The following is a 68,595-nucleotide window of genomic DNA, read 5'->3' as shown; positions in this document are numbered from 1 at the left end:
AAAAAAAAAAAAAAAAGAGAGAGCAAAATATAATATTTTTATCTTTAAAATTTAAAATTTTAATTTTTATATCATTTGTATGTTATGTACATATGATAATTGATAGATAATATGAAACAGGTATTGCAAATATTAAAAACTTTTTTGTCCGCTTTTTATTTCTGTAAACGAATAATTCCTGAATCTGAATCCGAACTCGAATTTTATTATCTCGAATTTTTTGACCGAATCGTTGAATTAATGAAACGTATTAATCTGAATAATTTTTCATCCAAATAATTCCAGAATCCGAATTTAATAACTATGAGCAGAACTATAAAAACTGATCAAAATGAGTACAAAAGTGATTAAACAATAGTAGGTTTAGTTTACAACCTTGATTTATTGTTTTTGGTTTAGTTTGGTCTTGTTAGTTGTTGTAGTAGTTGTATATTCTCCATAGTATCTTTTGTAATCTTTGTAAAGATCTTATTCTCTTTCTATGTAAAACCCAATTTCCTTGTTTAGTCTTGCCCTATGTTCACTCTTCCTCTCGCTCTATGTATAGGATCTAAATAATCTCCAGTGTGAAAGGTATTGGGTTTCTCATTAATTACAAGATGATTAGTTTACATATTTATATTGATTATACAGAGAATATGTAACAAACTTAACATAACACGTGAGTACACATAGATAGTCACAAGTCAGTTGTAAGAGAGATGATAGCATGTGTGATTGCCTATGGTGGCTTATCCATAATAGGCCCCCTCAAGCTCGCCGAGGGTGAGCCCATAGTGAGCTTGCCACAAAAAAGATGAAAGTGTTGCCAAGAGAGGCTCTTGGTTAAGATATCAGCCACCTGATCAATGGTTGAGATGAATTGAACAAGAAGCTGACTAGAAGCTACCATATCCCTGACGAAGTGAAAGATCAATTTCTATATACTTTGTACGTGAGTGAAAGATGAGATTTGGTGTCAAGTAGGTAGCACCCACATTGTCACACCAAATCACTAGGGCACAAGCAAGATAAACACCAAGCTCATTCAATAGAGAACGTATCCAAACAATTTTAGTTGCAACGATAGCAACAACACGATACTCAACCTCAGTGGAGGATTGAGAAACAGTATGTTGTTTACGAGGGCACAATGAAATTAAATGTGAGCCAAGGAAGACACTATAACAAGTCGTTGACTTCCTATCTTCAAGGGCATCCAGCCCAATCAGCGTCAAAATAGGTCTGAAGATATAAATTTGAAGACGAACGAAAATGAAGCCCATCAGAGACACTAAACTCTTTTTTCGAATGAATAAATTAATTCATTACCAAGAGAGAAGAAAATACAAAGGAGAGAAAAAAGGGCGGGGAAGGCTAAGCTAAAACAAAGCCGATAGAAAAATTACAAACAAATAAGATCCATAGCCACATCGGCCGATACAAAAAGGGAATACAACCAAGCAAGGGCAGGAGCTATCAAAGGTAGGAAGAGCTAACCGAAGGAACCAAGCAAGGGGGAAGGGGCTAGGGAAGGGGCATGGTGTCTGCTCCTAGGGGAGTTGGGGACAAGCTTAGGGTGGAGGGATTAGATTTTGGAGGTAACATCAAAATAGATAGCTTTCCAAATCTTGTCCAAGGAGCGAGAATTGGACGACCATCTACGAATAATACGTTCCATCATGATGTGGCTAATGGTGGCTGAACTCCCTACTAAACTTCAAATAGCATAAAATATGCTTTACTGCTATCAAATGCAAATCGGTAGGACAATGCATGCATGAACTGGGCAACCCGATTTACAGCAAAACTAATATCAGGCCTAGTGATGGTAAGATATTGTAATGCACCAACTGTAAGACCCAAGAATACGTTAAGTACTGGACCAGCTTGGGAGATCATTGAGGTGTCCCCACCAAGAATACGGCAAGTACTAGGGGGTTTAGGAGATCAGTGAGGGTGTGTAAACTTTGGTCCTATATCGCCTAGGGAGAGATTACTGGGCTAGTTAATAACCTCTAGCCGCCTTAACATGGCACAATGCATTTTAAAGCCTTGAGCCTCATGGCCCAAAGAGGACAGTATTGTGCAAGGTTAATAGGGACGGGGCGTTACAAATAGTATCAGAGCAGACCTTGACAGTGTGTGGATCACAGTGGGGACGCTATACCAAAAGGAGGGAAGTTTGTAAGACCTAAGAATATGGTAAATACTAGATCAACTTGGGAAATCGGTGAGGTGTCCCCACCAAGAATACGACAAGTACCAGGGGGTTTGGGAGATCGGTGAGGGTGTGCAAACTTTAGTCCCACATCGACTAGAGAGAGATTACTGTGCTAGTTAATAACCTCTAGCCTCCTTAACATGGCACAATACGTTTTAAAGCCTTAAGGCTCATGGGCCAAAGAGGACAATATTGTGCAAGGTTAATGGGGCCAAGGCGTTACACCGATAATAAGATGATATTCACTAATCACTACCATCAAGAAGTAGAGTACCAGTAGCAGCAGTAAGAGCTGGAGAAGTAGACATAGAAGTATGAATAGGTTTGGCCCTAGACATATTGGAGCTATGTAACAAATCAGAGATATACTTTTGTTGACAGAGAAACAAGCCATCCGATAACTGGATGACCGCAATGCCCAAAAAGTAATTAAGATCTCCAAGATCTTTTATAGCAAAGGTCTGAGATAAAAGCATCAACACGAGCCTAGATGGCCAGAGTATTATTTCCAGTAACAATCAAGTCATCAACATAGATGAGAAAATATATGTTCACACCATCCTTCTGATAAATGAACAAGGAGGTATCGATTTTAGAAGATCGAAACCGATGAGACAAAAGAAAGGAGCTTAAACCGATTGTACCACGCTCGTGGATCCTGTGTAAGGCCGTACAAAGATTTCTTTAGAAGACACACATAGTCACGCTTATAGATATCAACAAAACCAGGAGGCTGTGACATAAACAACATCTCAATAAGATCACCATGGAGAAAGGCATTCTGAACATCAAGTTGCTTAAGTGGCTAGTTGTGAGTAACAGCCAATGAAAGAACAATCCTAATTGTTGCAAGTTTAATAACTAGACTAAATGTTTCCTTGTAATCAAGACCTAGTAGTTGATTGAATCCCTTGGCGACAAGACGTCAAGGAGCCATCAGATTTGCTCTTCAATCGAAAGACCCACTTATAGTCGATTACATTTTGAGATGAAGAGGGTGGCACAAGAATTCAATTTTTATTGTGAAACAGGGCATTAAACTCATCCTGCATTGCAGAGCACCATGGAGCTAGTTTAAGAGCTTGAGAATAGCACATCAGTTCAATAGAGTCATCAAGAGGATATTTAGTAGCTCCAAGATTCAGTTTGGAGGCTAGAGGCTTTGGAGAGCCAAATCTAGACCAAGTGGTCATAGGATGATGAACAACAGGAACTAGGTCAGAGGAAATGGTATTAAGGTAGAGGGTCTGAATAGAGGCGGGTTAAGAATCTTGGTTGACGGTGCACCTAAAGAGGAACTGGGTTGCAGAGATACATTGGGCCTACATCAAAACTATAAACATGAGAGACTATAGTATTGGGATGAACAGGAGAGGAATGAGCCTTAGTAAAACTTAGGACAAGAAGAACTATTAGGAGGAGAAGAAGAATGCCCAACAGGTGAAGAAGACCCAATAAATAGTGAAGGGAAAGGAGAAGATTGAAGTGGAGGGGTAACATAAAGCCAATGTGAAATAGTAGCAGAAGATAAAATGGGAGAAGAGGAAGTAGGTGACCTCTTGCATGGAAATGATGTTTCATAAAAAACAACATGACGAGATATGTATAATCTATTGGTAGAAACATCAAGACATTTGTAGCCCTTGTGTTGGAGAGAATACCCAAGGAAGACATAAGGCTTCGAACGTGGCTCCAGCTTGTGACGTGCATAGTGCCGCAACCAATGATAGTAGAGACAACCAAATACACGCAAGGAAGAGTAATCTGGAACAACATGAAAGAGGCGTTTATAGGGGCTAAGATTACCTATGAATGGTGATGGCATCCGCTTGATTAAGAACACAGCAGCAAGAAAGCATGACTCCAAAATTGTGTAGGAAGATGAGCCTCAAATAAAAGAGCAAGAACTGTTTCGACAATGTGTTTATGCTTCCTTTCGATAGCACCATTTTGCGCTTGTGTGCGTGGACAAGATAATCAATGAGATATACCATGAAGTTGTAAAAATGGATCAGGCTTTTGAAACTCACCACACCATCTGTTTGCAAAGCCTTGATTGGGTAAGAAAAATATTTCTCAACATATGCTTTAAAAGTGATGAATATAGACAACACATTAGATTTAAAAGTTATAGGATAGAGCCAAGTATACTTGTTGTAATCATCTACAAACAGAATATAATAGCGTTGCTTATCAATTGAAACAATGGGTGAAGCACCCCACAAGTCACAATGCACAATAAGTCCAATGGAGCAGAGCTTATTGAAGAGGAAAACTGAAAATGGGAGTTGATGACTCTCAGATTGCTGGCATGCATCACAGAGAGCAAGGGATGAATTATTTGATATAGATATTTGATGATGGACTCGTCGCACAATCTTGAGAGATGGATGGCTAAGCCGTCGATGCCAATCATGAACTGAAAGGCTATTGCTTGTCATAGCAGTGGATTGTGTTGGTAAGATGGAGGAGAGCAGCATATAGTAGAGCCCATTTTCTCTCGGGCCTTGAAATAGAATCTTCTCCATCCGGATGTCCTTAATAGAGAAAGAGTTAGGAAAAAATTCAAAGGAGACATTGTCCTCTCGTGCAAACTTATTAATAGAGAAAAGGTTCCTATGAATGGATGGAACACAAAATCTTTGAAACTTGAAAATTGCAAGTTGGAGAAATAAGCATAGAAGAACCTATATGAGATATGGAAAGGTGTTGACCATTACCCACAAAAATCTGATAAGAACCATTATATGGAGCACTAAATGCCAAATTGCTCAGATCGGCAGTTAAATGACTATTAGATCCTGAATCCAATAACCAAAAAGAGAACATAGGACTAGTAGAGGCTGTCATACCAAGAAAGGCATGGTTGAACCTTTGTGGACAGTGAGAAACTATGTGACCAACAATATTGCAAATTTAGAAATTGAGCCATGGCTGATTAGTAAACGACGGAGAAGATGATTGATCACCAGTAGTAGAAGCTCTGCGGCCATAGTTTTGATTCTGATTGTGACCAAATGTTTGATTTGAGTAAGAATTAGCATACGAAGAATCAGTATTCTACTAGTTCTGATTTGAACCACTAGAGCGACCACTATAGTTTTGATTATAACTCCAGAATGACCATAGTAATTCTGATTTCGACAGCCATAATGAGCTCAACCAAAACAACCACCATGAGATCGAAAGGTACAATGCATATTCGATCCACCATAAGCCATATTTGCAGTCGAACTGGTAATGAGGCATCCGGAGAGAAAGAGTTGATGAAACTGTCATGACTAAGAAGTAAACCATTGAGTTCAGCAAAAGTGATATGATCAGCATGAAGATGCATACATGTAGCAAAATACGAAATTTGGAGCCAAGACCACGAAGAGCAACAAGAACCAGATCTTCGTCACTAATCGGATTGTCTATAGCAGCTAGAGTATCTGCGATAGAACGAAGAGAAAGATGATACTCTGTTATGGAGTTCGAACCTTTTTGAAGTCTGGATAAACGATCTTTAGATCCATTATTCTGGCTTTGGATGAAGGAGCAAAGACACGAGCTAGAGTACCTTAGGATTCATGTGAAGTGGTACAACTAACCAGATGAGAAATGGCTCTCTCTGATAACAAAGATGTAATCTAAGAAAGGATGAGCCGATATTGACGATCCCATAATGTAGTAGCAAAAATAGTTGCAAAAGATTCAGAGTCAATCAGTGAGGATCTTGGATAGGTACAATCAACAAAACCTAAGAGATTGTAACCTTTGAGCAGAGGAAGGAATTGCGCAGACCACAGAAGATAATTTGTATGAGTGAGCTTGAAAGACAGCTAGGGAGAAACATTAGGAGCAATCAACGAAGTCATTAGAGTAGCATCAGAGAGCAAACTAGCTTCAGCAAGGGAAGACGCCATTAATAAGAAAATCAAGAAAAAAGAAAAACTCGTTTGAGCAGTAATTGCTTTGATACCATGAAAGGTATTAGGTTTCTCATTAATTAGAAGATGATCAATTTACATATTTATACTGATTACACAGAGAGAGTATGTAACAAACTTAACAGACCACATGAGTACAGATAGACAATTACAAGTCAGTTGTAAGAGAGATGATAACATGTGTGACTGCCTATGGTGCCTTATCCATAACACAGTGCACATTTGATAGTTAATTGAGACCTGCACGCATTCTAAGGCCATCTCAGCCATCGGATGTGCACTGGAGGGGCTGGATAGAGTCTAACTCCATCTATATTGCTGTCTCTACAATGGAATCACACAAGGTGATTTTATCATTTCATATGGTATTAGAGCCATTCTAATCACTTCTGTTGTTTCTTGAGATTGCTTTGGCCACTATCGCTATTTTTAAGTGTCATCTCTCATTGCCTGCTTTTACCTATCGTTTCTCACGATGGATTAAATTTAGCTGCTGCTTAGGCCGTAATTGGCATTACCTCAATGCAGTTATGTTTACAACTCTTATATTTAGTGCCAAACCTAATAAAACAGAAAGACGAAAAAAATATAGTTATCAATTTTTTATTACTATTTTACCCTTTAGTTTAGGATTGGGCTCCTCTGTAGGACGCACTACAGGGTAGCACAGATCCAAGGGCTGGAAGCCTTTAGGCACGCAACCCAAAGCATGGACGCAGAGCCCAAGGTGCTCCCAACCTTGAATCTGCTCTACACCCTCTGTCGCGCGACAAAGGATCTCAGTCCTAGGGTGAAATAGAAATAAAATTTTAGCTTAAAAAATCTCATCTTCCATATTCCTCTTCTTCTTCTATCGCAAATTTGTTTAGGAACATAGTGACAATTGTGTTTAAAGTGGAAGAACTTGTAGAATCGGTATTTTATGAAATAATTGCCAAATAGTGTCGTATGTGCATCAAGTGTAATTTTAGCATTATTATGATAACATAGAGCTTTCCTAAAAGTTTCAGCCAGTTCTAATAAGATTTGGGTACTCAAAAAACCCTAGGGGGAAAATGGTCAATTTCTATTGGGGGACTTCTGGGAGCGAAGGTGGGCTGAATTATCACTGTTGAGGTGATAAAATTCAGCATCAGCAATATGGATTTTTCCGACGAATTTTAGAAAATTCAGCGGAGAAACTATGTATTTATCAGCGAAAACCCAACCTTTTCTCCCGTAAAACTTGCAATTCATTGGTGAAAAAAAAAAGCTGATTTTTTTAATGAAATGCTTATTTTGCCAGGGAAACCCATATTTTTATGTTGGAGAAATTCCTTAATTCACAAGTGAAAACCCTCTCCCCCTTGCTATAAATAGCCCAAAATGGCAGAAGGAGTTCTAATCGGGCATAAAGGAATTAATTTTTTTTTTTTTTGGTAAAGGGTATAAAGGAATTAATGAAGAAAGGGATACAGCGATCTGAAGACTGTATAATAAGTATAAACCAGGACCGAAGACCATAGAATATAAATCAAAACTTTTCCTCTTTTCCTCTTTTCCTCCATTCCTCCCTCAGTTTTTCTTGGTTCCATTGGTTCACCTTCGACCGATGACCTCATTATAAATTAATAAGAAGAAACCGTGAGCACTGCGCACTGGGTTCTCATCTCTACGCCCATCTGTTTCCCTGAGTACATAAATGAGTTCTCCACCGATTTAAGCACCTCTTTCTTCTTCAATTCCACGCGTTAACACCTAATAACCTACGAAGCCCATCTATTTCCTTGTGCTTTTTCGCCTACTTACCTTAAATGGTTTCACCGGTTCACCCTTTTAAATAAGTGTTGGATTAACATCTCCATTCTCCATGCAATCAATTCATACAAGCCTGCAGTACTAATCTAGCTAGGTTCCTTACCTGCTTTTTCACTTCCTTATTCTTTCTCCCTCTACACCAATGACTCTTCACCTCTCTCTTCCATCTCTCTCTTCAATCCAAAACATCTCAACCGGGTCCGGCCAAATTTCAGAGCCTACCAAAAGCAATGTTCCGCCTGAGACAGATGAGAGACACAAGAAAGCCGACGACTTTAATCTGTTTGATTCTCTTACCATCGGTCCTGAGACGAAAGGCCTCCTCGATGATACCAGGAGGAGCAAGTGTGAGTGGTTGAGGTCACAGATCATTGGAACCGATGCCAAATTTAGCACACCATTCGGCCGGCGTAGAATCACCTATGCTGATCATACTGCCTCTGGGAGATTCCTCCAATTCGTTGAGGAGTTCCTCCAGAGGGAGGTCCTGCCATTTTACGGTGAGTCTTCTTCTATAGTCCGTTTTTCAATATTGCTCACAAGGGTGTCAAAAATAAATCCGAACCGGTCAGACCGATCAAAACTGACCAAAAACTTATTGAACCAACTCCCTCGTCTATCATATTCGCGGTTGGGACCTTGATCCTCTCCTATGCCCTAGTGTGCATCAGATGGTTGGCAGCATCCAGGAATGCACCCTTGGCAATTGGTGGTGCACTTGAGAGGTTTTGGTTCCATTTGGGTTGGTGGTTTCTAGGAATCAATACAAAAATATAATTATTTTTCATGTTTTTAGAAGAAAAAGAAGGCTGTCTCGTCGCATAGCTCTTGCCCTTCTTTCTTTCTTTGCTTTTATTTATTTATTTTTTGTTTATATATATATATATATATATATATATATATATGAAACTGAACGATAACAAACTGAAAGTGGACCTACAAACATCAAGAAAACCCAAATAAAAATCCGAACCGGTCTTTGACCAAAACCAAATCTCACCTTAACGGTCAGCTTCGGGTTAGACCGGTACATGCATAAAACCAGATGAAATTGATTGAAATTGGATCAAATCAATCTTTTGACACCTCTAATTGGTGGTTGACCCGACCCGATTAGACCCTACCCTCCACCTGGAAGCAGCACTGAAGATCTGTCAATTACTATACAACTTACCTGTATACGTTTCATACCCATAGTGCTTCATGTTCATTTTTCAGGTAACACTCACACAGTGGATAGTTTCGTGGGCCTCCACACCGGTAATCTAATCCATGATGCATGTGGATACATCAAGAAGTGCATGGGCGCTGGACCACATGATGTGCTTCTATTCCCTGGAACTGGGACCACCGCTGCCATCAAACGGTTACAAGAGGTGATGGGAATCGCGATCCCATCTGTCCTTCGATCCAAAGTTATAGATTGTTTAGTGGGCTCCGAGAGATGGGTCGTGTTCACAGGCCCATATGAACACCACTCTAACCTCCTCTCTTGGCGCCAGAGCCTAGCCGATGTGGTGGAGATAGGTATTGATGAGAATGGAAATGTAGACATCAATTCCTTGGTTAAAGAACTGGAATCACCGGAATTTTCAGGTAGACCAAAGCTCGGGTCTTTCTCGGCTTGTAGCAATGTCACTGGGATTTATGCAAACACTCGGGCAATCGCACGTGTGTTACATGAACATGGAGCTTATGCATGCTTCGACTTTGCTTGTAGGTATGTGTCTTGTTACTGATTTTGATTTCAAGCAGTCAATAAATCAAGGACTGAGTTTCCCTTCAATCCACATGGTGAAGTTCACTGCAGGAAAACTTTGTCCATAAATCAACCTCTTTTCTAATCTTCTATTTTGTCTTATTGGGCCTTGTTGGATTATAGTGGGCCTTATGTAGATATTGACATGAGATCAGAGCAAATGGATGGGTACGATGCTGTGTTCTTGAGCCCACATAAGTTTATTGGAGGACCCGGAAGCCCAGGAATTCTAGTAATGAGCGAGGACCTCTATCTTCTCAAGGCCCATGCTCCTTCCACCAGTGGTGGAGGAACAGTACGCTATGTCAACGGTTATGATGCCAAGGTATTGCTTGTGTTTATCCTTCTCACTATTTAAATGCTTAGCCATTGAAGAGATAGCCCACCAGTATGGATCTCCTTGGTCAAAGTTCATCTTCGGGGCCCATTGAATGACATTTAACTCTGTGATAGGATACCATTTACTGTGAGAACTTGGAAGAGCGTGAGGATGCCGGCACACCTGGTATCGTGCAAAAGATACGTGCGGCGCTAGCGTTTCGTGTGAAGGAGGAGTTCATGGGCTATGATGGGCTTATTTGCTCTATGGAGGCCTTTCTCATTGAAAGGGCCCTTGATAGTTTACTGAAGAATCCAAACGTGAAAGTGCTGGGTAACAAATGCACACCAGGCCAACCAATAGTATCTTTCCTAATTTATCCAGATTCAGGAAGAGGCAAACACTTGCATTGCCGCTTCGTCACAAAGCTCTTGAATGATTTGTTTGGGATCCAAGCACGCGGAGGTTGCGCGTGTGCTGGACCCTACGCTCACCTGCTGCTTGGAATCAGTCGAGATCGAGCCGGACCGATCCGGTCTGCGGTTGAGAAGGTAATCAATCCCCATTCCTGTGGTTAGTGAGTGGCAGTGTGGTATATATCAAGGTTTTGGATTTTGGGCTTCTGTAGAAATTTTAGAAGCCTAATGCCAGTAATTGTGAGGCCCAGCCCATAACTGACCTCAAAAAGATCAGTGTTAAGTGGGGTATCCAAATTTTGGGTTGGGCTTTTGAGGAGATTTTAGCAGCCCAAGTGACTCCAGTTGTGAGACCCAGCCCAAAACCAACCTCTGAAAGATTAGTGTTAATATTGGAGTTACTGGTTCACCAATTTGAAAGCATTCTTATTCTTCTTCTTCTTGATGTTAAATAGGGATATGAAGGAGTGAAGCCAGGATGGACAAGGGTGAGCTTCAGCTACTATACATCTGTGGAAGAGATGGAGTATATAATTGATTCCATAGAATTTATTGCAGAGTTCGGCCACCGGTTTCTTCGTATGTATCAATTCGACTGGAAAACTGGAGATTGGTGCTTTAACAACTACTATCGGAATGTCATTAACGGAGTATCAACCAAATCAAATGCAAACAATGTAACTTTTAATGAACTTTACGCCGAGTACATGGACATCGCAAAACGGGTGGTAAGAGCCTTACCAGATCATCCAGTCGAGACCCTTCAAATACCAGAGTTTATTGATACTAAACTTGTCACATTTATGATTTAATTGTACTTAAATTAGAACATTTTTATTCTCAACCATTCCTTACTATTGTTTGAATAAAATGTAATTTTTTTTTTATATTCTTGGTATAAAAATGAAATTCTGGTCATGAAGAGAAATGCATTAGACAACTTTTCTTTAGATGGGCCTAGAATGAACATGCCAATTGGGCTTAGTTATCAAATTGATGAAAATTAGCCACATTTTGATGTGATAATGGCATATGAAATCTTTAATTTTCTGAAAAAGAAAAAGCGGAAGCCAGGATGGGCTGTTTTCAAGTTTGACATGTCAAAGGCATCTGACAGGGTTGAATGTAAATACTTAAAATAGTATTTTTTAATTTTTATATTTCAGTCAAGATTGGTGTGACATGATTAATTATTGTATATCTTTTGTATCTTATTCTATTAAGTTAGAGGGAAAAGTAATTACATTCCTTTGCTGGTCTACTTGAACTTATTAAATCAGTCATGCATAATTTCTATATTTATTGGTCTAGAGGTTTTTTGTCTCCCAGTTTCAATATTTTCAAAGATTGAGTCTCTTATATCATCTTTCCTTTGGAAAGACCATGTCAGTCCAAAATTCTTGCTCCCATGAGTTAGCAAATGTTTGTCTTCCAAAATAGGATGAGGGTTTGGGTCTTTGTAGAGTCAAGAAGTCCAATATTACTGGTATAGTCAAGCTTATTTGGATTATTGCATTTAGAAAGAAGTGCATTTGGGTAGAATATGTGTTCTAGATACATTAAGCCTGGTTCCATTTGAATTGTTCCTTGCCCTTTTGATGCTCCTGGTTCCACTTGAATTGTTCCTTGCCCTTTTGATGCTTCTTAGGCTTGAAGGAAAATTCTTAAGCATATGTATCTTGTGTGGGTATCTAGTCTTTTATTAATGATGGTTTTGGCACCTTTTTTTGGCTTGATAATTAGCATCTTGATGATGTGCTAATTTCTAAATATGGAGACATAATTATTTATGATAGTTTAGATAGGTTTGCGAAGATATCTTCCATTTTGAAGGATGGTATTTGGATTCTTGGCCTTAAAATTTCATTCTCATTGAGGTTCTAGAGTAAGCTTCCTAGTATTTTGTTTCAAGTCTAAAGGCAACGAGGATTTGGTTCAATAGGTTGTTAATTCTTCCAAAAAACAAATTCTAGATCTAGAATCTATTATGAGAATTCCTGCCAAATAGTCTAAGTTGTTGAAGTTTTCTTCACAGTGATGAAAGGAGAATCTTTTCACTATTGATATATAATGTGATGCTATGAGTGGTTGGAGAGATTTTCTCTTCACCATAGGTGAGTGAAACTGGTTCCAACTTGCTATGTAGAATGTGAGTGAAAACCCATGAATATCACCACCTCGAAAGTTAAAAACTCAGTTGGGTCATTATGGGTGGTCGGCATTGGTTTGTTTCTGGTGAACCCATGAGCTTGTTAGTTTAGAATCACTCATCCAACTCAACCAGCAGCCCAATGAACTTGTTTGTTTCTTCCCAACTTGCTCGAGAAGCAGCCCAATGAACTTGTTTGTTTCTTCCCAACTTGCTCGAGAAAAGTAAAACAAGAATTGCCAACATGTTCGTTAAGGAATGAATACAGACTATGGAGTTAGGGTCCCATCAGTCCATGGGAATTGTGGATGGGATGAGACACTGAAAGGGAATCTATAACACGAACCACTGAGGATTGCCTGTTAAAGGTTGAAAGTTCAAATCAATGTCTTCTTCACTGTTTCAATGATAAATGGTCCTAAGGACCTGACCCCAAATAGAAAGCCAAGAGAGTCCATTCCTTTCCTACCCTCATCTCTGTCCTATCTTATCATGACAGTCACATTCTCAAGGGTTAAGGCGTGAATGAATAGTGTTCTTATATCTGGACAGTACGGATGTACCCTCCAATGACAAATCCTTAACCTTTATAATGTCATTTTGTGCCATTGTTTTTTTTTTTTTTTGGTAATGATTTTGTGCCATTGTTAGATTATTGAACTCTACTACTAATAAGATGTGTCTTGTATTTTGTGATCTACATAATTATAATTAGATTGGATTTTAAGTCCATTACATGCATGGGGAAGAATAGTAATTGTGTGGAAATTAAGATTTTTTTTTCTTTTGTGGGCGCTCTTTATGGGGAAAAGACCGTTCTCTAGTCACTCAACTCTTGCACCGGTGTAGAGGTCAATGAGGGTTGCATATGGGCATAAGGAGGTTGGATTTTTTGAATTTCATTGGGGTGGGTGTCATTTCGCCTCCCTCAATGTCTGCGCAGAGGAGCAATGCGACCCAGGAGCGTTCATTTCCCTATTCTTTATGTATTGTCTTTGTAGAAAAAAATCTAAACAAAAGCAAAAGCGAGCATTTTATGAAGTAGATGAGATGGTTTAATTAGTGAAAAATCTCTTGTTCTCTTGGTGGATGTACGTATTTGTGCCAAACCACATTAAATTAGTTGGATTGTAAATAATTGTTTGCTTAGTTTCTTGCTCATGGTTATGCATCCGACTGACATGATCGCATGATTCCTTAATTTATGCTTGGAAAAATCTCTTTGGTGATGCTAATCAGCCCACAATCCACATAAGAACACTAAAAGGATAAATTTATAAGACCGGCCAAGCAACCTCATTCTAAAAAATAAAAGAGCTGTTCATGGATTCAATGGAGATTTTTGACCATGATGGCTAATGTTCTTTCTTCATTTCTCTTTAATTTATTGTATCATAAGAAAAAGAAAAGCCATGCATGGGCTCTAAGGCTCCGTTTGGTATCGTTTCTGTTCCAAAAATTCCGTTTCGTGTCAAAAACGGAAATTTCAGTTTCTGTGTCAAAACGCCGTTTTTAAACGATTTAGGGCTGTTTGGTGAATCTGTTTCTAGAACAGTTTCAGAACCAAGAAATGACAATTCTGCCGTTTGGTAATGCTTGTTTCAGAAACGATTTTTTTTTTCTCTTTGCTTTTCTTTTAAGTCAATAATTACAGAAATAACATCTACATAGATGTAGTTTTCATTTCTAGAGACATAATTAAATGTTTCACATTCATATAACTAGAGTTACAGAGTGTTTCTTCAGAAGCCACTATTGAGCTTTCAAGACTTGAAATTAACTCATCATTTAATCTACAATGGCAGAGGAAATGAAGGGAAGCAAAAAAAGAAATTACAAACAAATTAACATTTCCAAATATTAGATGAGAGATGTGAGTTATTCCAGTGGTTATATCTTCTTTTTTCTTGTTACCCTGCTCTTTAAGGTTTGTTTTCTTGGATCTAATAGAATTTTCTCAAAAAAAAAAAAAAAAAAAAAAAAAAAAAAAAAAAGAGTACTTATCTCAAAATTGAAAATTTCATTGACCTCATAAAATTAGCAAGAAAAGATATCTCCCCCACCGATTAAAACCCCACTTTCAAAAACCTAGGCCACATAACCCTTCACTGTACAGTGCCATTAAGTCATTCACTAGTTGATCAAATAGACACATTTCAAGCACGCTCGCCCCTAATCCGACAAGCAAGCTGGATATCTAAAGGTAGAAGAAGAAAACAAAGGATGAGAATAAATAATAATTATTTATTACTTATGCTAACAGAGCATCAAAATGGAACCTGCAACGGCGGAAAAGAGAATCAAAAGGGTAGCCGATTACCGAAGGCAGAAAACTGCAACGGCAGATGAATCACAAAGAACCTGCAATGGCGGAAGAATCAAAGAACCTGCAACTGTGGAAAAATCCTTCTCAGCAAAATCTCAGAACCTACAACTGGGGAAAACTCAGAACCTGCAACTGCGGAAAACTCAGAACCTCACCGTCGCCGCTATTTTTCTCCAAGGTTTGATTGAATGAGATCGTATCTTGAAGGGGAATGTGGAGAGACATAGAGTGAGGGTAGGGATTTTGATCGTGGGAGAGAAACCCGCCTTAGATGAAGATTCGCCGATAACGATCGTTGGTTGTGGCCAAAGTTAAACGTGATCGGCGACGGAGAAGCTGAAGGAGGCAGTCGTAGGGTTCCAATTCCAAGAAGAGAAGAAGAAGGAGAACGGAGAAGAAGAAATCACTATCCTCTAGTGGCAGGCGTTGCGTTGCTTTATCGGGAACGAAAGTTGAGAGAGAAGAAGAGAGTTCAGGAGTTACCTGTAGAAACTCCAACTGCTCCAGCTGTTCTTTGATAGCTATCGGGAATGATGGTTTCTAATTTGGGGATTTTGGAACGAAACTGTATTGACGGAACTCCTTTTTGGAGTTCCGACTTTTGGGCCTTTTTTTTTTTTTTTTTTTTTCTCAATTTTCGTTTCAAAAAAACCGAAACACATCATAACATTGCCAAACGGTTTTTTGCGTTTTTTTGTTCCAATAGAACCAAAAAGCGATAGAAACGTTTTTTTAGAACGATACCAAACGGGCCCTAAGCTTTGGGTCAGGCCATCCTAGATCACAAAGAGAATGTGGTGGTGTCTGTCACAATTGGAAGTTTACAGCAAGAGTGGTTGGCCTGATTCATTGGTGAGTTCTTTCTAACCCATGCACATCTCTTTATTAAAAGATGGTAAAGAGGTTGATTGAACTGCTCCCTTCTCAGTTCTTTGCAGGTTTTGTTTTATAGGGACACCTCTCAGTTGCTGTAAAGAAAAAGAGGAGTAGGAAATATCGGGTTGGAGCTAGTTATTTGGCCATGTAACACAATATAGTGATCAGGAGCGGTTCTCTGAAGAGAAGTGATAATGACATGTTTTTATATCTCATTTGAATCAACTATAATCATCACTAGCATCAAATGTATTTGTTAGGCTTTTTTCTTAAGAAAGCTTTACATCTCCTTCATATTTTATGTGTCTTGAAGAAAGAAAGAAAGAGAAGTGCTCATCTATCTTGAGGGGTCACCTAAGATCCAATGGTTTGCTTTGGAGATCTTGCAGCTAATTAATGAGAGCTTCAAATAACCACAACTGTCTATCTCAATCGAATGTGGGTTTCAATCAAAATGTCCTATGTAGGATCCATGATGAACTCAAAAATTCAATCAGGGCTCATCTTCATCATGTATGGGTACATTAGTGGAACAGTACTGTTTTCTTAGATCTTCTAATAATAGATGAGAGTTAATCATATTCATGATGAACCGACGATATACAGACATAAAAAGCATGTGTACGTGCATGTACACAACATGCATCCTCGACGCAATGAGTTTGATAACTCTTATACCATGTTGAAGTGTCCAACCCAAAAACTTAAGTTGTTAGATAGAGATGCCCAACCGGTATACGAATTAAAGCATCCAAGGTCCCGGAGTTTTCTAATGTCCATGGGATTCTGATATTTTTAAGGAACAAATCTCAATGAGGTCATCCAATCAAGTTGTGTCAAACCCTATGTGTTCTTGACTCATCCACCATCCTAGAACTATTTAAGTTTCAAAAACTAGCGGGAGTCACTAAATTTAACAGTAACCCATTAAAGATTATGGTCAACTAGACTTTCTCATTTTGTGTCTTAATCAATATTGATTATCTTAAGGAGACTTTTTGTTGTTTATTACAACAAAGAAGCTTCTATAATCTGCAACCCTTAAGTTTAATTTCAAGTTCATAAAGAAATAGCGATCACAGAAGAATCTAAGTCAATCCCAAATGCATTAGACCAAGAAAAGTCAAGAAGAAAGAATATAAAGTACATAGGATGCCAAAATACTTTCTTTTTTACAAGAGCGTGTCTTGTACGGAAAAGGAGTAGAGGATGAACTGAAGATTCCCCTTGAAAAGGTGGCTCAAATATCAAAAAGAAAACCCATTGGAATGTAGGAATCCCAAGCAAGGAACCTAACATCTATAAAGCAAAAAATGGGTTACACATAAAATAAGGTAAGCAATTTTTTCCCCTTACAAGTAGGGCCTTTCCTAAAAAAAAAGAAAAAAAGAAGAGGAAAAGAACTAATAAAGATTACATTTCATTCTGCTTTGTTCTACATCAATCTTTATTTTAGGGAACAATATATGGCCTCTTCTTTTTTTCAGTTTCTTTAAGGACTTGCCTCATCTCTGTTATAGTTTACTTAATTTAGCGAAGCAAAAACTAATTATAAGTACTAATCAGAACACTGCTGAACCTTTCCAAAAGGAAAAGATAAATCAAAATTGACTTGGATGATTTAGATGAGTCTTGGACACAATTATTTAAAATTAAATCAAAGTTAAGATGTCCCAAAAAAATTGTTTTCCTTTTCAAAAAAAAATGGTGACTTAGAAAATTGTTTTTGAATGCTTTTATCTTTAAACATCCAGGTTTAAAGTGAGATTGACTTAAAAAGTAGTTAGAAAATATTTGTTACGGTGCACAATCTACCATATAGATTAAAAGGTAGTCAGAAATTGAGAAGCATTTATGGTTTTCCACCTAAAGCTTAAAGGTAAGCTGCCTCAGACAAACTGTAGTTCACCTTTTTGGTGAAGCTGGAGAACTAAAAGATACTACACATACCTTAGTAGTGAAAGAAAACATGCTTAAGTATCAGTTACTGCTTCATTGCCTTCTTTGCTTAAGCTTTCATGAGAACTGTTCGGGCATTTCTTGACTTCTCTCTCTTGTTTTGAGAAGCAAGTTTCATTTTCCTTTTAAGGTCATGCCCCTTTCAATTCTCTGGAACCTTGTGCCAGAAGGTAGTATTCACTTGAAAAAAATCCACACATAACAATCTTGTGGTTATGTTTATCAAGCAAGTTACCATGGAGAAGTTTGAATCTTGTTTGGCCTTGACTCAAGGCCCTTGAGTAATATTAATCTTTTTTGAAAGTGAGGGATGGACTAGATGATTGTGGGTTTGTACCTTTATGGAGGTATGAGGATGAAGGCATCTATAAGTTATCTTTAAAAAAGGTTCAATAGAATTTAAACTAAGGTGGAAATTGTTAGGGGTACGATGTCTGGTATTTCATCAATTGCAAAAGTAGGCTTATTCTAGAGGGCAGTTAAGGGGACGAAATTCGAGGCCTAGATGAATAGGCCCACCTTGTGTGTGAATGTTATTTGCGTTTTCTATTTGTTTTTTGCATCGTTTTAGGGTTCTATTTCTACGATCTATTTTGGTTTTTTCGATTAATTCCAATCAATCCATTGGTTTCGAGTTAGATTTTTGCACCCTATTGATATATTATATAATAAACATATATATTGAAGAGCACCAATATCAGTGATTTTCAAATTGCTTGGCCTAGTCTTTCTTAGTAACACTAGGTCATAACAATGCAAGAAATGTAGATGAGTGTGGTTTTGGTAATCTCATTCAACAACTTCAATGAGTATGGCTGGATGTATGGGGAGGCCAAGAAATGGGTCCCAACCTCTATGGTTGAATGTTAATGGTTACTACCTAGAGGTTGGACCAGCAAAGAAGGATCTTTTATATATGATCATTATCTTATTGAATATTTAGTTAGTTGTTAATTAATCATTCACAATTACTTTTTGGTTAAAAAGGGTGCATACAAATGCCAATGTGGGATTCTTTCTTTTGACAAAACCATAACTTGTTATATCAGTAGTGACACTTGGCATTGAATCATTGGTTGGGTAGGTTCAGCTTCAAATGATGAAGTTGAAGAAAAGTAGCATTGTAGGCCCCACAGTCCCACCGATCTCTTTGGGAAATTGGGCCTCCTCCTTCCATTCTCTCTCTCCCTCTAATGAAGTACTTATGCCATAACAGTCGGATTAACTATTCCCCAAAAGTTCTGAATACCTTCTCCCCACCCCTTTAAAAAGATGAAGGAAATAAAGATTGGTTTTTTTTTTTTTCCCACTTCTTTGTATATAGTAGATGAGATGCATCAGAGGGACCATTGAAATTGTGTAAGAGATGTATATGTGAATATAATTTTTTCTTTCATAGTGGATGAAATGATAATTTCATTTGCTCATGTGTTTAGGCACAAAGACTACATGATATTGCAGCCTTCTTTTGCACCAAATAAAGCAGCTGTAGATTGAAGATAAATAGGATTTCCAAAACCAAAAGAGGGGAAGAAAAAAAAGTCGAATGGTATCACTTCTATTTCTTGGTTCCTAGACAGCTATCAAATTGAACGTTTTATTTTTTGGTAAAATCAAATTGAACTTAAGAGCCTAGCAAGGGGAACTAAAATGCAATTGAACGAGTCAGACATTGAACTACGTACAGAAAAACCAGATGCTAATTACCCCTAAAGTCAAATTAAGGCAACAACGTGACTTTCACGGTAGTGTTGAATCATGATCAAAATCCTCTGTTTTTTCCATCCATGTTTTTCCTTGTTTTGCTACCTGCAGAACGCGACACGTGGACAATAAGGAGACCAACGGTCAAGATTGGGTGAGGATCATTACATCCGGTGCGTTGGTCTTAAAGTTGTCCACGTGTCGCGTTCTGCAGGTAGCAAAACAAGGAAAAACAGGGATGAGAAAAACAGAGGATTATTTTCCGTTGAATCATATCCAATTCCTGTTTTAAATTGTCTAATTACTATTATCTGATCAAACAGGTAAATGGAACATTGTTATTTTCTTTCTCTTTATAGAGGACGAAAATGGCTGTTGAGATCAATCTAGAAATGCTCTCTTAATTATCCTTTGTTTTTTTTTAGGAGACTCAAACTTGAGATTGACCTCCTAGTGAGCATGAGCTTTGAGACTACATGTTTTCAAGTGGTTTTCTATGTGTTTCAAGAAGCTTGATCTCTTTTTTTTAATTGATTGATTGAGTAAAACTGAGTGCGTCTTGACATGGTCTAGTAAACAAGTGCAAACGAAGAGAATATAGATCAGATGTGATCTTATTCAGTTATCTCTTGATCGGATACAGATACCCCTAAATAGGTACATATGCAAATTGAATTCAGATTTTTGACTACCCATTTACATACTTGATTTGTAAAACCCGAATCTTCCTCTCTTGGAGGATATGATTTGCTCTCGATCTATGTCTCTTAGTTGCCTTAGCTCTTTTCTTCATTCTCTCGAACACAACGAATCTTCAAGAACCTTCAAGATCATTAGTTACTTAATTTCTAATTATTGGTAGATATATATTCGAATTGGATAGATTATGTTCTAGGTTATCTGAATTCAGATCTAGATACCCTAAACGGATACCGATAGAAATCAAATTTGGGTTTTCAACTATTAGTTTACATCCCTAATGAAGGCAAACTCATAAGAACCCAGTTCTGGCCATTGGAGTATCTACAATTTTAAAGAGAGTGATTGGTGACACGACCAAGCCCACTAATTCCTTAAGATTCTTCATGTTATTTTATGTTCGTGATGCCATGTATGGTGCTTGAGTTTAACATTATTATAAATTGCGATTTGACTATGGTTCGATAATTTCTACTTCTTTAGTATGTGAATGAAAAATATATTCAATTAAATAAAAGAACAAAGTACAATATCGAAGCCAACAATAGGAAAACATAAGGGAGATACCTGATGGAAGATTAAAACAAGTAATCAAAAATCATGATGAGAAAAAGAACCATAAGAGATGATACATAAAAAATAAGGAAAAGAAGAAACAACCATAAAATGACAATACATCAAGAAACCGGGATTGAAGAAGAATAAAAGGAAAGTCCCAACACTCTCTCTCATACACACACTCACTAGCAGATAAGGTCAGACCTATAGTATTCTTAAGAATTGTGGAAATCTCAATATGAAGAAAAGTGGCACATGCTGAACTCTTTTTTTTTCTACTCGAACTAAGATGAGATTTTAGGTGGGAGTTGAATTTAAGTCTGGTTCCCCAGCTAAATCAATTTCCTTACGATAATAACATGTCATCTCTGACGAAATTGGGATTTGAGAATGGAAGGAATTGAAGCAAGGTAAGTCCACAAAGTGAGCCAAAAGAGAGAGGTGGTAAAGATTGAGAGAGACAATTAAGCCAAGACAAAAGAGAGGCAAGGCAGTAAAGAGTAAGAGACGATTAAGATTAGAAAGTATAGAAATTTTACTCCATCAAAGCTGGAAACTGACAAACTTAAGGCATAACGGGTGGGTGGAATTGTTTTTCTTCTTCCCTTTTTTGAAATTCATGGGGCTTTGTGAACTCTTTAAAGGGGATGGGGAGGGATGAGAACTTATAACTTTATAAGCTTTATTTACATAGGGTTCCATATCCAATGGTATGGTCCTTTTCTTGTTCTTTCAATTTGATGGCTATTTGTGGGACAATATGACCGACCTTTCTCCACTATGTGCCATTCCACCCTTTACATACCATAGGAGATAAGTCCTCCTTTCTCCTTCCCCCCTTCCCACTTCAAATCAAAACCAATAAAAACGGTATATTTAGTATACGAGGCTCTCATCATTACGGGGTTTAGGACTGGATCAAATAATGTATGCAGTCTTGCTTTATCCTTGGTCATGAGTCCAAATTGTATGTAATGAATGATGAGGTGCAGTGAACATTCAACGGCTGGGAGGGCCTGGCTATGCAACCCAGCCATTGGATGCTCATTGCACCTCATCACCTCATCACGACGATTTTAACGCTTAAATCACAATGGAGCAAGTTTACCGTTGCACCATGGTCTGCCCTTTAAATCAAAACCAATACTTCATGCAAAATTTAAAAACTCAAAAATAAAAACTAATACCTCTATTACATTACATACAAGAATGTACAGCACTGTGTTAACTGATCATTCAAAGACAAGTAGCACTTCCCTGACTGCCTACTTTGGCCCCTTTGTGTTATGTTGGATTATGACCCTTTTTGGCGGGAAGAGTTATCTACCAAAGGAGTAGAATGAAAGAATGGAGAAATTAATTAAAGAGAGATTTGAGACTAACATTGCCTATATTAGCATTACTCCACCCTGAAGTGTTTTTTGACAGTTCGATCAGATTTGTCAATTCATTTCGTTAGTGCATAGCAAGGGAATGGCTTCTCTTTTATGGATGGTTAGGGCGAATTGATAATTGTATGGATAGATGATGGTCTTAAGTTTGATTCTTCATCTGTGTATTTGCGATATAAGTGAAGGACCGTGACTATGAATTATTGCGCTCCCTTAAGAATTAATCGAGGTGCACGTAAATTGACCTGAACACCTTGATTAAAAAAAATAAAATGAAAAACAAGGGAATGACTTCTCTCCAATAGATGTGAAATAAATAAATTACTTAATAAGTATTAACTAAATATTGGTTCCCTGTGCACTGGGTAACTCAGCACCGGTCAATCATAAGCCATAGACCACAATGGAGAAATATTAATCATTGTTATAGGTTTTGTAACTAATCATCCCCTAGTAGTAGATAGGTTTCCTAGGTACCCGAGGTTGCAAATCTTCACCTACTCCCTCACTCAAACCCACCGAACCCACTTTTCAGTTTTTTCAGGTTATGAATGATTAATCCAAAATTATTAATAGGCAAGGGATTACTCTATGGTCATGTGATCCCAACATCAATTCAGAGTTAATGAGAGCACACACAGAGATCTACATTGATGGAATTTTTATTTCTCAAGGATAGGATGATTATTTTGTATAATCTTATGTCTGGATGTAAGAGTCGCGTAATTAGGTAGCATTCTTTTTCTCTTAATTTTAATTTGAATTGAATTAAAGTTATGTAAACAGTTTCTCACATAGCCGTTATAAGAAAGAATCTCTTTAATGGGCACACTCAATCCGAAAGAATGATATGAAAATGACAAATATAAAACTTCAGTTTTAAAATCATCTCTTTACCCTCACATATAATATTGCTATTTTTTTTTTTTTAATCTAGTATATAATATTGCTATACAATCATGAGTATGTCATGCTATAGTCCCCTACACTCTATAAGTAGGCGTATTACAGACAATATTACATCAATATACGCCCTCTCATACTAAAGGTTTGAGTTTAGACACCAATGACTGAAAGCAGCCAAAAAGATGTGCTTTGGTAAATAGATCTATAGGTGTATGTCCTTATGGAACAGAGGGAAGAGTGAGAGTTCCACAAAGTAAATGATGACGAATAAAATAACAATCAATCTTAATGCTAGGAATTTTTTGCACCCTTATTGTCATAATATGTAACAAAAACATCCTCAGCAATGAGTGTGGTGGTGAGATGAGCATCAGATGGTTGAGAGGACCTCGGGCCTTTTTTTTTTTTTTTTTTAAATATATTATGGGGTGACTAATCTCTGTGGAGGAGCACATCATTGGAGTCCCTCTCTCTCTTTCTATTGGTATGGATCGTTTAACACGGGAAGGAGATAGGCATAGAGGGGGTGCAGTAGAAGATGCGCTTCCCCAAAGAGAACATTATCCTTAAGTTTTAATATCCACAATTTAGATAAGCTTGATAAAATTGGCACTTCAAAAAAAAAAATATATATATATATATATATATTAATGATAAAATTTGGCAATTAAAACTGTGCAATTACCAAACCCAAACTTTATTTTTATTTTTTTCTTATTTGAAAAGTGGGGCAAATTAATTTGGAAGATGGATGACAACAATAATTCTAGTTGGTTGATTTTTACTCCGTCCTCCATCACTGTATATTTGGAAAACAACATTTACATAAAGGAGGGGTAAAAATGTATACATCAAGAACCTCCCCAAAGACCCCGCAGTGACAAGAGCTTGGTGCACTAATACTCGCTACATCCATACTTAGTTGCTCCATTACTGTATTTATGTAAACCAAGTAGGTCAACAGCTCCACAAAATTCAGGCTTTGATCCTCAATTACTCTATTTCCATCAAACAAAGCACATTTTGGCAGTTGACCCCTACCCTTCAAAAAAATATAAACAAATGGAAATACAGTTAAGTGCCTGGTCATTTCCTTCTGTATAAAAGCTTATCACAATACAATGGCAGTAACTGTAATTATATATACACATATATATAACATTATTAAATTCCACACACTCTTTCGCGTTTCTACAATTTGAAGCCCATGAAAAGAAAAGAAAAAGAAAATTTTCCCTTTCTTTACAATTTACACTCCATGACCAAGAAGAGAAGGAACTCAGAGAGAGAGAGGAGCGGATGTAAAATCATAGATTTGGGATGGAATCGCAGATGAAAGCGCTCCTCAGATAGAGAAAGAGAGAGAGAGAGAGAGAGATAAAGAAAGAGAGAGCATTGAATTGAATAATGAGGAGTTAAAAGTGAAGGTCACGAACAACGTCATCTCCCGTTAAAAACTTAACGAAATCATTCCACTGCTCTCTCTCTCTCTCTCTCTCTGCTGTGCTGTGCTGTGCTGTGACTTGTGACTTGTTGAGTGGTGGAAGTAGTGAGGTAGTGAGTGGTGGTCTTAGTCTCCAACACTATTAATATCATCGCGTGGATTTCAGCGTTATTCAAACCGTCATTCATAGGCGCGCTCACTCGATTGATCATTCTCTACAACTTCCCTACTCTCAGATTCCAATACCATATACCATCTTCAGTTTCTGGGTTACTGTTTTCCATCTCCATTTCTCCGATTTAGATACGTAGGTAGACCTCCAATTTCCCATCGAAATCATCTTACTGTAGAGAGTAGAGACCCTTTCCAGTTCCTGATGATTTAAAGCATTCAAAGTAGAGATTCCTCTTCTTTTTGATCCATAAAGAAAGATTTCCAAGTTCTTAATTGTTATACTCGTATGTCTCTTGTCTCTCTGCTATTACGGTTTGTCGCGATCGTAAATTTCTGCTTCCTTTTTTAAGCGCAACAACATTCATCCACTGTATTGTCTATAAGAATATCAAGACTAGTTTTGATTGTAATGATTTACACAATTTTTGAGGGATATTGAGATCAAAGGTGATTGGACAGTTAGAATCCTAGGCAATTCGGTCATACTGAGTGCTTGAGAACTTTGTTGAGAGCTGATGTTCCCGCTTTGAAAGGAAAGGAACACAGTTCCCTGTAAAGACGAACGTTCAATCGGAGGCCAACCTTTCCCTTACCCCCTTGGCCCCTTTATAAATCATCGAAAAAGCCTTCGCTTCAACATGCGGGTAGCTCTTGATAAAGGAAAGAGGAACGTGGAAAGACACACAAGGAGACCATGCGGAATGTGAAGCTCCATGAAGCTCCCAAGCCTCAGACCACCAAACCAAAGGAGCGTCACATCGTTACCTGGACCCAAGAGGTTCTATCTTACTTCCTCTGTTTCATATCTAGTGTTCTGTTCTCGGACTATTCTGTATCTAATATGGAATTCTCTCATATGTAGGAGGATGATATTCTTCGGGAGCAGATCAGCCTTCATGGAACTGAAAAGTAAGAGTTTTCCTTTTTAGAAAATACTCTGTTTTTGGATGGTTCTATCTCAAACTTTGGTGATCATGTTCTTGAGTGCAGCTGGACGATTATTGCAGCTAAATTCAAGGATAAAACAACTAGACAGTGCAGAAGAAGGTAGTTCATTCATAAGAAATGTTTCATTTCCCTTGAGAGTTGTTTCTATACATATTTTTTTTCCTCCCCATTTTCTGTTACTCTGTTTAAGCTGATTCAGTTGCAAACAATAATTCCACAGATGGTACACTTACTTAAATTCAGATTGCAAAAAAGGAGGATGGTCACCGGAGGAAGACATGATCTTATGCGAGGTAATTGATACTCTGAGCTTTGCTATAGGAGCTTCTATATAACTCCCTAGTAGTAAGTTGCAGAACTCCAGAATATGATTCTCCTCATCTCGGGTGAGATTTTATTTCTATTGGGTGATACCCTAATGTGGTCATGTGTGGCAACATTTTGCATGGAGTAATTTGTTTGGTTTGAACTTATTTTACTCTGTTTTATAGTGTTTTTTGGTTTATTTTTTGTGGGTTATTGAGTTTTTTTTTACGTTTTGGTGACTCCTCCAGTGATATTAGTCAAGTCATTTTTGTGTTCCAAAATGACAACGAGTTTTCATTGAAAAAAAATTAATATTACATAAACCTGATTTGGGTTGCTCTGTACCTTCCAACTCTGATTGCTCCACATAGTTTGTAAGCCATTAAACATGGTTGTGATCTCATTTCCAAAAAATGATCTGCAGGCTCAGAAGATATTCGGTAACAGATGGACTGAAATAGCCAAGGTGGTTTCAGGAAGGTAAATAAGCTCCATTTGTGGTATTCAATGATTCCTTGTTTCTCAGATAAATCCCCACACATTACTTGTTTACTGCTAAACGTATTAGATGACTGACTCTGAATCTCTGTTACTGCAGAACGGATAATGCAGTGAAAAACCGATTCTCCACCTTGTGCAAGAAAAGAGCAAAATGTGAAGCCTTATCGAAGGAGAACAACATTTCATGTATAAACCCAAACAATAAGAGAGTAATATTACAAAATGGGTTTGTAACGAACGATTCCACTCCACCTCTTAAGAAGATGAGGTACAGTGGAGACAATTTTACATTTGTATTGCAACAATAAACAATGATTCGCATATGACACTCTTAAGTTGTGATGTAGGACCCAAATCTTGAATCTCACCAAAAGCTGTACCACCAAAGGAGGAACTCCGAGGGAATGCACAGAGAAACAGCAGTTGAGACCTCCCTTTGCGGAATTGGTTCAAAACTTCCACAATGTTGGCAACTTGTCAGCTCAGCAGCAAGTCAGCAACAACACCAAAGTAGCCTTTAATGATGGTAAACCACCTCTCAAACCTATGATTGTAGAAGTAAGAAAGAAAAGAAAATTATAAATCTTACATGGAAAGCTGAATCATTGAACAGAAAATAGACAAGAACCTGTCTTTACCTGGATACTCCTATTTTCAAAGTAGATTTCACACTGAACCATGTCCTTGCCATATACGGGTAACATTAGTGGGAGGAACAGCATGTGTGTTACGGTGACCAACAGAATGTTGGCCAAAGTTTCCCCACTGCATTTTTGTTGTTTTTGTCCATTATTCATTCCTCTCATTTTCTTCTTCCCCTTAACAGACCACCACTGTTTCCTTCAAGAGAAGTTAACACCAATTTTCCCTTCTGATCAATGGCAGCTGAAGATAACAAGGTCCAGGGAACATTTCTTAGAAGGGATGACCCAAAGATCACTGCTTTGATGCAGCAAGCAGAACTGCTCAGCTCGCTGGCACTGAAAGTTAACACAGATAACACCAACCAGAGTCTTGAAAATGCCTGGAAGGTGAGGGAAATAATCGTACTTGCTTAGATTTTCAAGTGGAGGTACTGAATGTAATTCTTTTGTGATGGTCTACCAACAGTCCATCACCACATCCAGCCCATGCATCACATATCTACTGTAGTGGCCCTTCCTAGGAAATCCTATGGCTCAAAGACCAATATATTCGAAAACTGACCAGGCCTTGGACCTCTTGGGCTTAGAGGTAACAGTCCAAACCGTCTGACTGCAAAAGTCTAAGTTAATCGAATAGTAACATTGTGCCTGGTGGTCCATGGACAGAGCAATTAGAAGCAGTCAACCTAGGGGTGGATCAGGAGAAAATAGAAAAAGAAAAACTCCTAGGGTAGCCAAAAAAAATTGACTGGCCCATTGAACCGATTCTGTCCAACCCAGATAAAAGCAGGTTCGAACAAGAATGCCATATAGCAAATAACCAGGTCGAGTTTGGTTTGACAATTCAGATATATTGACAGTTTGTCTGAATTTGAAATGCTAATACATGAAACATAACAAGATTATTTAGGTTAAAATATGTTTATTACCTTGATAAGATTTCATTCGACCATCAGGTTTGGGTTAAAATATACTCAAAGATGATGTTTGAGGAAAACCATGTCAGATATTGACATCCCACATTGAAACCAGCTCAGACATGGATATTATGTCCTTATTTGCAATCTGTATTAGAAACCGGTCTGGGTTAGACAAATAGGCAACTAGCCAAACATGACATATCATTTGACCTGGACAAAGATTAGTCAGAAATAGGGAAGGTAATGGATAGGTTAAATGAGAACCATATCCCAGCCAGCCCTCCTAGACTGGGTTAGGGTTTGGTTTGGGTTTGAAAAAGACCAATGGGCCACACACCCTGCCAGATCTCAAGCGAGCCTGCAGGGGCTCTGATGCAGTACAGGTATGCACGTATGAGGAAGAAGAAAGGCCAGCAGACAATGGTTAAGGCCCTAGGCCAGAACCAGGCCCATAACAGTGGCCACGGTTCTGGTTCTGGTCCTTAACTAGGCCATCATGTAGGCCAGGCTGTTTGGACCAGACTTGGGTTTCACATGGCCTAGCATGGGCGACATGAGGACAGATGGCATGGAACGAATAGGAACTGCCAAGATCTTTTTGGAGTTTCAAATTACTTTCTATTTTCATGTTATAGCTCCTTTTCATTTCTACTTTCATGTAATAGCTACTTGGTGAATAAGTTAGGCTAAGTACGAGTTTCTATCATGGATTACTTTCTATTTCTATTGTAATTGTTTCCTCTTTTTAAGGGAGTTTCATTTCCTTGCAATGCTAACTTACAAGCTACTCCCAACCTTGGCCTAACTTAGCCTAGGTGCTAAGGTGTCGCCTTGTTGGTGTTGCCTTGTTTTTTTGACATCCTCCATCGCCTTGGTCACCTTGTCACCTTGATAACTATAGTGCGGGGTCTAATTGAACTAAATCTCAGCTCCATCTGACCGTTGGATCCTGAATTATTCGACTTTCTCTACTCTGCCATATTGTGTACTTACTTGGATTGCTATGCTTCTGTCCTGTGCGTGTTGTGTTCTATAATCATATCTTATCTGCCCTCGAACATATCAGGTCCTGCCCCATTGCCTTGGAAAATTGGCAAGCCCCATGTCTGCTTCATGGGTTGGAGTGGGTCTTGGTTGAGCAATGTTTGAAATGGGTAGGGTCCAGTATTGGATAAACTCCAGCCCCATTGCCACCCCTGGTTAGAACTTCGCCAACCCCCAGCCCAACACCCAGTCCAACTAGTCCACTAGGACACACTTAACTCTAATCATCATACCTAATACTTTTGCACCCTCAAAAACCTGAGGTGATTTCAGAGAAATCTGCAAAAAGGTGGTAATGACCATTTAGTAAGGTTGACTTAGTTATGATATCTTCAAGCTAGAAATATTGAATGACCAAACCAACCCATAGATCTATGTGCTACATATGTTGGTAGGCTGTTGGTGAAGTCTTCTCCTCTGCAATGAGTATCTCAGTTTTGCAGTTTCTAGTCAACAAGTTGGAAACAGAATTCGCAAGTTCCCTAATATTGTCTTTTAATTTTCAGGAACTGCAAGATTTCTTAAACCGAAACAAAGATAGCAATCTGCTAAGCTACAGAATCTCTGAAACGGATTTTCTATTCGATGATTACAGAGACTTGGCAGAGGATTTAGCCCATGATAATATGGAAAGTCAACTATTATGGAGGTAGAAATAGCATAAATATATTCTGATGTAAGTAGCTTTCGACAGCTTATGAGGTCTAACTGGTGGAGTTTCAATCATGTAGGCAACAAGATTTATATGAGGAATCTCCAGGCAGTTCTGGGTACAGCACAGGATCAACTCTCCAGTCCCATGCAGCAGCTGATAAAACAGAACGACATCAAGCTGAAGTATGTTCACTGCACCAGAATGATATTGTTACACCACAGTTAGCTCATACAAGAGAAGTACAAAATGATCTAAGTGGTTGCGATGATGGGGTTTCTATAACGAATACTCAAGGTAATCAAATATCATATACCAATGAATTTGTTCGTTATTCTGATCCTCTTGGATTTCACAAGAGGATTTCTGGTTTGTTGCTATGGAAAGCTTAAATCTATCCCACTGCAGCAGAAATCTTCTTTTCTCCTGAAGAATTGAAAGAAAATGGAGTCATGCATATCTTCCCAAACACAGAGTTCAGTTCCCCTCTCCAAGTGACCCCACTGTTCCGATCATTGGCATCAGAGATCCCAAGCCCCAAATTTTCAGAAAGTGTAAGTAGTTTTGGATACTGAGTCTTCTAACCATCATGCTATCAGCTCTCTAAGGTTATGCTCTCTAATAAAATATTTACAAACTAGGTCTATGTTTCAATTCCTGCCCCCTTAAGTGGAGAGGAGAAAAAGAGAAAACACGATAGTTTACTTTTATAATAATATGTAAACAATCCATGCATCTTCATGCTATGAAGCTTCACTGCAAGGTAAGAGACGTGATAGGAGCAATGAACTGCACAGAATCTCCAGAAATGTAGTTAGTATTTTAGAAAGCATAACCTCCACTAGAAGTGGAACTTCTATTTATCAGTTTGCCACTTTGACTCGACTGACCCAAGAAGAAAAGTAACTACTATGGAAAATGTTACGAACTAATACCACAGACTCAGCACTTTCTTCTCTTCAACTTTTGTTTATTCTTTAAGTCAAGGTGTGAACTAGGTAACCAGACCAAGTAGAATTGATCAGGTTCTGTTTTTTCCAGTTAATTTTTAAGCTTCCTACTGGCTTTAGAGATAAGGTGGTGGGAATTAAGGATCTGAATGTATCTTGCCTGTCATTAGAGCTTAGCATGGGAAGTACAATGGATCAATCACTAATATTTGGGACGCTGTTAAAGCAAGATCCATCTCCTAAAAGACAGCTGATGCTTATGCCTTGAGCGCAACTTTAGGCGATCAAATCTGTCCTACCACAAGCTTTAGACCATGCAGTCCACTTGAGTTGCATGACTCAGCTGACTTGGCCATGAGAGTTGTTGGAACTGTATGGCCCAACACACATTTAGAGTCACCTAATGTTTTGAGACCTCATAATTCAAAATAAAGTTCTCAAAGAACTAGAACTTAAGTGAACCTATTTAAATTAAGATTTTATTTACTATGTTTAACAGCGTGAAATTTCAACCCCCTGGGAAGAAGAAGAACAAGGTTTTCAAGCAACTTATGAAGCTTTATTAATATTAATACCTAGTAGATGTTGACGGTTTGAAAGCTTAACCTGCTGTGAACTCTTCCATCTACTTCACCAACATTTCTAGAGGTCCTACTGCCTCGCCTCGCCTCGCCACTTTGCCTTCTAAGACATTGCAAAGAAGTGGAATTTGTGTTCATTAATGTTTAGAAGGCCATATTTCAAGGTTAAATTTTTTTTCCTTTTAATATTAAAATTATAATGCAAGACTGACTACGGATTTGAACACATTATGCAGGAGAGGAACTTCCTACTGAAGACACTTGGTTTGGGTTCCCCACCTCCTCACCCAAGCACCAGCCCATCCCAACCACCCCCTTGTAGAAGGGCACTCCTCCATAGTCTCTGACCAACTTCTCCAAATTTTACAGCGAATTTGTGCCCTAGACTATTCTCAGAATTTTAGCATGTCATGAGGTTTTGTCTTCATTCTTCTCCTCTCCAACTTTATTTCATTACACTTCAAAAGTGTGCTTGAGTGTGCCATTACACACTCTAAGCATTCCAACATACCTGGCCATGCTTCAATACTCACATTGAACTCCCCATTGTTCTTTCTTCTCGAAAGATGTGATCTGGTCATTGTTTCACAGCTCCAGTTTTTGGTATTTGATTTGTCATTTGTACATAATCTGCATTACAAAACCCTAGTTCCTTTCAGAGTGTAATTACACATCGGCAGTTTGGCATCTCCCATTTAAATAGCAGGAAAAAAAAAAAAAAAAAAAGAGCCAGGGAGGATCAACCAGTTGTATGGGAGATTCGATTTTGGTGTGCATAGGGTATAGATTTTAGAATAAGAGTTGTTTCTTTCTTTATTTTTTGCTTTTTTTACTCCTCATTGTTCTTTTTTGAGTTTTCTTTGCAAGGATGTAAGTATTGAATGCAACCTTCAAAGTTTTTAGAGCATAATGTGTTATGGGTTTTGTGTGTACAAAGGTTTTTCTGTTATCTGTCTTCTCTTCCTGGGATTCTAATGAAAGTAGGAAAAAATATATATGAACAAAAAATGAAAATTGGAGGAAGAAAAACACAGAGAAAACCTAAATTGAGAGAAAAAGAAAGGAAAAATAGGAGAAAGAGAAGGGAAAGGTGATTCACTTACAGCTATTGTTGACTTAAGACCATGGTTTTCTTGGGATGCCTCTATCTCCATCTCTCGCTTCCTTCTCGCTGTTTTCCTTCCGGAGATTGGTAATGGAGAAGGTTCTAAGAAGTCTGCAATTAAGGTTCGATCATGAAAGGAAAGGAGGCGACCAGTGTAATTATGAAGATTGAAAAAGCTTTCGGTGAAAAGTTAAACAGTTTTCATTTCAATGTGAGTTCGGGAGGGAAGACGACACAAAATAAAGCACACTCCGGTTATAAATTTTCACTTGGACTGCTACAATTTGGAAGGTGAAACGAGCTAAATCACTGGTAATTCACTCTGCCTTCGGTTTAAAACGATGGTGATGGGAAATGTCTTTACTCTCTCAACCTATTTATTCAAGGAGCATATGATGCCAGTGTATAGATTCTTGCGCAAGACTTTTCACATACCAAACATGCAATGATACATTTGAACATTAAAATAAAGGGTTCTTCTATGGAATTCATGTGCTCGACAATCTATGCCTCGACAGTCTATGCCTCTACCAATGGGGTTGGTAGCTTAGTGATAAAAATGCCCTCAATCCATCATCGCTCAAATCGGCTGGTTGTGGGTTCGAGTCTTGGCATGCCCCACTATCGCTCATTGGTCCTATGGAAGCACTGCTTGCCATACGTGAGCTTGTCCTGGGGGGGCTATGATCACTACCCCAGAGCACCCTTCTACCCTAGAGCACCCTTTTTTCATTACCAAAAAGACAGTCTATGCCTCTAATGCTGTTGAACAGAGAAGAGACTTATGGAAGGATATTGTTTGTTTAGCTCATGAAGCTTCGATTCCTTGGGTCATTCTTGGAGATTTTAATATTGTTACGGGGCAAAATGAGAAGAAAGGAGAAGAACAATTAGACAAGGGCCTATGGATGAATTTAATAAGTGTTTATTTGATGCCAAGTTGTTTAACCTGAAATGGAAGGGGCGCTTGTGTGCTTGGAGTAATGGGAAGGGTGACCTAGGGAGGGTCAGCTATAAACTTGACAGGGTCTTATGCAATAATGAATGGGTGGACTGCTTTAAGTTTTCTGAAGCTACTTTTTTTAGCCCAGGAATTTCAGATCATGGTCCCATTCTTTTCAATATTCTGGAAGAGAGGAACTTTGGTCTGAAACCTTTCAGATTTTTTGAAACCTGGACTGAGCATAAGGATTTTGATGAAGTAGTGAGGAAGGGATGGGATAGGCCTATAAAAGAATATCCTCTAATCCTATGCTCATGTTTGCTGCTAAACTTCGTAATGTTAAGAAGGATTTGAAAGAATGGAATAAAGAAAAGTTTGGGGATTTGTTCAAGGCTGCAAAGAAGGCTGAGATGAAGTTGAATGATATCCAAGTTCAGTTGTCTTATAATCTTGGTGATCCTAATTGGGTTACTCAAAAGAAAGAGGCAAAGAAAATTTTATGGGAGGCCTTAAGGGTGAAAGAGAATTTTCTTAAAGAAAAATCTAGAGTTCAATGGCTACAGTTGGGTGATAAAAATAATAATTTCTTTCACAAAGCTATGAGGGGAAAGCAACATAGAAACAATATCTTATAGATTGAGAGAAGAGATGGGGTAGTAGTTGATGACCCTGGTCTAAGAATGAGGCTGTGGAGTTCTATCAAAACTTTTTTGGGACTGATCAGATGGACTTGGGGTTTTGCCCTAATCATATTCCCCTTCGGGCCTCCCTTACTAGTGATCAACAGATGATGCTGGAGAAAAGTGTGTCAAATGAGGAGAATATGAAAGTAGTGTTTGCTATGAAGAACTCAAAAGCTTCTGGCCTTGATGGATTTGAAGCAAGCTTCTTCAAGCATTCTTAGGAGTAGGGGAAGATTTATCTTTGGCTGTGAAGTGGTTCTTTAGAAAAAATATTATGTCTCCTTCAACAAATGCCGCTTTTATCAGTCTAATTCTCAAGTCTAGTGAGATCACTACTTTTGTTGGCTTTAGACCTATTGCTCTTTGTAATCTTGTCAATAAGATTAGCACAAAAATAATCTCTAATAGATTACAAATGGTGGTTGGGGATTTGGTCAGTGAAAATCAATCTGCTTTCATTAAAGAAAGATCTATTGCAAATAACATCTTGATCTGCCATGATATTGTTAGGGCGTATTGAGCAGAAGAAAGCACATCCCACTGCAGTGCTGAAGAATGACCTCCAAAAAACCTATGATTCTCTGAGTAGGAAGTTTCTATTGGAAATTATGAGAAGAATGGGATTCCCTCCAACTTTTCTGAACTGGGTTAAGGCTAGTGTGGCTTCCCCTACTTTTGCTGTGCTCATCAATGGAAGTCCTGCAAGGTATTTTTTAGGAGGAAAGGAGATAAGGCAAGGAGATCCCCTATCTCCTTATCTGTTCACTATGGCTATAGAGGGATTTTCTGGGGTTATGATGAAGCTTGAAGTTGATGGGAAGATCAATTTTCTTCCAAAATGCAAAGCCAGTCATCTGTCTCATTTTATTTTTGCAGATGATCTTATGATCTTTGTGAAGGCTGTTTGAGAATCCATCATAGCTAGTTTGAGGGCCCTAGATGAGTTTGCCTCCTACTCTGGGCTACATCTCAATAGGGCTAAGTCCTATATTATTTTAGGGGGCTTTACTCAAACTAGCAATATGCAACTTCTGGAATAATGGGTTTCAAGAAAACCAAGTTACCAATTCTATATCTTGGTATCCTTCTTGTTTCAGGTAGACTCATATAAACAGATTGCAACCTTATTTTGGACCTGATCAGGACAAAGTTGAATGGCTGGAAGGCTAAATATCTCTCCTATGCTGGTAGACTATAGTTGATCTCCTCAGTTCTCGAAGGATGCTATATCTACTAGTCAGAAATTTTTACCCTGCCAGGTAATTTTATAGCTAAGGTGGAGTCTATCTTTTCAAATTTTTTGTGGTCTGGACCTTCTTTGGAAAAGAAAGCACATTATGTTTCTTTGGATGCTATATGCAAGCTAAAGGAGGAAGGGGGCTTAGAAGTGAAGAGGGTCAAGGAGATGAATGTGGCAGGAATTATGAAGCAAATATGGTGGATAGCTTCACACAGAAAGAGTATTTGGGTGGAATGGGTCTACAAAAGGTACCCTAAAAAGGATACCATATGGATTGTTAAGGCAACTAATGATGCTTCTTGAGTGTGGAGGAAAATCTTGAAGTACAGAGATAAAATGGAAGACTATGTACTACATATTATTGGTAGTGGCAACTCCACAAAACTTTGGCTGGACAATTGGCACCCAAGTGGGATTTTGATTAAAAAAATTGGAGAAAGAATAAGTTATGATGCTAGTTTACCTCACTTGGCCACAGTTGAAGAAACCTTAAAGAATGGAGAATGACATCTGACTCCTCCTACTTCCTTACATCTTGTGGAAGCTTAGGGAAGGCTCCCCCCTATTCCTAGACTTTACTATTCTGAGAAGGATCAAACATGAATTTCATAATGGGGATCCATTGAGGATGACTGGGAAGTTAGCTTTCTGTACCACGGTGCAACAATTATGATAAGAAAGAAACTTCCGGATTTTCAAATCTTAAAATAGGTCAAGACCTCGAATTATGGAAGCAATTGTCTCAGATGCCAAAACTAAGTGCTCTAAGAAGAATTTTGTGGCAGAATGTAATCTTAGAAATCAAGTTATAATGTCTAATTAGGGAATTCATGTGAGTTGGAAGATTGTGATCCCAAAAGCTTGCTCATGATTTATGTCTCCAAATAATATGATTGTTTTACATTGTGATGGTTCCCTCTCACAAGTCTGAGTTTCTTATGAAAGCATAATCACGGACAGGAAGGGGGTTCCTATTATGGCTTATACTGGTCTTGGGGAGAAGACTAATATTTTATGGCTGGACCAACTTGCTTTCCTTAGAGGAATTACTTTATGCATAGATATCAACATGATGGAGATGTCAATTCGGTCAGATTCCAAATTGGATATAGATATTCTAAATAGAGAAATTGAGGGGCCAGGGAAACTAGAGCTATCAAAAGCAAGATTTACACATCTCTAATACCCTGTCCAGAAAGGAATCTGGAGAGAGGTTAATAAACCTTCTGATTACCTAGCATCTATGGCTACATCTCATGTGGAGACTATTATTCAGCCTCATGATTTTCATGATGAGCTAAAAAATTTAGGGATGGAGGATTCAGTTTTCAAGATTTAGTATAGATTGTAATTTGTTTCTGGTTTCTCTTGTAATGCAAGGGTTGTCTTGCTTTGTTCCCTAGGGGCTTCTCCTCCTCTCTTTCGGTCAGCCCAAAGATGGAGATAGAGGTTGTCTTTTTCTGTACATTTTCTCTTCTTTTAATACATACAAATTACTTATAAAAAAAAAATAATGCAATAATACTATACCAGAAAACCATGCCATGATAACACCCCCTTTCTATGAAAAAGAAAAGGGAGCGTGTTGGGCGAATGGTTTGAAGTATCAGTCTCATATCGGCCTTATTGGCCGTATCGGATTGGTATTGGTTGAGATAGATCCTCGATCCCTAACAGATCCGGATTAGTGTTCCATATCGTTTTAGGGGTAAAATGATAAAAAAAAAAAATAGTACTTTTTAGAAAAAGCAAGGATAAAATATATTGATACGCATTGATAGGGATCAGCATCAGATCGGTGCCGTTACCATCCCCTAAAGTTGGGCGAGCCGCGGCTCAACCAATGGGGGGCAAGGGGATATTTCCTAGGAAGGAGGAGAGAATCAAATACAGTGTTGAGCAGAGCACCAGCATGTCCAATCTTTTTCCCAAAAGAAATTAGATTAAGGTGAAAAAGAACCATGTCTTGCTGGTGCGAGAAACACTGAGAGACATTGATCTTGAACGTTGGCTTGCATAGGACATGGTTCTTTTCTTTCCCTAGCAACAAAAGCTTGTCTTTCGAGTTTGATGTTACATATTTAAACTTCCAAGATAATCACTACCATAGTTCTAAAGAAAATAGAGATATGAAGGAGAATCTCAAAAATATACCAAGGCCATCAATCTTGACACCCCCCTGCATCAGCCATTTACACAAATCCTAGAACATACATGATACTTCTAGCCTTCGATAATAGCATAGACCCCAAAAAAACCAAAACTCAAAGAAACAGAGTGAAATTCTGCTTCATAGAAAATAATAAGATGCCCAACCACTATGAAAAGAGTTAAAAATTCATGCTATCATTATAAATAATAATAGGCAGATCTCTATATGGTAATACAAGGTATTTAGTCAACTACATAAAATAGGAATTAATGCAAGATCCTGACTCATAATCTGACCTAAGATTGAATTCACATCCTCTGTAGTGAGCAGCGAGGTGCGGTGAGCATTAGACGGCTGAGAGCATCTAGGCACATGCCCCAAGGGGCTCCGAACCTCCCGATGCTCACTACTCCGGTGCAATGGCTATAGATGATTTTCACACATATAAGATTAGTCTATGCAAACCATTTCTATATTAATTCAACAATATAGGTTGGATTCGGAGACTGATCATAGAAGGCACTTATTTCAATGATGTAGGAGGGAACCTAATTGCACAATGAAAAAAAAAATTAAAAAAGAAAAATTGCACAACGCGGATTGTGCTACGAAAAAAATTGGATTGGGAAACTCTTGTGATCTATTATATTGGACAAATAATTAATTACTTTGAAAAGAAACAAGTTACCTTAGAACCGCAAGTGTAGTTCCTTTTCCTAATAATAGTTTTTCCCCATTTCCTAATAATAGTTTTCCCACAATTAAGCAATGTGAGGAATCGACCTTTTTAGCTCTTTGAACTAACTAGAATCTCCAATGGTTGAACAAACACTCTCTCTCTCTCTCTCTCTCTAGGATTTCAAATCTCACAAGGGGGCAGGAGAGGGAAGGAACTAGTAATCGTGCGATGCTTTCTCTTCTTGTTGTATGTGTCCATCTTTCCTTGTGTGTGTACACAAGCTACAAGAGTCTCTTAATCCTAACTACTAAAAGGGAAAGAAGTAGAATAAAAAGGAGATATTTTAACCTATAATTATCGCTCTAATGATTCAATCAAAATAAATATCTAGGGCAATAATTCTTCAACTAAATAATTTAAATCATTAAATTCTCATAAACTAGTTAATGGCAATAAGTAATTTGTATTGTATAATTATCTCTTCACTAATTAATATCACACAATGAATTATAGGGCATGTATTTTAAATATTGTTGTACCCTAATTTATTGCATATACGTACTGAAATTTTGTGACGATTATCTGATCCAAAAATAAAATACTTTGAAACAATTTTTTCAAATATTAATATGGATAAATTTATATAAGATAAAATATTTTTTATAAACAACTTATAAAATACAATATTGGATCCAGATTTTTGTCCCATCATACACAAATATTCTCTCATTGATATTCCTTAATGAAGGACAATGGATTTCATGTTGAGCATATCTTTCATTTAGGATTGACACCACGAATCCAATACATCGATATTTAGTCCAAGGGATATCAACCATTGGTGAGCAATGACTTTTTTTTTGGTAAATATTGCTGCAATGACAAGGATCTCTTAGTTCAAAGGGTCGACAATAATCTTACCAATGAAAATCTTATTCTTCTATATCTAGTAGTAGTACATACGAAATTCTCACATATTTCTGTTCAATATACATATCTAATGTATACTTGCATTAATGTTTCACTATTTTGGAATCAACATTCTTAGTAACACACAATACAATGACCATTTGAATGGGGCGTCCAACAATATCCCTAACCAATAACGCTTTAGATGAAAACAAAAAGACAATCTTATAAACCCATTATTATATATCACACAAAAAAATGAACAAATTGAATCAATTAATAATAATTCAGGTTTAATGGGCACAGAATTCCAATTCTTCCATAGGAAATACATTGTTATAGCTATAACAGAGAATAATCAATTAATATCTGAATTAGGCCACATAAATGAACAGACCAATGACTTAAAAAAGTTCAATAAGGGATGTAGCTTGTAGAGTCTCTGTCCTTAACCTTACAGTCCCTACCACAATACCACCCACAAAAATTTGAAAAACAAAGAGGATAGACAATATCGATGCCAGGAAAGTTAACTACTTTATCCTTAGTAACCAAACTACCATTTAACGCCATCCAGAAGAACCCTTTAAACTGAGGATGAAGTTTCATTTCTAAATCAACATCCAAATATTCTTCTGTTTTTGGGAAAAATAATCTCTGCCCAAATCATTTTTAATAGGATTCTTGGCTACCAAACCGATGGTTATCACTCTAGATCGAGAAAATTTACAGTACCACAGACCCTCATTCGACATAGAGTGTCAACCAGTCAGCCTCGATTGATCGGGCTTAACCAGGCTTGACCAATATCAGCCCTTGCACCATAATCTAGCTTAACTAATCAGGCTTACAATATTAGGCGAACATGGTTTTGTTAATAGTTGATCAGTCCAGCTTGGGCTTTAATCAGGCTACCTGTAATCGAGCTAAACGGGTATTAGACGGACCATTGACTATTTTACTCTAAACAGGTCATGCATAATATTTGTCTCTAAAGTAGGGAATACCAATGAAATGGGCCTTTGACAGGCCTTAAGAAGTCAAGAATGTCCTATTAAGTTAAGAGCATTAAATTGCCTTAAAGACTTATATTTTACACTTCATTGCGGTGGGAGTCAAGAGTATATTGAATAAGGGGTGTCAATTGGTCAAGCTTAGTCATGATAAATGGCTCAGGCTCAATTGGGCTTGTAATCAGTTGATCCTGATCGAGCGAAAAATATGTATGACACACACGGAACAACTAATTATAGTCATATCGAGTTTGAGCCTGACATGTTTATTAATCGGACTAGGCCAATGGAGTTGCCACATCAGGCCTAGAATTGACACCCCGATTAAGAATTGTTTTAGCAACCATTCTTTTAAAAATAGAAAAGATCAACCCAACATCCCAAATGCCATTAACAATTAATCCTTTTAGAAAACAAAATCTATTAAACACATGGCAATGAAAGGCGATTCGAAAGTCTCTAAAATTAGGCATCCATTGATCATTCCATATAGAGAAGGCATCCTGATATATATCTTATACGTAACGACACACAAACTATTTGAGCAAGGGAAGTATCTTACAAATACCATCCAAATAAGAGACCATTTTTCATTCTCAATTACAATCCAACAGAGATGAGTCAGGATAATAATACTTACCTTGACTAACAAGGCTTTATTATAATTTTTTTTTTCTTTCTTTTTTTGATAGCCAAGGCTTTATTATGCTTACTACAACTACATAGTCCTAAACCTCCTAAACTTTTAGGAAGGAAAATTGATTTTTAGAGCACAAGAGACCATGCCTGCGGGACTAGTCAGGCTTAAGCCTTGGATACCCGTTGTTAGCCCAAAAAAAAAAAAAAAACAAGAGACCACTTGATAGTTATTATCATTATCGATCATCTCTCTAGAATCTAGCACTTGTAGAATACTATTACATAACAGAAGATGGAAAATGAAATATGGACATCTAAATAGGTGGGGATAGAATTAGATTGGATCAAAACTATCTTACCAACTTTTGATAATAATGGTATTTTCTACATATCAAGCTTAGATTTTACATGACCTATAACATTATTCTAAATTACCCCCCCCCTTTTTTTTTTTTGGGCTACGACCCAAGGTAAACATCCTCCATAAGAGATGCCCCCCACCCCCCTTCTCTCAAGGAATAAGGCCAACCTTGATGGATACCCAAGAGGGTTGAAAAAACCAAAACGGCTACTTTGAAGTTTAATAGAGTAAAGGCTACTTTGAAGTTTAATAGAGTAAAAGCAAGTAGATACCAAATAGTGATCATAGCATATTAATGCTGATCAAAACCAAGGTATAAAAAAATTGCTCTAAGATAGCCTCATTCTAGCCTATCATTGGCTTTAGACATGTCCAACTTGTGGGCCATCCAACCTCTCATTATGTCATCTAAGAAAGTCAAACAATTCATGGACGATAACTCTTTTTTTTTATTATTTTTTGTGTCAAGTTGGACCCACCACTATGGTGGTACAGAGAGGAAGTGGGTACCCACTGGGGCCCAAGGGGTAGGGAGTAGGGAGTAGGGGAAATAATGATGCATGGCAACACCAATGCATTTACAAGGAGAGCTGGTCCACTGACCAATCTCTGAACATGCTCTTAAGTGAGTAGTGCCAAACTACTGAGCTATCGTCTAGGAGTGCCATGGACAATAACTTGATTATCAATCGGACAGCCCTTTAAATAGGCAGCCTAGAAAGGAGAAATAATTTCCCGAGGACGTGTTTGAATCTGATCGCCAAAATTTTAGTAATAATTTTCAGAAATAATTTTACATAAACTAATAGACCTAAACTCCTTTACCTGTTATATATATTATCTTTTCTAGGAATTAAGGAAATCAGAGTATCATTAGATCCAAAAGGAAGGTAAATATCTGTGAAAACAAACACTTATAAAAGAAACTACATCATTTTTTGAATAATTCCAATACTTGTGGAAGAAAATAGTTAGGCACCGTTTGACAACATTCCAGTTCTGCGTTTTTTTGTTCCTAAAGAAACAACCTAAATAGCGTTTAGTATACCTTCATGACCAAAAGCTTTGAAGGCTTTATTACTGAACAATGTAGATTTAATCTCATCCTCCTTAGGTAAGGCCATCAGACATCTATTTTTCTTCAATAGACAAAATAGGATCAAACAAGCTCTCAATGAATGAAGTAGTGTAACAGCAAGCCAATACACAACTTGAGGTTATTGTTCTTGAAATTGTTGTTCAGCATATATGAGGTACTGATTGTGATTCATTGGTGGATCATGGATGGGTTGATCTTCAAGTATGATATTCCATCTGTTGAGTAATGATTTTGGTTATGTTGACAAGTTATTCTATCCTGGGAATTTGAAGCTGTATTGTTGTTTGTATTATGAGATTAGTTTCTATTTTCAGTCCTTAGCTGATCACTTGAGATCCAACCTCTGGATCTTCTTCCTCCTTTGAAGGATTGAAGTACCATTAGTTAAATACATCTGACCTAAATTTGGGGTTAATTTGAACCCTAGATTGGGGATTATCTGTGTTGTTTAGCTTGCTTGTGAGGTGGTAGGATTCTGAAATCTACCATGGCATTAGATTGATTCCATCACTGGGCCAGGGGCAAGCCAGTGGCTGGTGACTCAGCCCTGCAGGCTCTGCAAAGCTGTATTCAGAGCTCCAAGCCCATCCCATTAACACACTACCCCTCAGGTCAAGGCTGATGAAGCTTTTGCAAACTCTTGCAGATTAATCCCCCAGTATTCAACAACCAGACCATCTCACTTGACTAATGAGAGGGGAGAACTGCCTCAAATGCCTCCAAAGCCTACCAAATTGGCAATTACATGCTGGCTCAGAGAAACTAGTCTATTGGGTGCGGTCTCTTAGCCATGGTAAACATTTTCCACGCTATTGGCATTTGTTCAATGTCAAAGTAATAAAAAAAGGTTGTTGGCATTTGATAATAATAGATCATCTAGATGCAGACTACATCAAATTTCAGTTCCGCCCCCCCCCCCCCTCCTCCCCCCTTTTAAATGTGCGTGTTAGAAGTCTATGGCAAGAAGGAGCAGTCGCGACTTTGGGGTTTCCTAGTCCTATTAGGACCGAATAGATGTTAGTAAATTAGTTTCCTATTCTGTTTTTGTCTTGTTCTTTCCTAGGAGATATGTAATGGTTGTTCTATTTAATGAATGAAGGCAGTCCCATCTTGTTGATTGGGACTCTCTTCGCTCCACAATCGCAGGTTTCTCTCTCTCTCTCTCTCTCTCTCTCTCTCTCTCTCTCTCTCTCTTCTGATTACAGTGTGCAATCTTTTTATAAAATTAAAGACCATGTAGTTCATGCATCAAAAATGTAAATGTACACATTTTTACTGTTCAATTACATTAATACTCTTGAAAATCTAAATCAGGGGGCTACTAAACCTTAGGCTTAGACCCATATTTCAAGGAAAGAGGAAAAAGAAAAGAAAAAAGAAAAAGAGGAACAAAAAGACTATTGTTAATAATTCTCTCCTTACATGGGTTTTTTCTTCTCCCGTCTCTGCAGCTTCCTCCACTTGAGGTAGATCTGGTATGACAACCCAGAAAAGACCAAGATAACACACCCCCATTGCTTTGCTGACAGGGGGTTGCCACTCAGTAGTGAAGACACTACAATGCTCACAAACTTGCGGGTGGTGGTGATTGTGGTGTTGGCAAGTGAGCCAAAGCGGCTTATAGTTAGGAAGATGAAGTTCTGACCCACTGCTCCACATAGACAGTAGACGAAGATGTCCCATGCTGCCTCAGGGTGCTGTTTGCAGAACTGGACTGCCTCAAATCCACTTCCATGCGGCCGACCAAACATGTAGATCAAGTTGTAAATGGTACCCCATAGATTCATTCCCAACATTATATCCCAAGCACTTGTTTTTGGATACCTGTTCAAGAGGAAGCAGTTTGGTTCAACCAGAGAACATGGTACATGCTTTCTATACATATGTAGAAGGTACTACCCTCTAGGCATATATAGAAGAGTGGATGAATGCAGACAGATGATCAGATTGATGGCAAGAATGACTTCTCATCTTGAAAGAAAACAAATTCCCTTGGTACTTTACACAGTGAAAGCGAAAGAAATTTAAAAACACATTCCTGACGTCTAGCAAGATTGCCTGTGTTACCTCTTCTCTGGTGTTTATACAACTGCTAAGCTTTTTAACATAAATTCTTTCCATTATTACATTTTTAAATATCTTTGCAAAAAAATATTGTGGTCATGGGTCTTGGATCCACGCCACTGCATTTCTTGCCAATATCTAAGTTCAGGAGACAATATCTTATCCCATTATGTTCTTGCAGACAAGGGCAGAATTGAGTGTCAATGAAGCATCACATCTAATCTTCCCCAGATAGGGAATGAGATAACATTCTTACCAAGAGGAAACATACATATATATTATCACTAGCAATGATGTACAACTTTATAGCAACTTGGGAAATGCCAAGGATCAACAAGTTCCAAAGCAGCTAAGCATACTACAAAATAATCACCTCCAACAACCCTATATAACTGTCGTACCTTGCTGTTAGTGAGTCCTGTGTAGCATTTGTAAATCCATCAAAAGCTAAGTTCAGGAAACACAGCCCGTACCCAAGGGGGGCATTTGGGTGCGCGAGCTTGCTTATGGTCTTTGAACTAGTCTGTCATCAACCCAAATGAACAAGAAAAAAAGATAAGAATTAGAACAAGGATTAATAGGTAAGTCCGTTAGTTTGCTAAACTAGGTTCAAATTCTATGCAAAATTTAGCAAGTGTGAATTTTGGTTGAAACAAGTTGGATTTCTAGGGCACATAGTGTTTGAGAATGGGATCGAAGTTGACCTGGGAAAAGTAAAAGCAATCGTAGAGTGGGAAGCTCCCAAGAATGTAATAGAAATCAGAAGTTTCTTGGGATTAGCAGGCTACTACCGACGATTCATTGAGAATTTTTCCCGAATTGCCACACCAATGACCAAGTTTACCAGAAAAGGAGTGAAATTTGAATGGTCAAAGGAGTGTGACGACAGTTTTCAGGAACTAAAGAAACAATTGGTGTCAGCCCCACTACTAACAATACCAGAGGGCACTAGTGAAATGACAGTCTATGCGAATGCCTCCAGAGTTGGGCTGAGTTGCGTTCTTATGCAACACGGCAAGGTAGTGGCGTATGCATCTAGACAGTTGAAAGAATATGAGAAGAACTATCCCACTCATGATCTGGAGTTGGTGGCAATTATCTTTGCCTTGAAGATATGGCGCCATTATTTGTATGGGAAAAAGTGCGAGATATTCAGTGATCACAAAAGTCTCAAGTACTTCTTCACCCAGAGGGATCTGAACATGAGACAAAAGAGATGGCTGGAACTCATAAAAAATTATGACTGTGACATACAGTACCATCCAGGTAAGGCTAATGTGGCCACTGATGCATTGAGCCTGAAAGCTAAGACTGTATCACTTGCTTATTTGGCCACCAGCCCACAACTTAAGCAAAAAGCCATGTTGATGAAGAAACTTTTCTGCTTCTATATGAGAACATAACCAAGAGAAGGTTAAAACTCCTCACCTTTAAAAGTGCAAATGCTGATACCCCTCCAGCAACAAGGAAAGTGCATACATACTCAGGAAGAGTGTATTTAATACCATAAACTAGTGTCCCCATCAGCATCACTGCAAGAATGTCAATCACTAAATTTATAAGAATCACTGCAAAATGCATCAGTGATTCTAACTCAATATAATCCATTCATCACTAGCTGAAAGCATTGAGTGGTAAGCGTAAGACAGAGCATGAATGTTTTTTCCTGATTTATCATAAAGTGAAAAACTGAAATTCCATATTTAGATGTTGCAATTATTCGGAGATCCAGACTTCAGAGTTCACTTGTCAATGTTCAGTAACTCTAGCTCAGTATTAGCCCACAACTATTTTGTGGGGATAAATCAATTTATCAATAGTTCGACTAAATTATTGTTAAGAATACAAATTGGGACACAATATCATGCAATTGCCTTCAGTGGTTCTACCAATTCTTATTGTTCAATAAGTGCGTACCCAGCGCATGAGGTGCCTGCCACTGCGGTATCTGGGTTAGTTATAGTGTATGTATACAGCCTTACCCCCGCTTCACAGAGAGGCTGTTTCCCGACTCAAACCTGGAACCACTAGGCCGCAATGGAGCAACCTTTACTAAATTCTCATCCTTCAACATTTACGCTAATTAAAATTTTTCTTTAAATTAGTTCTTAATATGAAAGATATCCTTATAAGAGAAACCCAAATTATTTCTATCATTTATTCAAAAAAAAAAAAAAAAAAAAAAAAAAAATCCCTGAGAACAAACCAAAAGATCACCTGAGATTTCTGTAAAACCCTAATTATTCTCTTCCCTGAATTTCCCCCCGGACCCAAACACTCAACTTATTTTTCAAATTATAGAAAGATTATCTTTGATCTTACAAACCTGAAATCCCTGCAAAAGACATAATTAATAGCAGTTTTTGGATTAACTCACTGCACCCTGTTTACTCTTGTCTGTTTGCTAGCTAGACTCCTAAGACGCTTTTACATTGGCACAATAAATTGCTTTGAAGAAGTCACCTTTATACTACCCAAAGGTTAATATTAGATCAACATAATTTCTCCTTTTGAACCCAACATCCTTTTTTCATCTTTCAGCCTCCTAAATTACTGAACACAAGAGATCCATGGTAGAGCTTGCCAAAAGAGGCCACCTCATTGTCCAGTAATAAAGCAGGAAATATGATCTTATTTCATTAGTAGAAACACAAATTTTCCGAAAAATATGTCAAGCATAACTTGTACAACTTAAATCAAGACAGTATGGTAGCAACTATTGTATTCAAACAATCTGTCCATGCGCAAGCACATAAACACCTCACCTGGTATCATCTTTGAGGATTTTGCCAGGACCTGCAAGTTAGAGAATAGCATCAGCATAAGAGGACTAATTCATTCGGTTTAGCCTCCTATTTTCATATTTACAATATTTCATAAGATTAAGGACTGCAAGGGATAGCACCCACACCCATGTCAGAGCATGATTAACTCTCCAATATGCAAATATCATTCTCTAAAGAACATCAAGGACTTGTTCTTCTTCTTTTTCTTTTATTTTTTATTATCCATTTAAACATCAATATACCAAAATACAATGAAAGAACCCAAACATTAAGTTCTATCAGGTCAAGCTTTCCCTAAGCAACTCTGCCAGTTTTAAGACTCAGAAAGTTATCAAGATGATTTATGACTCCTTTTCACAAGACATGTTCTTTCACTTGTAAGAATGCTTACAGATTTTTAATTGTAACTCTATTCCAGGATTTAAGAAACACTTTAGAAACTCAAAGATATTCCAAGGATCAAATTTTTTACTTTGGAAACATTTTGCTGATTGTTGATAATTTGTGTTTTTTGGTACCTGACTACTTGAGGTTGTGAAGGATCTTATTGTTCATTCGGTTTTGGTCCTTGGCGGATGCAAATTTAATGCATTTTCAGTTTCAACCACCTCCAAAAGCTTTTAACAATTGGGTCTCTCACTAAGTAGACTAAATATGAAAAACTTCAGATAATGACTGCCATGGGATGATAATGTCTGGAATCTGGACACAGAATGAGGTGGTGTATTGACATTAGCAGGTGATTGATGACTTGACGAACAGAATCTCAATAAGGAATACTAATCAGCGAAGTCTAAGATTTTGGTAGGATGCTTCCAAACCTGTAATGAGTTGGAAGATAACTCATGACATGCAATTGTCCACATTAAAACTCCACATTTTAATTATGTCACACTAAACACTGATTAGAGTTATTTGCAGGATGAAAAAGGGAATCAGAACGGTCATTTGTGATTCTAATGGGATTTTTAATGCAGCACATAGTGAATGTTCTGATCAGCTGAAGAAGTGGATCTTCAGGCTCTTACAGTGGGAGTATTATATGCTCAATCCATAGGAGTGAGTTCCATCCAGTTCAACTACAAATGTCATAGTATTTTAGAAAAATAAAAAAATAAAGAGTTAGACAGGTTCTGACTGAATATCTTGCATAGCTCGTTCTCTGGTGACTCAGCCTGAGAGTGGCGCCCATCCTTGTTCTACCAAACAACAACAAAGCCTTATCCCAACTAAATGGGGTCGGCCATATGATGTTTTTTCTCCAATCAGCTCTATTCAGAGCCATAATTGTTACTAGTTCATCACCACTTCTCCTAGAGTCATTTTAATCCTACCTGGGCACAACAACAGCCGTCCATCCTTTATTTATTGAGTTATAAAATTTGAGGCCCATAAAAACCTGTACTCATCTCTTTTACCATTTGCATTTGAACTTTTGGCAGTTATGGATTAGTACATTTCTTTTTTGGAAGGTGGGTTGGGTGTGTCTAAACATGTTTCCAACTTACATAAATCAAGGAAACATTAAAGGAGCATCAACTTAGTAAAGATAAATAGAAATGCCAAAATTTCCCTGAAGTAACAAAACATAATCGTCAAGTCAAAATGAGGCAATAAGCTACACATGCCTGGGCTGGGTAACTGATGTACTTTAAAGCTTCAATTCCCATAGCTGGACCAATCGTGTTTGTGATTCCTGCACTCCAATAACTCCACCATGGAGCACCCCCAGCTCTGCTGTTTCTAGACCAGAGTTTAATCACTGTAGAAAACCCAATGAAAAAAGTCAAAATACCAAATTCAGATAAATCTAGCCTTGTCTTCCTTCTACAGTGATAGATATGTGAAACCTGGCATTAAAGGATAAGACTAAATGAAAAAAAAAAATGAAATTATAAGAATAAAGCAAAGAAGTAAATCAAGACTTACTCATAAATGACCAAATTAAACAAACTACACTTTGTGCCAGGTTCAAAAACGAAAGATGTTCAAACCGTTTCCCATCTGGTCCGAACCGTTTGGTAGACCTGAAAACCAGACGAAATGATCATTGAGAGTCTGGTTCCTTTTTTTCATCAACCAAGGACAACCCTCCCGTGTCCAAATAAGACAGAAACTCTCTTAAAAATAAAAATGAAATGAGAAGAATTCTAGTAAATTGCAGAAGGCACCTCCTAGCCTGATATTTCTAATTTATAAAAATAAGCACAAAATTAGAAGTGAAAATGAATCCCTCTCATTCGAGGCAATGAGCAAGGCTTTCTCAGGCAAAAATTGTATAAGTATAAAATCTTCCACATTTTTCAGTGCAAATGTCATCACTATTTTCTAGAATCAAAATCATCACAAAGCCCCATATCCCAATGAACAGAATTTCTAATTTCTTAACAATAACTTTCAGTTCTTCAATGATTTCAGTTCCATAGGTCTGGAACTACTGAACTTTAATCCTGAGGTTTTGCAAGTTTTAGATCACTCAATGGTAATCTTAATAAAGAAAAATTACATGGAATTTCAGTCACCAAATGCCGATTATATTCTAAGAGAAGAAATAAAAGGGTAGCTAAGAACACAAGTAGTAAAACCCAACAGGGCCAAATTAAGAAGTTAGATCAATTGAAGCGAAAGAAAACAATGTTGATTAATTAAGAGGTTCCGTAGAATGGACTCACAGAGTTTCCTGAAGCACTCCTTGAGTGATATAAGCTGACCAAATTCCTGCAACGCAGAAGATGAGCACAATGATGCGGCCGACTCCGGAGCTGTGACCCTCCATTCCTGAAGAGAGCTCGCCGGAACCTACAGATCCGGCACCAAGCACAAGACCCGGCGGTTTTCAGTGAGATCAGAAAGAAGCAGAGATCGAAGGAGGAAGAAAGAAGAAGAAAAAGAGAAGGAGAGGGGCACAGCCGGGGGGAAGGTGGCAGATCGAATCGCGAAAGTAACGGCAAATACCTTCCAGATGGGGCGATGGCTTTCTACAAGGAGCAAGCCAAAGCAACTTCAATTTTACACGTGGCGATCTTTGATTGATGGAAGTAGACAAATCTGCATTTCTATTGGCTAGGAAGACGCGGACAGTCGTCACAGGCCAGAGGTGTGGTCAATCGAGCTGGAAGGGTAGGGAGGCTATTGTATCCCCGCCAGCGCAATACTATTGCATGGCGATCTTTCAAACTATCCGATCGTGCGCTCCTCCGCGAGAGGCACAGGTGTAGGGAAATGACCACCCTGCCCTCCCTTGTTGGATGTCTTAGCACACGTTCCCATTGGTCTATGTTGGTTTTGTAGCGTTCTCTTTCCCTCTAGTTATTTACATAAACGATATCAAGAAATACAGAGGGAGAAAGTTCCTTAAAGGACAAGCTGCATCAAGACGAAAGGAATAAAAGAAGATGGACTACCAATTCATGTTCACTAGAGCAGATTAGGGATGCTATTATTTTTGATGTGAAGCAAAAATATTCATAATTTCATCGTTTTTCTGAATACAAATAGAAATCGATTCCTAGTATTTTCTTGAGACCTTCCACTCTTCTCTCCTCCTTAGATGTCTTCCACTCTTTTGTCACCCCCATCCCCACCCCTCAAAACCCATTTCGCTGCATCATTCTCTTTTTTTTTCCCTCTTTTTTTTTTATTGTTTCCCTTTCCTTTTGCTGGTTTCTTCCTCCCCCATTGTATCCCTTCCTTCTTATGCTTATTTCTTCCCCTTCCCCCTCCCCTCTCTTAGGAGTTGAGGTCCTTTCCTGCAGAGCTTGGTAGGGTTTTCTCCCTCATCTAGCCAATATGGCTTTGTATGTTGTATTTATTTTTCTTTCCTGTTTTAATATATTTTTCATTCACTCAAAGAAAATGGGGGAGGATTTTTGTCTTTCATGAGGGATAGGATGATCATTTACCTCTCAATTGCATCCAGGCTTCTTTTTCCGACACGACACAGACCGAGACCGACTCATTCCTTAAATAGGTAGATCATGGTCCGAGAACATAGGCCCGTCAGGCCTGACCAAGACCGACTCAGCGCGACCGATTGACACCCCTATATAAAACTATGACAGGGATAAATTAATAAACAAAACTCTTGGTACATCTCCCGTAACCATCATGTAAATGATCGAATAGAAAAGGGAAAGGAATTTTCTCTTTAATCCTTACGATTGGGATTGGGTTTGTACAATTATACATTTCAAGATGATAATAATATGGGTAAGAGAATGCTATCCGGTTGCAGAGCCATTGCTTAGTGTGCCGATCAATGGGTGTCTAGACATAGACACGCACAAGTGGGTAGCGTTTTTTTTCCCTAATAGTATAAAGAGAAAAAGGACCGTAAAAGACAACGTGACCCCTGTGTCAAGACACATGGGAGGGCAAAATGATAGCCCTGCCCCACCTAAGAGGCGAAAATCCCACCTGTGGTCTCTTAAATTGGCACAGAAGCCACACAGCCTTTTATGGATGCCTTTCTCACTGAGACTGCCATTTTGTTCGGTTTCACCATTTTGGTATGAGAATGGGTGAATTCAAAATCAAACCAATAACAAAATATTCAATTTTTTTTTTTTTTTTTATTCAATTTTGGTTCAAACTTGAGACTTCCTGGTGAGCATGGGTTTTTTACACACCATAGCTCACCAACTACGCTAGATAGTTGTTATATCTAATCTATTTTATATTGGTTTGGTTTTAGTTTGATTCCCTACATCCAATCTGGTTTGAGTCAATTTTACAGTACTCCAATCTAACGACCAATTTCAATTTGGTTCTAGTCAGTTCCTTGATTTTATTGGTTGGGCTAGGGTTTGAACCCAAGCCCCTCCCCGGCAAACCCCCAAAAGAATACAGTTGGTAAGCATCAAGGAGATATCGGTATCTGCTGATTTGGATCAGATGAGACAACTTTGTCCTTAATTTTTATAATAGATTGATTATTCTCTTATGATTTTACCTCTATTCCAATACTGATAATTTGAATCGATCAAGTTTTGCTATATGTATCATCTATTGCCGATACAATATGGCTGAAATGACCACCACGACCGACACAATACTAATACCGAAAAGGCTAAAACCATGGAAAGCATTGACGTTGTGGCCAGTGACCCAGTGGTGTGTCATGGGTGAAGTGTGGAAAGGGCAAGAACTAAGCATGCGTGTTTACCAGCAATTGGGTCAAGCCATCCATAATAGGGTTCTCAATGAAAGGGTCAGGCATTCATATTGAGTAAATTTGAAATAGACAAGCTGACAAGGTGTGACTTTTTGTCTTCTTTACAAGGTTTGTCTTCTTTCCACATTTAATTTATTGATGGTTGATCAAAGTTATTGGATATTTAAGTGATACATTGCATACAATTCTATCGATTGGTCCTAAAATTGGGAAATGAGAGAGGAGATACAAGGGTTGTGACGGGTTAGAGAGAAGAAGAACTAGAAAATCCTCACCAAGTTGGATTGTACTTAATTTCCCCTAAAATAAGGGCAATCCAACATTAGATTGTTCCCCTGCTTGTTTTGGATTGAAGCATATGTGAGCAAGGCGTTACCTAACCACAAAAGTTGTAGTACATTGGATCCATTGCTCCCAATGCATCCACAATGTATTGTGAGTTTGGTGTAAAATGGAGAAAAGTATAGTGCCAAATAGGATAAAATATGAATTTTAGGATATTATTTCAACTCTCATTTATCATTTTATTGCAAGAAAATAGTGAACATAAATGTACTAGGGCTAACAACAATTCCATGTATCTACAAGCATTGCTGCATGTTTTGTTGAAAATGTCTTCTATAAATTAAGTTATAAATGGTGGTTTAAAATACCAATCTCTTACCTAAATTTATCTTAATTATATATATATATATATATATATATAAAATAGTTGGTACTTATGACTTGTACTATCTTTTTTCTTTAGTGAAGGGTGTATGCCATATTTTAGTTTTAATTTCTTTTTAACGAAAAAGGTTGGGTATGCTAGCGGATTACTTGGGAAAAAGGCATGGTGGCATATACTGGTCGTTAGATGAAACATAAAAGATCTTATTCGTTTGTAACTATTGTCTTACATAACCTAACCCAATACCACCGCTCCACAGTCTTCCTTCTTTTTCTTATTCTACCTTTCCCCTTCCTCTTGGACTCCGTTTCCCCCTCCCTTCCAAAAAATTCCTCTCTCTCTCTCTCTCTCTCTCTCTCTCTAGACAGAGGAGACTACCATGAAATCAATCTTTGTCAAATTGCAAGACCTCTTATTACTTTCTTTCCTACAAGATGGTAATGTATGGGGCATTTTTAATTAAAATGTGTTGTTAACGTAATATTAAAACAGTTAGTATTAAACTTATTTGTAACAAGATACAACTCCAATTGATGAACATACCTTAAGTATTAGGACCCGTTTGATTTTATTTCTCATGTTTCTGTGTCTAGAAACAGCAAGAAACGATTTTTGGAAATGCAAAAAGGTGTTTGATTTTTCTGTTTCCTGAAACGTTTTCAACATTGTAGTCAAGTTCAAGACATGAGTGAAAGCACAATGTTATAGGAATGCAACTAACGACTGAAAGCATGACATTGGAGTTAAAAGTATGCTTTATGAAGATGAGCTTCAGAAGGATGAAGGCAATCCAAAACTATGAGTTTCGCACAACCAAGTTGGAATCGCCACATTTGGATAGCAAGAAGTTTCAACAATGGGTTGGGGGTTTGGGTAGGTTGAGTGAAGTGTTGGGTTTTTCACAATTTTTGTCGCTCCCACTTGTTTCTAGAAACCGAAAAACAAGTCTAACTTATTTCTCCATTCCTATTTCTAGACATAGAAATGTGCATAAATTTCTATTTTTGTTTCCAAAAACAAGTGAAACGAAACAAAAATATCAAACGGTTTTTAGGGTGTTTTTCCATTTCTGAGCACAGAAAAATGAAAAAACCGTTTCTACAAACAAAATCAAACGGGCCCTTAATCTTTGTTGATTGTAGAAATCAGGTAAATAGGTACAGTAATTGTACCCATAAAGTAAACGTAAGAGGTTCAAAGCTCGAGAAAGCTAAGGCTCTTGACTTGGCTTTTTGAAACTTTAAACCACCAACAAAAAGAAAGCCCAGATCACTGCCCCTCCTGTTTCTTTCTCCATTAAATTTCAGATTGCATTTGTTCCTTTTGTGTGTGTGTGTATGAGAGAGAGAGAGAGAGAGAGAGAGAGAATAAGTACATCAGATCACAAGAGAAAATGAAGAATAATGAAGTTGCAGAGGCAGATGATGACTTGAGCAAGGTGATCGATCTGAAGATGCACAGCCCATAGCCTGTGGGATGAATGAATGTAAGCTTATGATGTCAATCTACCTTACTACTTCAATTTGTAGGCCGGATTTTGGACACCCCTTAGTGCATGGTGAGGGTGGTTTTGCTAGAAAAACAAAGGTGGGATTTCAAGTAGGGTGAGGATGCGAGGTTGTAGATGAGAGTAGCCCTCACCTCGGTGGGGATGTTAATTAGCAGAGGGAGGGAGGAATGCCTGGTGGTCAGTCGCGGGTGGAGGGAGTTGGGATTTCGGTAAAAATAGAGGGTGAAGGTCAGGTTGCGATGGTGATAGCAGCGGCGACAAGTTGTAGAGAGACGGACAGGAAGGAGAAAGGTAGAAGAAGAAGGATTTTGGAGCGGTGGTATTGGGAAAGGGCGGCATGTTGCGTAGACCCTGAAGGTGAGAGTTGTGGGAGGGGGGGCAGAAGGATTTGAGAGCTATGAGTAATGGGATTGACAGAATTGAACTAGACAGTAAGGGCGAAAGGGAGATCTAGCGGAGGGCATCGAGAGGGAGAGAGGGCAGGAAGGAGATGCAGGGCCAGGCTTTTGAAAACCTCAGCCTAACCCTGAGTCCCCTTAGTTGGGCCCAAGCTCAACTTGACCCTGACTCAAGGCCTGAAAAATCCAACCCTGACTCACCCTTAGGGCAGGGCGGTGTTGACCTTGATTGGCCCTAACTGGGGAAGGGAAAAGGAGATTCAAGGGTTGGGACAGGTTAGGGAGAAGAAGCAAAACAAGAAAAAAGAAAACGATATTGTTTCTCCTCCATTTTTGCAATATCCCTTATGTGAATTTGTAATCGAAACCGTTTACCGAAATCGAACCGATCCATTTACACCAAAATCGCAAAACCGTTTAGTAAATGGTGCGATTATGGTTTCAAGTTTTAGGTCGATAGCTAAACAAGTCGAGTCGGTTTTAACGGCGAAACCCATTGGTTTCAAACCGAATTGAAATGGTTTAAACCGATCCAATTAATCTGTATAACAATAAAATAAAGCAGGGGCTGTAATCCGTATAACAATTAACAATTAAATTAAGTGTCCATCATGCTTTGGTATGATTTATTTCAATTCAGTTCAAGTTTAGGCTTTAGATCATGAACTTGTAATCCATATATGTTACTATTTGTTATCACAGATGGGATGTTTTGGCTAAACCACATGTCATTTTAATAGTTTATTCTGTAGAAGGATGGATTTGGATATCGTATAATATTTATTCTATATGTTTGAGAATAGTCATGCAAAGAAGTAGCACTAGATTATCAAATTAAGACATACCATCGTTAATATAGAATCTCTTATTTGTGGTTGCCAATTATTTTTGAATAAGCTTATAATCTTCAGTTTAAAGATGGTTGCAAGTTATAACAAACCAATTGTGAACCGTTTTACAAAACCGTATGGAATAAACCAAAATCGAAATCGTTTAAAACCGTGAAACCGACACCATTTAGAAATCATGGAAACCGAAACCGTTTACTAAATGGTCACGGTTTCAGAAAGTGGAACCGTTTAATAAATGGTGCGATTATGGTTTTAGTCAAATAAATGTGAACCGAACCGATCTGCACCGTTTAAATCGAAACCGAACCGATTAACACCCTTACTTCCATGTCTAATGATGCTTAAAAACTAACTAAAACAGAAAGCTCTAACTCTTTCACCTCTTCCATGTATTTAATTTATTGAGATTTTTTCCTAAAACTTCCATTTGTTGTTGTTATATGTAATGGTGTTTCCTTTGCTATCTAAAATCAAGGCTTAAACTTTATATAAAAATCAGGGTTGGCCAGGCTCAGACCGAAGCCTCAACCATGGACCAGCCTAACCCTAACTTAGGACCAAAGATTTTCAGCCCTGACTTGCCCTCAACGCAAGTTAGGGAAGGTATGGCCGGACAAGGCCAAACTTGCATCCCTATCATTTTCTTTTTTCTCATTCTTCTTCTCCCTAATTTGTCACAACCCTAGTATATCCTTTCTCATTTCCTAGTTTTAGGACCATTCGATATAACTGTATGCAATGTATAACTTAAATATCCAATAACTTCGATCAATCATCAATAAATTAAATGTGGGAAAAATAGGAGAAAAGGTAGGAATGTCCTTTCACATTGTCAATATGTAGGCTCCATTTTCCTTGAGAACCAAGTCCATGATTGTTTCAAGTTCTCTTTCAACGAGGGTTTATTGAGTCCATATTTTTTGCAACAAGCAGTGAAATGTGGTGAACATCAGATGACTGAGAACATCTGAGCACGAACCTCAAAGGGCTCTCAACCTCCTAATGCTCATTACACCAATCCAGCGACTCTAGACGATTTTCACATCTGTTTGTTAAGGTTTTCCAAGTCAAACCTTGTAAAGAAGACAGTAAGTGATACCTTGTCAGCTTGTCTATTTCAAATTTACTCAATATGAATGCCTGACTCTTTCATTGAGAACTCTATTATGGATGGCTTGACCCAATTGCTGGTAAACACGCATGCATAGTTCTTGCCCTTTCCACACTTCACACATGACACACCACTGGGTCACTGGCGACAACGTCAATGCTTACCATGGTTTTAGCCTTATAGGTATTAGTATTGCGTCAGTCGTGTTGGTCATATCAGCCATATTGTATCAGTAATGGATGATACATATAGCAAAACTTGATCGATTCAAATTATCAGTATTGGAATAGAGGTAAAATCATAAGAGAAAAATCAATCTTTTATAAAAATTAAGGACAAAGTTGTCTGATCTGATCCAATTCAGCAGCTACCGATATCTCCTTGATGCTTGCCAACTGTATTCTTTTGGGGGTTTCCCGGGGAGGGGTTTGAGTTCAAACCCTAGCCCAATCAGTAAAATCAAGGAACTGACTAGAACGAAATTGAAACTGATCGTTGGATTGGAATACTGTGAAATTGACTCAAACCAGATTGGATATAGAAATCAAACTGAAACCAAACCAATATAAAATAGATATCAACCTGTATATCATACTTTTTTTTTTTAAATAATTATCTATAGGGTAATTTATGGCACCACCCCCTTGAGAATGTCATTATTAGAGAAACATCCTTTGCATAATATCAGATTATACTCCGACCCTTGCCATTAGTCACTGTGCATCTTCAAAACGACCACCTTGCTCAAGTGGTCATCTGCCTTTGCAACTTTATTATTCTTCACTCTCTCTCTCTCTCTCTCTCTCTCTGTGCATGAGGAAGAAGGAAACGGGATAGAAGAGGACGCAAAGAGAACAAATGCAATCTGAAATTTAATGGAGAAAGAAACAGGAGGGGCAGTGATCTGGGCTTTATTTTTGTCGGTTGTTTAAAGTTTCAAAACATCAAGTCAAGAGCCTTCGCTCACTCGCTTTGAACCCTCTTATGTTTACTCTATTGAGTACATTTTAAAATTGAAAGGTGTGGGCATTTTTTTAGTCCCACATGAGAAATTTGAGAGAGTTTCTTAAGGTATATATATATATATATATATGTAGGAATTGAACTTTAAAAGTAGGGTTCCTTAAGAGAGAAGTGTCTCCCCCTCTTGTGTGAGGGGGTTGTCTATGTGTACCTATACGTACACACACGCTACATCAACAATTACTGAGAGAGAGAGAGATGAATTTTTTGGAAGGGAGGGGGAACCAGGAACTACAATTAAGATAAATTTAGGTAAGAGTTGGTATTTTAAACCACCATTTATAACTTAATTTATAGAAGATATTTTCAATATTTACAACAAAAAATGCAGAAATGCTTGTAGATAGATGGTATTGTTGTTAGCCCTAGTACATTTATGTTCACTTTTTTCTTGCAATAAAATGATAAATGAGAGTTGAAATAATATCCTAAAATTCATATTTTATCCTAATTGGCAGTATACTTTTCTCCATTTTGCACCATCTCACAATACATTGTGGATGCATTCAGAGCAATGGATCCAATGTACAACAACTTTTGTGGATGGGTAATGCCTTGCTCACGTATGCTTCAATCCAAACAATCTGGGGAACAATCTAATGTTGGATTGCCCCTTATTTTAGGGGAAATTAAGTACAATTCAACTTTGTGAGGATTTTCTCATCGGAACAAGGTCTTCTTTTTCTACGTTGGAGCCCCTTGGGGCTTCTACTTAGGTGCTTTCAGTTTTTGGAATGTGTTGAGTGCCTTACACGACAATAGTGCGTTTGAAGCCTCTCTCATCAAGCAATATGTTGGAGCACACTAATATGATACAGTAGAATGATCTTATACTTGAAGTCTTGAACATACAAGGGCAGTGAAATCATTTTATATGAGAGAGAGAGGGAGAGAATATGGCTGCTGGTAACAAAATATTTAATTAATTTGCTCTCTGTTAGTCACAACATATGATAATCCGTAATTGACAATGGAAAAAGGTCAAAACTGAACTGAGTAATGTATTAACGGGCTAGGGGATGGATTATGGGCTTCAAGATCTTGTTCAATGCACATTGAACGGCTGGCAGAACCTGATAATGTATATTCAGGTCTTTTCAACTGTCTGATACACATTGAGGCATTGGACGCATTGGAGAAGAACCGGATCTGGATTGTGGAGAGTTAATGAATAAAGAGAGGTAACACCGTAACAGCGTTCACATATAATAATTAATAATTGTGAAAATTTCATTCTTCAAAGTTGCGTGTTGTGTGCTTCTAGCCATCTATTCACAATACCCCACACAAAATCATATTAAAATGAGAAAATTAAGAAATAAAGTTCCCAAAATTTTCAATCATGTTATTATATTACCACGTGTTAATTTTATTTTAGGGAAAAAAATTCTGTCCAATAAAAATAAAGGCGAAATGTAAATTAGTTAATTTGCAGTTCAACTAAGGAAATGTTATATTAAGGATTAGGAAAAATGATATAGATGATACTATTAGCACAAATATTATTACTCTCTCTTCTCCTTGACCATGGGGGCTTTTGTATATAAATCGAGTGGTCTCGTGTGCCACAATTGATTTGGTTTAGGCAATGCAAATAATGCAGGTGGCGTGAAGATTAATCTCCTAATAATTAAAAGAAGGCAAAAATGATGATTTATCTGCAATGCATACAACTAAGGAAATATATAATCTAGAACAATAGACCACATAAATGAAATATAACTTACACCCTATATAGTACCATGCATAAAAAATGTCTTCAAACTTATGATATTGTCTTAATAAAGGCCAATCCCTCATCGAGATCATACACCCAAAAAACAAAAATCATTTTGTAATAATTTTTAGGGAAAATTTGATCATCTGAAAAGGGGAAGATAGATGATGTATTTGTACTAGGATCAACAGTTCTGGCCCAGTATTGCCCATCTCCTTTTCCTAGAAGTCTTTTTTTTTTGGTGAGACTTTCTTTTTTCCTAGCTATCAAGGGATTATTGCCAGGTGTTGGGTCAAGAGGTTAATCTTAGGAACTCTAGCATCCTAGCCCTAATGCCCCTTTATATTTTGATGATGATATTGCCACATCAACCATTCTTCACATTGTTCTTAGTCGTGGCAAATATTGGGAAAAAATTTTGCTGCTGCCTGAGTGACGCCTGGGTTGCCGTCAAGTAGCTGCAACCCCATGGTAGTAGCCAAGGGAATGGAATCCTATGGGCAAGTTTGAAAATATCCACTTTGGGTGAATTTCTCCACTCCTACCCTTGAGATTCCATTCCCTTGACTAGTACCAGGAGTTGTAGCTATTTGGCTGCGATCCAGGCAAGCAACCAAGTCTCGATCCAAATATTGAGGCTTACCTATAGATTTTGGGCACAATAAGAAAGCCTTTTTCTCCAAAATTGTAGATTGTATCCGGCTTCAGTTGTTTAGGTGAAAAGAATCCTTATATTCTTATGTAGTTAAAGTGATCGATCATTGTTGCTCGTTGCAAGGTCGGCCAGAGCCCCTTGGCCTCCTCAGTTAAAGCAAAGGCAAGGTAGCTATTGGCTTTGTCCATCCCCTGTGTTGGAAGCTTGTCCATCCTCTATGTTAAAAGCCTCAGTCAATGACACATACGACAAATTGGTTATATTTCATTCCTTGGTTTTGAATATTTTTTTTTCCTGACCTCATGTAACTTTTTATCTTCTAAATGAATTTTAGTTAAAAAAAAAAAAAAAAAAAACGGAGAGAGAGAGAGAGAGAGAAAGAAAGAAAGAGGCAATACTCTTGGCAGGTAATATGCTTGTTCATTTAAAATAGAAGTCCTCATTAGGAACCACTTTGTTATCCGTATAATAATAGTATGGTAATTTAGATTTGCCCTTTGGACATTTCAACGCTGCTCTGGGAAATGGTCTCTAGTGTCCCACCGTTCTAACTATTCCACATGAGAGACAGAGTCCTACACGCTTGTCTTTCATACTGGACTAGAGGAGGCTCTGTTACTTCCCAGCGTTTTCGCCTCTGCTTCCTTCGCTTCTTCTCTACAGAGAATTTGCTTCTTTGGGTATTCCTATTTTTAGGTTCGCCACTTCTCTCATATCCTAACCAGCAGAGAACGAGAGAAGGAGAAGCCGACTCCAGATAATCTTTATTGGGCACTTGGTTTTACCTTTCCGGATTCTGGACTTCAAAGAGCGATATTGCCCTTTTTATTATTTCACTGGGAGGAGCTACTGCTCTCTTTGAGGCTTTGAGCATCCATGGGTAACTGTTTGGGTTCCTCCAGAGTAGACAACGCTCATACTACTCAGAATGTTTCTGGTAGTGTTTCTTTCTTTATTATTTTTCTTCCTTCTTCATTATCCTAGCTCGTTTCTTTTGGCTTTAGTTTTATTGGTATTTTTCAATTACGGGTCCTGCTGATGTATTAGTTTATGATGTTTATTATATGATTAAAAATTGTTGAAATGAGCTTTCCTTTTAATACGGATTCTGTCAGGCTTTGGTCATTTTTGAGCTTGAATTTCGGATATAGCTTATTACCTTCTAGTGTTTAAGCTCGGTAAGGGAATTTTTTATTTTCCTGTATTGGAATTTTCTACTATTATTAGTCTTGGTTGTGATCCTGTTTGACGAAGTACTGTGAATTCTTTTGGCAGCTTTAATTGTGGGTTCTCTTTTTCACCAAAAAAAAAAAAAAAAATTGTGGGTTCTCTCCTTGTGTATAGTAATTCTTGTTGACAGACTATGGTTTTAAGTTTAGATGATCATAAATGATCATAAATGGTCTCCAGGGGCCAATTTAGAAGGTAATGCGAATTACTCATTTTATCCATCTATTATTATTATTTTTTAAATTAAGTTCTGAATTATCTCATGATGTTCTGAATTCAAGGGGCTTCATGTTTAAATCCCGGAAAGAAGTGAATCTAGAAACCATATAAAAGTGGATAGAACATTTTTTTTTTTTTTGGACACTTTCTATGAAGAATGAGGTCTGAGAATTTATATCTAACTACCATTCTTCACCATTTTTTCTTTTAAACCAATTAAATCATTCTCATATTTGACAGCCCTGGAGTCTACATGTTGTTCATGGGACTTGGAAAGTAAATGCCGGGTCTCTGGGTTTTAATGATAGGAAGTCTTTGAAGTGTCTATGTTAGAAATGAATGCTGTAATTAGAGCGTAGACTTTCTCTTTTCAGTCTCATGAAAAAATTAAATCCACGGACCATGGATGGATATGATGGGAGATTGCACAGGATCCTAATAATTGGGAAATGTTCTCCCATATTACCGAAACTGCTCTCAGACCCAGTTCAAATCCACTCTTTGACTAGTGTTCTTATACTTGGAAATCATCAGCCTCTTTTTGTTAGGTTTCAGTACTAATGTTGTTTTTCATTCTTTGACCTTCAGGCAACTCAAAGGCTACAACTAGAACTACCTTATCTTCAGCGGTTGCTAGCTCAGCAGTTTCTAGCATGACAGTCTCATCTTATGGTGAAAATATTATTGCTGAAAGTCGTCCTACTCCAAAGTCTGAAGGTGAGATATTGTCATCACCGAATTTGAAAGCATTTTCTTTTAGTGAGCTGAGAAATGCCACTAGAAACTTCCGTCCTGATAGTCTTCTTGGAGAGGGAGGATTTGGCTGTGTTTTTAAAGGATGGGTTGATGAGCAAACCCTTGCTGCCACTAAGCCTGGATCTGGAATGGTTGTTGCGGTCAAGAAACTTAAGCCAGATGGTTTCCAAGGACACAAGGAATGGGTGGTAGGTTCTGATCTTTAATTTTACTTTCTTGCTTTCGCTTTTGTTTCCTCTTCCCATTGCTGATGGGCAAATTGATTGCTTGCAGACAGAAGTGAACTATCTTGGCCGACTTCATCATCCCAATTTGGTTAAACTTTTTGGCTATTGTTTGGAGGGGGAGCATCGGCTTTTAGTTTATGAGTTCATGCTAAAAGGCAGCTTGGAGAATCATCTATTTGGACGTAAGTCAATCCATTCAGCAAATTCTTCAGTAGAAGTTAGAAGACTTACCTAGCACAGAGAGATTCCAAACCGCTGGGAAAATCCCTGCTTTAGGTTATATAATGTGGTGATACCTGGGCATCATGTAATTGTGTCCTCCATTTTGGTGCTTCAATTCCCAAAGTCCGATAGGAATTGAGAGCTCTTAGATTGCTTAATGGAAGTCTAAATCTTTGGGTTGGATTACTCATTATTGCCAAATTAAATACAAAAAAATGTCCAAATTTTCTTCTGTTTATACTCGTAATCAAAGCTGAGTTGACATGTCCTCTTCATCAACATTCAGCAATTCCCTTTATTTAAGGTTACATCTTCTGTTATCTCATAAGCACTCATATCCATCCTGGTCAACTTCTCTTATCTTGTCACAAGTGCTACTCTTAAGTTCTCTTCAATAGGTTTGTTTCTAATTATATTCTTTCTAGTCCTACCCTTTGTCCATCTCAGTGGCACTTAGTTTAAATAATTATAGACAGTTGTAGTTTCTTTATTTTTCAACTTTCAGCTCCCAATTGTTTTAGCTGTCTTATGGAGTTCACATTTTGGTTTAATGGGAAATGTCAATCATTTCATGGTTCATATTTAAAAGGTTTGGCAACAGATGTCAGAATGTTGGGTTCCAACAATGCATTAGAGGATGCTCAAAATTTTAAGTCAACTCATAAAATAGGTTTTGTGGATCAATGATCTTGAAGTTTCTCTGGTTATTAACTTCCAAATGCCTTGTTTTTCAGGAGGGCCCCAGCCGCTATCTTGGGAAATAAGGATGAAAGTCGCCATAGGTGCTGCTAGAGGTCTCACTTTCTTGCATGATGCTGAATCACAAGTTATATACAGGGACTTCAAGGCTTCTAATATTCTTCTAGATGCGGTATGCTGACTAGAAGAGGAGCATACACCTTACTGCCTTGGGTTTTACATGGAAATTATCTTCTGACATGTTCCAAATATTTTTTGCTTTTCCTTATGCAGGATTTTAATGCAACACTGTCTGACTTTGGCTTGGCCAAAGCAGGCCCTACTGGTGATAAGACTCATGTCTCCACTCAAGTCATGGGCACTCATGGCTATGCAGCACCTGAATATGTTGCCACAGGTCCATTTACTTGCACTTTTGCTTAAGAGCTGTTAAAATCAAACTTCCTTCACTTTTTGTATTCATTTATTTTGTAACTATTACCTGCTTTTCATATTTTTTTTTAACCTTAATTGTAATTGTTGTCTTTTCATAACCGAGAATGCTCTAGTGGTTCAAAAACTTAAGGTTGCTGACTAAGCTGATTCTGCATAATCTTTCTGATAAAATAATAGCCTTGTATAGCAGCATCTTTTTCTGTACAAAATAATGAGATATAATTGAATGGATGGGATTCCATAATACGGAAAGACAGGCTGTAGTTTATAATCTAAAGGAAAAGGTAATGGAAGTTATCAAGTCTTAGAATCGAGTTGGAAATGAAACTGAAATATTGAAATTTAAGAAGAAAACCGAATTGAACTATGACCTAGTGAGAAAATGTGAAAATACAAAATCTTAAAGCGAAAACAGACCAGTTTCCCTTCCTTAAGAGTAAATCTTGGAACCATTTCTTTTTCATTATATTAGTAGCTCCCAGGGTGGAGAATTTACAGAGGAGTGCTAATCTAACGTTCCTACTCTTGCAAGTGGGGAAAAATAGTAAAGGCAACCTACATGTGTTGCCAAGACACTTGAAATGAGCACAGTTGTTTGGCTTATTTTTCCCTACTGAAAAAGGGTGGAGCTAGCATTCCTCACATTTGATACAGGATGGAAGGACATGGGCAGTCCTTCCCTCATATACAGTGTACAAATGCCAGGGCTGGAGCCCAGTCCCAGTTAGGTGGAATCTCATTTATTCATGATTCCCAAGTCCTACCCATAATAATGTCTAAATTTCTGAACAGGTCGGCTCTCTGCAAAGAGTGATGTATATAGCTTTGGGGTTGTATTGTTGGAATTGTTGACTGGGCGCCGTGCTGTTGATGAAACAAAAATTGGGATAGAGCAAAACCTGGTGGGCTGGGCAAAGCCATATTTGGGTGACAAACGCAAGTTATTCCGGATTATGGACACCAAGTTGGAGGGCCAGTATCCCCAGAAAGGAGCCATCATGGCTGCCAACCTTGCCTTACAGTGCCTTAGCAGTGAAGCAAAAGTCCGGCCACGTATGGCTAAGGTTTTATCAACTCTGGAACAAATCCAAGCCCCCAAAAATGCTGCCAGATACTGCCAACCGGAACAGAAAAAGGCCTCAAATCCGGCCCACAGATCCCCACTAAGATACCATCCTTCCCCTCTCAATCTTGCACCTGGTGGTTCTTCATTGCCATCATACAGGCAGTTCCCACGAGTACGATAAGCAGAGATTTGCTGTCCAACCTGGTTTTGTATGTAAATTACTTTTTTCCACATTGTTTATTTAGTGTGTTGACAGACTGATGTTTGTTCAGTGTAACATTGCATCATACATAATGTTTCTCTTTGCTCGATCAATGTCATCATTTTTTTTTTGGATAGATTGGGTCCCAAGGAGAGGTGAACTCATGATCTCTTATTTGTGAGGTGCTGGTCATTACCAACAGAGCCACCCCCTTGGGGTTATGTGATCATTTTTATTACTTGTATTAAACAATATAAATGAGATGTTTTCTATTGTATTGTGATTATCTCACTTTCTTCATGGAAATGATTTGTTTCTCAAATATAGTTCTGTGGCTAGACCATGGTCTATTTGATGAAGAATGTAATCATTTGGATTATTCTTCTTTAATCTTAAATGTTTTGTAACATATGCAGCACATTACTTTTTAACCACATGCTAAGTGTTCCCTTGATTTATATGTGGAGAAAATGTTTTAATGAGAACCACATCATTTTTTGAAAAACTGGCAGTCTGTGTTGATCTGTACCCACTTATTATAGATCAGAATAAATGAAATACATTACAAGAACAAGAAGTTGAGCTCCAAGGAAAAGAAAGATGATAAAAAAATGAGCATCCCAATGGACGAGGTTCCTGCTACTGCAGTGTCTGGGAGGGGAAAATGTACGCAGCCTTCCCCCTGCTTCACAGGAGAGGCTATTTCCAAGTTTCGAAGCTGCAAACAAGGTGAAAAAATTTCAATCTCAAGGCAGCAAAATAAATTTCAAGTTGCAGTTCAATTTACAATATTATTGTAGTTTCAGATATGTTTCAAAATATATTAATAATATCATCACCATTGTTAAAATATTGGGGTTTTTTTTTTTTGGATGAGAAGAATATCATTTACTATTTGATCGAGAGGAATATTATGGTAGACTGAATCTTTGATAAAAAATATATGGAGTTGTAAGGTCATTTTAGGTCCTTTAATGCAAAGGGAAGAATTGGAGGCGAGGAATTTCCTGTTCTAACAATCTTTTTTTTTTTTTTTTTTGAGAAAAAAAAAAAAATTTGAAACTGTGGACTTTATTCCCCAATTTTGTAAGGACTTGTTATAATTCTGCACTAGCTTTAGAGATATGGAAACCCCTTTTCAACTCAGTGACCTTTTCATACAAGAAGCCCTAGATTTACCCGAGACTGCAGCTGCAATCTTCTCCCATCTGAGAGCATAAATAATAGCAATATCTTCACCATGGCCCCAACTAGAAAAAGACCACTAACGATTCTGCATCCACAGTTTCCTCACCTTCTGTTTCCTTACATCAATTCCAATCGTCTGAGTGACAATCATTTACAGGATCAGATTGGGACATTTATGCAACATCTTCAAACTACAGAACTTTTAGAACTTAAAAATGGTAGGGGCCGCGCGCGGATGCCTACCCCCGCTGCCACAAATTATGACGTACACTCTCCCACTTGGGGAGATGTTAGGCGGGCACCCCTCCCAAGTGCAATGGAGGTCACCAACCTAGGCAATGGGACTTCTTGATCACCCATTAACCCCGTCCAGGTTATTGTACTAACAATCATCTTAACTTAACGTAAGACTGGTGTGTCTGATAAGTTGCATCAGTCTTTCTATATGCTATTGTACTAAACTGGTAGTGTTAATTGTTGTTGAAATAGCATGATCTATGACTTCTGGTTTTGGTTATTTGGATTTGGAGCCAACTTGGCATATACAGAAATTATGTGAGATTGCTTTATTTCTCGATGAATGATGGAACTTTTCAAGGCTGAAGGGGATATATTAGAAAAACAAACATATTAGCAATTTCTCTTTATAAGCTTATGATAAAGAGAAAAGGTCACATCTGGATTCTTTGGAATCCCCTCCTTCATGTCTCCACCATTTCCTCCTCTCAAGTCATCCACTTCTCATTTTCCTCCCTTGCTGGCTCCCCCCCCCCCCTTCCTTCTTCTCTATTGTTTATTCCCTCAACCACTCATCTGAGAGGCTCTCTTTGGGCCGATATCCGTTCCTTTGCCCCTTCTATCTCCTCCTTCTCCTCATGGGGTATTGGAGGTGATTTCAGTGTTGTCCGTGCTGCCCACAAGAAGCTCGGTGGATCTCCCATTGATCCCACTTCCGTCAACTCGTTCAATGATTGCATTGATGAATTTTCCATGAATGACTTTAGATGGTCTGCCTCTCCTCTCACTTGGCAAAACCGCCGAAGTGGTGGTGACCGTGTCTCTTGTAAGCTTGATCGAGTGCTTGTTAATGAAACTTGGCTCAATCTCTTCCCCTCCTGTCATGCCTGCTTTGACCTCCCGGGTATCTCCAACCACTCTTCCATCTCCCTCTTTGTCCAGTCCTTCATCTCCTTCAGCTCCAAGCCTTTCAAATTCTTCGACATGTGGTCCCAACATCTCTTCATATGGTAGTATTGACTTATCTATGACCATGTAAGAGCTGAATATGAATCTTGAGTGCCATATATGGCAAGAAGTGATATGGCTTAAAAGGGTGGCAACCTTGTGGAATCTGTGATATATCTACATGTACTCCTGTCAGATATTAGCATGATCAATGAGACAAAGAGAATGGTCAATTTATCAATTTATTAAACTGTTTAAAGGGAAGGCATTTAGAGTATAACAGTTCTTTCCTCCAATTCTTGAATCATTCAACAAATGCATCCACAGATGATTTATTTTAGATCTAGAATGGCATTGTTGATGCAGCTATGAAACATGCATTTGTCAACATCAAAAAAGCTTGCCCAGGTTTTTGTAAACTAATGAAGATTTAGCAATGCTAATTCATGCAAAACTGGCTTCTGTTGTTTTTAAAAAGATACATGGTTGATCTCCTGTTTAGAGTAGGAGTGATTAATGAGTCCTCCACACCCCCCCCCCCCCTTCTTTTGTGTCTGTATGTGGTTCTTATCTTTGAATAAGTGATTGTGCAGCACATGTTTTCATCATTCAAACCCACATATGGTAGTCGTTTGTACTGAAAGTTGTATGCAAAGTTCTCTATGTTTGCAGATATTTAGGGTGTAAGCAAGCAAGACCTGATTGTAGCCTTGTAATGGAAAACTAATGTGCAAGTAAGCCTTGAGGAACTGTTCAATTAGTACAATCAAGCCCAATATATCCTTGAAACAAAAAATTGAGGTCATTAGATTGATGCCATCCTAATAAAAGAAGAAAAATCTGCTCCTTTTGGATTCCTAATTGTGAAAAGCCATAACAAAGTTTTGGAATGTTAAGCATAGATGAAGTACTTCTATTTGGGGAATTGTTCGATTTCTACTCTTGTATGGGAAGCTCCACCCTGCACTCTCAACATTATTTCATCCCTAAGCTTTGAGTGAAGTCACAGGAATTCTGTTTTGTTAGATTCATTTCCTGCAAAAAAGGTATTGGAACCTAGCCTTTTAAGGGTTAAGCAATAGCAGAATAAACAGAGAAATATTTTATTTTACTGGTTATAATGGACTTAGGATTGGACAGTGTTAAGTTTGTCTCAAATTCTTGACCCATTTTGAAGATTGATCCGCTCTGACATATTTTGGTCGTAACCCGAATGAAAAGTTTTTC

General features: G+C 38.0%; 4 protein-coding genes, 1 long non-coding RNA gene and 1 other non-coding gene across 7 annotated transcripts; 3 read left to right on the top strand and 3 right to left on the bottom strand.

The window, feature by feature from the left end:
* The first annotated feature begins 7,944 nt into the window (after positions 1 to 7,944).
* Positions 7,945 to 11,344, top strand: LOC122089954 (probable cysteine desulfurase). Its single transcript, XM_042659734.1, has 5 exons — positions 7,945 to 8,432; positions 9,151 to 9,652; positions 9,815 to 10,016; positions 10,145 to 10,561; positions 10,882 to 11,344. The coding sequence occupies exons 1-5, from the start codon at positions 8,075 to 8,077 to the stop codon at positions 11,236 to 11,238; spliced, it is 1,836 nt and encodes a 611-aa protein (XP_042515668.1). The 5' UTR covers positions 7,945 to 8,074; the 3' UTR covers positions 11,239 to 11,344.
* Positions 11,345 to 24,306: 12,962 nt separating this feature from the next.
* Positions 24,307 to 32,094, top strand: LOC122090008 (transcription factor MYB124-like). Of its 2 annotated transcripts, none has more exons than XM_042659824.1 (12): positions 24,307 to 25,390; positions 25,475 to 25,521; positions 25,603 to 25,659; positions 25,781 to 25,853; positions 26,291 to 26,346; positions 26,465 to 26,635; positions 26,715 to 26,893; positions 27,253 to 27,398; positions 29,482 to 29,624; positions 29,707 to 29,924; positions 30,036 to 30,181; positions 31,395 to 32,094. In XM_042659824.1, exons 1-12 carry the CDS (start codon positions 25,307 to 25,309, stop codon positions 31,503 to 31,505), a joined length of 1,431 nt encoding a protein of 476 aa, XP_042515758.1. In that variant the 5' UTR covers positions 24,307 to 25,306; the 3' UTR covers positions 31,506 to 32,094. The 2 variants fall into 2 exon arrangements, with proteins under 2 accessions (XP_042515758.1, XP_042515759.1); XM_042659825.1 differs by having other exon boundaries at positions 24,314 to 25,390; positions 30,039 to 30,181.
* On the bottom strand, positions 26,774 to 30,045 carry LOC122090009. Its single transcript, XR_006143384.1, has 3 exons — positions 29,944 to 30,045; positions 27,006 to 29,821; positions 26,774 to 26,911 (listed from the first exon to the last, which is right to left on the bottom strand). It is a non-coding gene; the product is annotated as an uncharacterized LOC122090009 (long non-coding RNA).
* An 11,101-nt stretch (positions 32,095 to 43,195) lies between the features above and the next one.
* LOC122089456 (UDP-galactose/UDP-glucose transporter 3) lies at positions 43,196 to 49,792 on the bottom strand. Its single transcript, XM_042659210.1, has 7 exons — positions 49,504 to 49,792; positions 48,761 to 48,858; positions 48,460 to 48,593; positions 46,811 to 46,841; positions 45,474 to 45,577; positions 44,447 to 44,568; positions 43,196 to 43,805 (listed from the first exon to the last, which is right to left on the bottom strand). Exons 1-7 carry the CDS (start codon positions 49,605 to 49,607, stop codon positions 43,400 to 43,402), a joined length of 999 nt encoding a protein of 332 aa, XP_042515144.1. The 5' UTR covers positions 49,608 to 49,792; the 3' UTR covers positions 43,196 to 43,399.
* A 10,661-nt stretch (positions 49,793 to 60,453) lies between these two features.
* On the top strand, positions 60,454 to 65,281 carry LOC122090109 (probable serine/threonine-protein kinase PBL3). The gene is made up of 6 exons (XM_042659952.1): positions 60,454 to 60,876; positions 61,977 to 62,332; positions 62,418 to 62,553; positions 63,328 to 63,464; positions 63,566 to 63,689; positions 64,520 to 65,281. The coding sequence occupies exons 1-6, from the start codon at positions 60,816 to 60,818 to the stop codon at positions 64,972 to 64,974; spliced, it is 1,269 nt and encodes a 422-aa protein (XP_042515886.1). The 5' UTR covers positions 60,454 to 60,815; the 3' UTR covers positions 64,975 to 65,281.
* Positions 65,282 to 66,402: 1,121 nt separating this feature from the next.
* On the bottom strand, positions 66,403 to 66,564 carry LOC122090203. The gene has a single exon (XR_006143445.1). It is a non-coding gene; the product is annotated as a U1 spliceosomal RNA (small nuclear RNA).
* Between the last annotated feature and the right edge of the window lie 2,031 nt (positions 66,565 to 68,595).

The sequence above is a fragment of the Macadamia integrifolia genome, chromosome 9 (genome assembly GCF_013358625.1).
Source record: "Macadamia integrifolia cultivar HAES 741 chromosome 9, SCU_Mint_v3, whole genome shotgun sequence".
Taxonomy (NCBI): domain Eukaryota; kingdom Viridiplantae; phylum Streptophyta; class Magnoliopsida; order Proteales; family Proteaceae; genus Macadamia; species Macadamia integrifolia.
This window is presented reverse-complemented; position numbering and strand designations above follow the sequence as displayed.

Excerpts from the sequence above, each read along its gene's own strand:
- LOC122089456 (XM_042659210.1), bottom strand. The coding sequence starts at position 49,607 with ATGGAGGGTCACAGCTCCGGAGTCGGCCGCATCATTGTGCTCATCTTC. Across the intron at positions 44,569-45,473 it reads CAGCATTTGCACTTTTAAAG|ACTAGTTCAAAGACCATAAG; the intron begins GTGAGGAGTTTT and ends GGTTGATGACAG. Across the intron at positions 43,806-44,446 it reads CAGGACTCACTAACAGCAAG|GTATCCAAAAACAAGTGCTT; the intron begins GTACGACAGTTA and ends CCTCTTGAACAG.
- LOC122090109 (XM_042659952.1), top strand. The coding sequence starts at position 60,816 with ATGGGTAACTGTTTGGGTTCCTCCAGAGTAGACAACGCTCATACTACT. Across the intron at positions 60,877-61,976 it reads TACTACTCAGAATGTTTCTG|GCAACTCAAAGGCTACAACT; the intron begins GTAGTGTTTCTT and ends TTTGACCTTCAG. Across the intron at positions 62,333-62,417 it reads AAGGACACAAGGAATGGGTG|ACAGAAGTGAACTATCTTGG; the intron begins GTAGGTTCTGAT and ends GATTGCTTGCAG.
- LOC122090008 (XM_042659824.1), top strand. The coding sequence starts at position 25,307 with ATGCGGAATGTGAAGCTCCATGAAGCTCCCAAGCCTCAGACCACCAAA. Across the intron at positions 26,347-26,464 it reads GCCAAGGTGGTTTCAGGAAG|AACGGATAATGCAGTGAAAA; the intron begins GTAAATAAGCTC and ends CTGTTACTGCAG. Across the intron at positions 26,894-27,252 it reads CAAAGTAGCCTTTAATGATG|CTGAAGATAACAAGGTCCAG; the intron begins GTAAACCACCTC and ends GATCAATGGCAG.
- LOC122089954 (XM_042659734.1), top strand. The coding sequence starts at position 8,075 with ATGACTCTTCACCTCTCTCTTCCATCTCTCTCTTCAATCCAAAACATC. Across the intron at positions 8,433-9,150 it reads GGAGGTCCTGCCATTTTACG|GTAACACTCACACAGTGGAT; the intron begins GTGAGTCTTCTT and ends TTCATTTTTCAG. Across the intron at positions 10,562-10,881 it reads TCCGGTCTGCGGTTGAGAAG|GGATATGAAGGAGTGAAGCC; the intron begins GTAATCAATCCC and ends GATGTTAAATAG.